General features: G+C 37.1%; 1 protein-coding gene across 1 annotated transcript; it reads right to left on the reverse strand.

The window, feature by feature from the left end:
* Positions 1-47,395: 47,395 nt before the first annotated feature.
* On the reverse strand, positions 47,396-56,711 carry LOC146137464 (uncharacterized). Its single transcript, XM_083393540.1, has 3 exons — positions 51,614-56,711; positions 50,606-50,663; positions 47,396-49,360 (listed from the first exon to the last, which is right to left on the reverse strand). Exons 1-3 carry the CDS (start codon positions 51,789-51,791, stop codon positions 49,024-49,026), a joined length of 573 nt encoding a protein of 190 aa, XP_083249666.1. The 5' UTR covers positions 51,792-56,711; the 3' UTR covers positions 47,396-49,023.
* Between the last annotated feature and the right edge of the window lie 15,378 nt (positions 56,712-72,089).

Below are 72,089 nucleotides of genomic sequence, written 5' to 3' on the forward strand. Positions count from 1 at the left end.
TGGTATGTTTGACTTCGATCACAGAAACAACCCTGGCTTTATTCAATGAAGTAGTGGCCGTCAACCTGAATGCCATCTTCCTTTTCACGAAGGAGTTCCTTCGGCGCCTTGAGCTTGGAGAGAACAACAACGGAGATGGAGCAAGTATCATAAACCTCGCAAGTATAGCGGCAAAGGATTCAAATATAACGCAAGCTACGCCCCTGCTAAAGCCGGGGTGATCGCTTTCACGAAGACGACGCACATGGAGGTGGGAAAGTACGGTGTCAGGTGCAATGCTCTTGCGCCCGGTTTGATTTACACCACGATTCTACGCAATGTAGACGAGGATTTGCTTGAATAATTAAAGAAAATGGTTCTGATAGGGCGTAAGGGAAAACCCGCCGAAGTTGCTAATGCTTGTTTGTTCCTGGCAAGCGATGAAAGCTCTTACTTTAATGGAGCTGTACTTCAAATATCTGGTGGTTTACCCGCGTGAATGTTTCGTTGATCTAAAGCAGTTTTTGTTGATTAAATCAGTCGCTACCACCATAATTGTATCGTTGTAATTATACCTCGCTCAGCAATACTGCTGGTCAATTATGCTGTGTTTAAATACTTCCGTTCACTTAACTAACCATTTATCTACAATAATGTTTATTAATGGAAATTTATCTGTGCTCGGCCCCCTGTTCGTTTGGTAATATAAACAACAGTTACAAATAATAAAGCGTTTTGGTTGAAGTGGTGACCCTTTTTGGTATACAATAGGCACCATATTTTAAGCCAAGACAAGCCATTGAAAAAACAACATTCAAGTTTAATTCTATTGACTTAATTCATTACAATACTACCATATCCATGCTTAAGGAGCAAAACGCACAATGTCAGAAACAGCTTAGTTTGAGATTGTGTGATAATCCTACGTTACATTGGTGTGTAGTTTTAAATGACGAACAGCAAAAAGCTAGAACACGATGACAATTGCGCATAGATTTTTCTGATATATATATATTTAGGCTTTAAAAGTAATACTTTTTGTGATCACAACAGGGCTGCGGAGTCGGTTAAAAATACCCAGAGTCGGACTCCCGAGTCCTACTCCGGCCAAAACAATAAATCCGAGTCCGTATCCCGAGTCCCGAGTCCGACTCCGGTCAAATGTGGGATTTTTTAGAGTCCCAAGTCCGACTCTGAATTTACAGCATGTATTGCGCCAATCTTGGCGAATATTCAGCCATCCACTTATAGGGGTATCGTATATTTCATTCACTCACAATACAAGGTTGGAAAATGTTCCACCATATGCTATTCCACGTTTACAATTTCCAGTTGGCGGTCATATCAGTCTTGGAACTTGGTACTTCGCATGCGCATGTCGGACTCGGGACTCGGGTTGTTTTACGTGGTCTTACTCGAGTCCCAAGTTTGGACTCCGACTCCACAGCTCTGGTTTACACCCGTCATGCCACTTTACAGGACTTACATCTTAGCTGACTGAAAGGTACAAAAACTCTTCGTAACGATATCAAAGCCCATACATAAGTAGGCATCATTTTGAATGTTTCGCATAACTCTGTATTCATTTTTAACATCTCCACGATCTGAAACTAGTTTTAGTGCTATATAAAAACGTACTTGCAAAATCGTCAAAGTGCTTTGTTAGACTTCCTTTAAGAATTAAGTTCAAACAGCGGCGATGGTTGTTTTTCAGCTGCTTATTAATGGCTCGGGCGGATATGTAACTAAAAATTACGACTTTTTTTTTTTTTGGTTTAAACAGATGATTTTAGCTTATTGAAATCCTTAATGTCTTTAACAGAGTATACCTTTTGTCGAAATGAAACTTTATCTATCAAAAGATTTGTGGCAACTTAATAGTCAAAACTACAATGAGATGCAAGGGCAGTGACGTTTTGACATGATAATTACCTCGCAAACCGTTTAAGTTTTGACGTAATACCGTTCACGACTTCGTTTGATGACAGTTATCCAAATACATAATGACGCCGCACGAACTAATAAGTTTAAGTGCAGCTGCAGAAAGCAACGCACCATTCAGCAGATATTGAATTACAGCCTGATATGCGCTAACAAAAGTATAGCAGCAACAGTTACAGCAATAACAGCTGCAGCAGTGGTGCGATCAGGTATGACTAAAGTTCTGTTAAGTTATGAAATCTAGTCAAAAGCCGATTTTACAGCAAACACGATTTCTGTTAAGGGCTTCTTCGGAACTTTGTTGCAAGAAGAGTCAAATATCACAGAAACAGTTAATTCCGAGCATAAATATTTAAGGTTTAGTTTAGAACTGAATACGATAAGGAGACTTGGAGTGAAATTATTAAAAAAAAGCGGCAACGTTATAAACATTACTTTAAGTGCCAAGACAAATTAACCGTTCTTGGAAAAACACAACCCGTAAAATGATGTATTAAAAACACCGAGCTAAATATCAATGAAGTTTGCCTAGCACAGGGGTTCTTAAACTGGGGTCCATGGACCCCTTGGGGGTACGTGAACCAGTTAAAGGGGGTCCACGAAGGCCTAATTGAACTATTAGTGTATATTCAAGCAATCTATTTTTCAAAAAAAAGAGTAGGCTAAAGTTAAAAAAAAAACGTTTTTGCACTGAATATACTTTAAGTCTATTTCATTTCTCATTTTTCGGACCGAAAACAGCAAATTTCTGAAGTATGTTTGTATTATGACGTCATCACTAAAAAATTCTTGCCTTTGCTGGTCCGTGCGAAGCAAAAAAGTTTTTTAGGGGTCCGCAGTAAAAAAAGTTTAAGAACCCCTGGCCTAGCAGGAACATCACCGTTTTGCAATATAGACATCTCTTTAAACGCTTGGTTAAAAGACAATACTTTAAACTTAACTCACTCGTCCATGACATTCAAGGGCGTCAGCAGGTTTTGCTCTATTGGCCGTGGTTTTGAAAGTACACAAGGCAGGCCTAAGCGCAACACAAGCAGTTACACTGTAAAGGTTTTTCGTCAATACGCTTTAGGATTGCAGGATTTTAAAGAAAGGTTTAAAATGTCGCAGGTTATTTCGGATAATTCATTTACTTATAACTAACGAGGGTCTCAGCACTTAATGTTTGATGTGAAGCGGTACTTAAACTGCAGTAACATATTATATATATAGACATAATGAAAAGGCACTTATATCGATTGTCATTATTTTGTATACAACACCTGTTTCTTGATTTAGGTTCAAAATGGCGCAAGTTGGTCGGTTAGACGGTAAAGTGGCGATTGTTACTGGAGCCGCAGGGGGCATCGGGGAAGCTATTTGCGAACGTTTTCTGGCCGAAGGTTGCAAAGTTATGATGGTGGGTCGCAATTATGAAAACCTGAAATCTGTCTACGATAAACTCAATGTTAAATATAAAAACCACGTGGCGATGATTCAATGCGATGTATCAGAAGAGAATTCGGCGTCACAGGTATTTGCAGCTGCTAGCAACCAATTTGGTGAGAATTGCAATGTTCTGGTAAACAATGCCGGTGTTGTACACGTTTCTCCGATCGTCGAAACAACACTGGCTTCATTCAATCAGGTATTGGACGTCAACCTGATTGGCGTCTTCAATTTTACAAAGGAGTTTCTTCAGCGACTTGAGCTGGGAAAGAACAAAGATGACCGCAGGGAAAGTATCGTCAACATTTCCAGTGTATTTGGAAGATATGGTTCACATGGTTTCTCCTCTTACGCTGCTTCTAAAGCTGGAGTTACTGCTTTTACAAAGACGACGTGTCTTGAGGTTGGCAGGTTTGGAGTAAGGTGCAATGCTGTATCGCCATCTACAACCGATACCCCAATGCTGAATATTCTTGACAGCGAAGCACTTGACGCCATCCAAGCAATGATTCCGATGGGTCGCCTTGGAAAGCCGATCGAAGTTGCTAATGCTTGTTTGTTCCTGGCAAGCGATGAAAGCTCTTACATCAATGGAGCGATCTTAGAAATATCTGGTGGTTTTATGGCGTAAAACTCCGAAAGAAGTGCCAAGACTTTCGTGAACCTTATACTTCCTATATCATCACACACTAACAATTACTCAGTTATATACTGATGTAAAACATTATTTTAACATTGATTATGCAAGACAAATTCATAACGATAGAAAATTAACGTAGTCGTGAAAGATACACACATAGCCCCTCTGGCGTAGCTTTTTGACCAACGATAACGCCTATGCTCTATATGTCTTGGTTTGCTTGCGTCATTGATCGACTGATTCGGTTATTCTCGGATGGTTTTCGATGTTTATGTAAAAGGTTTCACTGTATAGCGTAAATGATTTAACTTGCATTTTTCAGGTAAAATGTTAAGTATAATAATAACACAATGAACGCGCAGCAAAGCAATTCGAGTCAACGTATGTAATTATCAAAGTGAAAGTGTTAAACTTTTTACAAATATTTTGCTATGTGGTTATCTAATATATAAAATGGAAAAGTTTGTGGGTCAGCATATTGTTCGCGTTTTAGGGAAACAGACAGAGAAACGTATGGCTCATATTGCTCCTCTTAAGCGAGTCGCCGAGCAAGTGAATAAAATAGTAAGAAAGTCGTGTGCTCCCAGACAGAAAAAAATTGGTTTCTTTCTATGAGAGAAAGTCGCGCATCTCAAGCGAGCGCCGTCGCAAACCGGTCACGGGTGAGCAATTTTTAGGCCATTTCAAAAACATCACACAACATTCGTTGCATGTTAACTCAAAAGGGCGGGCGTGCGACTTGCAAAACCTTGTAACGAAACGGGTTAAACCTTTTCACACATTTACAAAGCAATAACCTGCGTGAAGTACATTGCCTTGGTAAAAATAAAGTTTCATGTGGCAAAGTTTATATCGCATTTATTGTAGCGGTTTAAACTCCAAGCAAATTTACTTTTCAAACAGGATTTTCTTTCGTTAGATGCAGTATGGGTTTTACGTATTTGCTTGAATTTCGCCAATTTGAATAATTGCTGCTACGACTTTCTAGTGATTTTCGATCGATATATGTCACGCCTTGTCACGGGTTTTCGTTAGGTAAAATATGCGAGACGTGCTTAGCCAAGGTTGTGTGTTTAGAAGCTCCATATAAAAAAACACACACGTTGCAATTTGTTTGTTGTTAAATACCCCAATTTTTTTTAATTATCGGCTATAATATACGGCTTCAGCAAGCTTATACAATGCTGGTAACACGTGAATTAATGATTTTTTTGTGACCTATTTCAGATACAAAACTGTTTTTTAGGTTATACGTTAATTTTTTAAATATACACTGTTTAAACCAAATGAACAATTTACTGGAAATTTACGGCAACATAAAATTAGATCTTTAAAGCCACCCACATATGTCACATAGTTAAACACGCCATTCCGCTTTCACATTAATGCCGCTTTTACACAGGCTGTGGGGACTGTGGGGTGTTACTCTGATTGTGGGGAAGCATTAGGTTAACCGATTTTAGACACACGATATGACATGATTTGAAATTTATATTTAGTGACACGCAGTGCAAACGTTTAGACGCACGCAAATTTGTTATGACTTCTAAATAACTATGTCTGCATTATTTATAACCCTTACGAAGATATTACGATATCTGTTAAATTTTTGTGTATATACTGATTGCCACATTTATCTTCCATCCTCCTAACGTAAACGTGCAAAACTTTTTTTCAAGCGCAATTACCTGCGTGGACATAAAAATCAAGTTAAGTGTATTGGCTTATAAAAAGAAATTGTGATGTTTCGAACTTAAGACTTTTATGTTTAAGAACTCCTTGAAGTATCAAAAATCCGCGCAAAATTAGGTATATAGAGTTAAAATATCGCAGTTATTACGGCTGTTTTAATTGTAACCGTTTTTCAGTTTAAACAACATTTTACTTACGTTGGACTCAGCATACCGGGATTACGTATTTGCTTGAATACCACACAATGCGAACAATGGCTGCTACAACTTAAGTTTTCTTTACCTGAAAGATATTTGACGTGCTTAGCAGTTGGGTATTCAGTTGTTCCAAGTAAAAACAATAAAGTTTAGGTTTGTTAATGATTTCCGATCGATATACATATCACGAAATGTCGTTAAATTGAAGCCGATTAGGTTAGCGCTTATTTACTAAAGCATCCCGAAAATGATGTGGCGCCGGCAGTTTTGCTTATTACAAATATTAATCCCGCTATGCGATTCTTTGTAAATTTTTAAAACAGTTCGTTAATCGTGCTTGATTTTTGTAAAATACAGTTTGTCGGATTATACTAAGTTCCAAAGTAAGGTTGATCGCTGTTCGGTAACAACCGTAAAACTAAAGACAGTTATGTTTGTTAAATGCATTCAGTTTGTATAGAAGCGCAGCTGAACTATGGGCTTTATATTGCCGTACAGTTTAAACACTGCGACAGAACCTCTGTTTAAAAAAAAGTACTTTCAAACTATACCGTTTTTTCGTAATTGCTGCTGTTTTGCTAAAGTTGCGAGATTGGTTAGACCTAATACTGTTGCTGCTTTCATAAGGGCCGCATCCTACTTTAATTGTGAGAAAGTATTTACTCGACCCAGCCCTCTTTAACCACACAAAATCCGGGCATTGCCCGAATGCACATGATATATAGCGCTTATTGCAAACGGCTGCATATTATTTTTTTAAGCAAATACCCTATTTAACCTGGGCAACGCCGGGTATTTCGTCTAGTGTTTAATAAATCGTAGTTTTAAAATCATTTTGGAACAGATCGAAAACCCATTCAATACAATTGAAAAATATATAAATTCTTGTCCAAAGTTCCCATTGGTTCGGTATAATTTTTTTTTATATAAATTTTTATTGGTTAAATTTCAAAAGGACACCTTGGCATAAAAGTTTACAAACTATACAACATTGGGCTTTATTTTCTGAATGCAATTTCGTTAAAAACTTTCAATTAACACAAAACGGTGTGCTATAGCCGAGAAAAGTCCTGGAATCTTTAGATAATTTTAAAAGGACCACAAGGCGGAAAAAGATGATGATAAACCTATGTAAAATGTCAGAAACGTAATACGTTTGTTGGTTCCTGGCTGTATTAGATATTCGAACTTTTTTTATTGTCATTTTATGTATTTAATGTATATGTATGTGTGACACTGAACGGTTGTAATTTTTTTAGTGTGCTGAAAGTGAAAAAATAATAGTGTTTATCTTTCACCTGAATAAACTGCATTACATATTTTTGCTAATTTGCACTGCACATTAAACGTGTAGCTTTTCAAATTATTAACTAACTGAACATTTTTTAATATTAATTATAAAATACGAAAACATATAAGCAGAACGAATAAATAAGCCCCAACAAAAGTATATATGGTAGCATTTTTAAACGCTTCGAATAGTTCTTGAGAACATTTTCTTTGTTCAACTGTGACTTAAAATTAGACAATTTTTTGGTTTGAGCAAATGATTTCAGCTAACTATAGTCCATAATGTCCATAACTGAGTACATTTTTGTCGTAATAAAACTTGCATCTTGCAGTATAGAAATGTCAACCTGTTACGCCCTGAAAAGAAATAATAGTTGCAAAAGTTACAGCAGTAGCAGTTGTAGCAGGGGTGCGATCAGGTATGCCTAAGTGTTGTTAATTTATGAAATCTAGGTAAAAGACGATTTTACTCGTGAAGTAGAATTTCTATCAGCTTGGGAAACACGATTAAAGTGTGCCTAGCATGAACATCACCGTTTTGCAATGATAACTACCTCTCTAAACTCTCTGTTAAAGACAATATTTTAAACTTAAATCACTCGTCGATGACATTGAAGGGCATCAGCATGTTTTGCTCTGTGGTTTGGTTGTGGTTTTAAAACTACACAATGCAGGTTTGAGGGCAACAAAACTAGTTACTCTGTCAACGTTTTTTGGCAATAAGCTTTGAGATTTCAGCATTTGAACGGCAGGTTTAAAATGTGGCAAGTTATTTTGGACAATTAATTTATGTACGACCAACAAGGCTCTCAGCACACATGCTTGATAAAACGCGGTATTGCAAGTGCAGCAACATATTATATAGACTCTATTTAGAGGCACTGATTTCTATTGTCGTTTGTTGATGCAACACGTGTTTGTGCCTCAGATTTAGAATGACACAAGTTGGAAGATTAAACGGTAAAGCGTGCGTTGTCACTGCGGAGCTGCAGGGGGCATCGGGGAAGGTATTTGCGAACGCTTTTTGGCCGAAAGTTGCAAAGTTTTGATGGTGGATTTGAATGCTGAAACTCTCAAAGATGCCTACGAGAAGTTGAATGCCAAATATCAAGGCATAGTTGGGATGATTCAATGCGATGTAGCTGAAGAGCATTCTGTGTCAGAGGTTTTTCTATTGCACATCCTCAGTTTGGACAGAAATGCATGCAACGTTTTAATAAATAATGCCGGATGTCTAACTTTGTCTCCTATTGTCGAAAGAACCAAAGTTTCATTTAAACAGGTTTTGGACACCAACCTGATTGGCGTCTTCAATTTTACAAAAGAGTTTCTTTTGCAACTTTATCTCAGTGAAAACAAGGATGCAACAGGGGCAAGTATCGTTAACCTTGCCAGCATAGCTGCACTGCAAGGATATGCAGATGCTTCGGCCTACGCTGCTTCTAAAGGTGGAGTGGTAGCCTTTACGAAGACGACATGCATTGAGGTGGGAAGGTTCGGTGTCAGGTGCAATGCAATAGCGCCGGGTCCAATTGATACTGCATTGCTACACAAGGCATGTGACAGTACAGTTCTTGATGCAATCAGGAAAATGATTCCGTTGCGTCGCATAAGAAAGCCAGTCGAAGTTGCCGATGCTTGTTTGTTTCTGGCAAGCGATGAAAGCTCTTACGTCAGTGGGGCGGTCTTACAAATATCTGGTGGTTATGCAGCGTGAAGACATTAACTGTATTGTTTGTTTATGGTTTTACTAAAATAATGACTACTATATAATCTATTAAATAACCTTATTCGCAACTGTTGCTACTCACATTGTCCTTAGTAGGCTTCTATAACGGTGTATACTAAAATAAAGCAAAACACGTGTGTGTTTATTTTTGGAAATTTATAACCGACAAAAAATGAATTAAGGGCAATTTCAATGTTGTTAAATAATACCAACAAAACAACCATAAAAAAACTGATAGCAAAACTCAAAACAAGATGAACATTCTGAAATCTACCCTTACACTAGACCAGTGGTTCTCAACCGGGATGCAGCGACAGCCTGGGGTGCATTATGTAATGCTCAAGGGTTTCGAGAGATATTTAAGGATCTTTCAAAATTTGATTTTTGCTCAACTTAACTTTTGGTGTAAGATTGGAGTGGAATAAATCCTATTATAACTTCGTACCTTGGGTAGAGTTTATGTGTGTTGCTCCAGTTCCGTTTATGGTTTGTTATTTTAGTGAATTACCCACAGAAAAATCTTGTAGGGGTGCCGCAATTTATTTATTATTTCTGAGTTGTGCCGCTAGCCATAAAAGGCTAAGAAGCACTGTACTAGACTATATTTCCTAATTAGTCTATATGGGATTATCGCGTAGCCTGGCCATCTAGAGGGGCATTAAGAGCACTCCTCGTTAAGTTAAGCGAGCTCGCTAACGACGCACGAGCTCGTTAAGTCGACTTTTGGTATTTACGAACGCACTTCTCGTTAACCTAATGTCGCTAAATTCCTTGCAACTAACGAGCGGCCCAGACCACTCGGTAACGCATAATTTGTGTTCTGAAAACCTTACTTCTGTTAATTAAATTAAAAAAATATTTAATTAACGTTTATAATAATGCCGACACCTAATGGATGTCATATCAAAGATTCATGATTGATTTGTGAATTTCTCAAGCCTAATGGCGTGAATATTAATTTAGGCGATCTCCTACCTACTTACTATGGACGCTGAATGTGAGGTGCTTACGGTGCCAAGAGCATCCCTAGCAAAAACTTGGGGTGCTCAGCATCTCAAAACAATAATAAATCATCCTGTAAAATCCTTTATATTTCTGTTGATGTTTACGACTTGAGGTGCTATTTCCATATATTCCTGCAGTAATTCGCAATTGTTTACCTCATCAAGAAAATACATTTTAACTCTTGTACCACTCTGCATGTAAACTTCTATTTTTAGTGAACAATTTTTGACGCCGTATTTTGCCCAAAATCTTGAACACCCCTGTCAAAAACATAAGTCGGCGTCTATTCTACATATAGTACACACTGATTTAAAACCAACTTTAAACGTAATATTTTTTCAACCACCTAAAGGATTAACAAAAGCAGCAAATGTGTGCCATGACTCATTTTATTGGTGCTTTTGAGTCAGTTTATTAAACACATATAATCAGAACTAATAAACTAATGCAAAAAATAAACATTTTTGATAACAGAAAATAAATTTTCATCAATTGTTATATAGTTTATAAGTAAATATAAAACTCAATAGCTGTTGTATAGTTTGTATAAAAGCAATGAAAGCATTTTTATATAGGCAATACAAATCCATAACTAGGACATCGACGTTGTTGTTCATGAAAGAAACATTCACATACGTGCACAACAAGTGTGATCCAGCTCTTCTGACTATTCTGACGTCCCTTTTGTACCAACTATAACGGCTACGTATAGTTATAGTACGGTCCCGGCTTGGCCGGAGGTCGTGAGTTCAAACCTCACTGCAGGCTAGTTCATTCTCTAGCCTGCCTTGCTTGCGTCTCGACGGATTCGTTGAGTTTGTGATTGCCTCCGGTGTTTACGGACATGGTTTCACGGTATGACGTAAATGGTTTTAATTTCGCTTTTCAAAGGTCCAATATTGTGCAGCAAAGCATGTCTGATCAAGAAAGTTTCCTTTCGTTTCAAAACTGTAACTAAACAGTCCGATTTTATTGAATTAATTAGATTATTTTAGCGTACTGAAGTCAATAATGTCCTTAACAGAGTATACAACTCGTCGCAATGGAACTTTAAAGATCAAAAGATTCACTGCAATTTCCAGTCAAAACTACAATGCGATGCAAGGGCAGTGGTGTGTTGACATGATAACTTTCTCGCAAACACGTTTACGTTTTGATGTAGTGCCGTTCACGACCACGTTTGACAAACATTATCCAAATGCATAATGAAGCCGCACGAACTGATAAGTTTAAGTGCAGATGCAGAAAGCAACGCAGCATTCAGCAGATATTGAATTACAGCCTGAAATGCACTAACAAAAGTATAGAAGTTGCAACAGTTACAACAATAACAGCTGCAGCAGTGGTGCGATCAGGTATAACTAAAGTTCTGTTAATTTATGAAATCTATAGTTAAAAGCCGATTTTACAGGAAACACGATTTCTGTTAAGGGCTTTTTCGGAACTTTGTTGCAAGAAGAGTCAAATATCACAGGAACAGTTAAGCCCGGGCATAAATATTGAAGGTTTAGTCTAGAAGTAAATGCGTTAAGGTGAGTTAAAATGAAATTCTATAAAAAACATTAACGTTGTGAACATTAGGTAAAATTCTGGAACATATTACCTGTTATTGGAATACTTAATCCGTAAAATAATCTATCTTTAAAACACTTATCAATAAAGCGTGCCTATAGCAGGAACATTACCGTTTTGCAATATAGACATCTCTTTAAACTCTCGGTTAAAAGACAATATTTTAAACTTAACTCATTCGTCCATGACATTCAAGGGCATCAGCAGGTTTTGCTCTATTGGCCGTGGTTTTGAAAGTACACAAGGCAGGCCTAAGGGCAACACAAGCAGTTGCACTGTAAAGGTTGTTTGGCAATGCGCTTTGGGATTTTAGGACTTTAAGGGCATGTTTAAAATGATGCAAGTTATTTCGGATAATTGATTAACTCATGATTAACAATGGTCTCAGCAGCTAGTGTTGCATGTGAAGCGCTACTAAAACTGCAGTAACAGATTATATAGACTAAATGGAAAGGAACATACTTCGATTTTTGTCATTCTTTTTATGCAGCACCTGTTTCTTGTTTTAGGCTGAAAATGTCGCAAGTTGGCATCGGGGAAGCTATTTGCGAACGTATATATTGTACTCATGTCACTTATAATCTTTTCTAAACGCCCAATTTTCATTGCATGTTATGATATGCAAACAGTAGGCCTATATGCGAAAAACACTACAGCTGGTCTGACTGGAAAGTTGCTTAAACTCGCACATTTGACGGTTAAATAACTATTTTAAAACGAAAATAAATGTGGCATGTTTAAAAGCACCTCTAGGCAACAAAGACAAAGGTAACATGCAAGGGCAGCGACATTTGAATGACACGATTCTAGAAACGTGCACGCCGTGCGATGTTTTGACCAAAATAATCCTCGTTTTTTTGCTGCATAGCTTTGACTGCCGGCACGCAATGCACAGCTGTTTTAAACGGTCTTCATTCAAGTCTAGTCTCAAAAAGTTTGTTTAGAAAATGTGATCAGTCGAAACGAGTTTTAGCACTTTAAGTTGTCAACAGGAAGTGGAAACTTTATTATACACGATATGTTGTGAAATACATTCACTCGAGACTGCGGTGAGGGACTGCAAGTATAAGCCAAAGTCCGAATAATGGCTAGTCAATAGTTTCGTCTATTCATCTTTTGGGGTAACTTTTGTGCTTCTGGCAAACTTGTCGGCAATATGCTTCTGTTTTTTTAGACTTAGAATAGCTTAAGTTGGTAGGCTAAATGGTAAACTGGCTATTGTCACTGGAGCCGCAGGGGGCATCGCAAATTTTTTTTTTTTGCTGATTTGTTTTTAATTATGTTCGTATCTCACAGTAAACCGTCAAATTAAAATATCGGAATAAAATCGAAAATATCAGTCATTCCTATTCTTAAATAATCGCAGTCGTAAATCGATTTGGCCAACAATTACAATCGTGGAAATTAGGTGGGAATTTCCAGTCCTTATGTGCTATTTTTCTTTCCTATGTAGCGTCAGTTGGTTTTGAATAAAACGGCCAAGTTGATAGTTTCGAGCCAGCCCCACTTAAACCTGTTTGTTTTCAATTTGCTCAAAAAATTGAATGCGACAAGTCATTTGGATAAAAAATGAAAAATATCTAGTTGGCAAACGTTTTTCTAACATGAGCTATATTTTAATTAACAAACAACAAAAACGTTGCATATAGAGAGTATAATGTTTTACAAGCAGAATTTGGTTAAAACTAATCAAGTTTATCAAAAAATGTTTTACATTTAAATTAATAAGTAAATAGAAATACTTAAGTCAAGTCAAGTCATTTAAAAACAACGAATTAAGTTCACTTTTATGATTTAAGTCATCACAACACTGCCATATACCAAGATTGAAAGAGCCAAAACGCACAATTCAGAAAGAGCTTTGGTTAAGGTTAAATGATAACCCTGCGGTACATTGGCGTGTAGTTTTAAGTACAAGTAACAGCCAATAGCGAACGATGACAGTTGTGCATAGATTTCACTGATATATATGGCCTTTAAAAGTGTTTTTTGTATTTACACCCATATGCCAGTTAGCAAGATCTACATATTTGCTAACAGAAATGCAACGAAAGCTTTTCACTATCTGAAAACAGTTGTTGTGCTACATAAAAACGTACTTGCAAACCGTCAAAGCGCATGGTTAGACTTCCTCCACAAATACCAAACAGCGGTGATGGTTGTTTTTCAGCTGCTTATTAATAGCTCGTGGCAGTTTCGTTGCACGGAAGTCATGCTTTGTATGCTAACGTAGTTGTTAGCGCTACGAACTCGCATGACATTTAGTTGCAAACCGTTTAAGCCAATCGATTTTGGTTAGCTGCGGCAACTTAGCCTTTCGGGTGGGAATATCGGCAATACGATTTTGGATATCAGAATTTAAAGAACTGGTTTAGGTTTAAAATGTCGCAAGTTATTTTGTACAATTCATTTACTCATGGCCAACAAGGGTCTCATCACTTAATGCTTGCCAGGTTGGGGTACTAACCAGCAGCAACATGTTGACTCAGTGGAAAGGCACCTCTTTGGATTGTCATTCTTTTTATGCAACATGTGCTTGTATTTCAGGTTGATAATGGCGCAAGTTGGTAGGTTAAACGGTAAAGTGGCCATTGTTACTGGAGCCGCAGGGGGCATCGGGGAAGCTATTTGCGAACGCTTTCTGACCGAAGGTGCCAAAGTCATGATGGTGGATTTGAATGCTAAAAGTCTTGATAATAAGTACGAGAAATTTGGTGCCAAATATAAAGGCAAAGTGACGAAGTATCAATGCGATGTAACTAAAGAAAGTTCTGCCTCTGAGGCTTTTGAGAAATCCGTCTTTGAATTCGGTCAGAATTGCAACGTTCTAGTCAACTGCGCCGGCATTGCACCTATGTCTTCGATCGTCGAAACAACCCTGGCTTCATTCAATCAGGTATTGGACGTGAACCTAAATAGCGTCTTCATCTTTACAAGAGAATTCTTAAGGCGACTTGAGCTTTGTGAGAACAAGGATTCAACAGGAGCAAGTATCGTTAACATCTCCAGCATTTCGGCTAAATTGGGATTTTTAGATCACGCAAGCTACGCTGCCTCTAAAGCTGGAGTGGTGGCCTTTACAAAGACGACGTGCATTGAGGCGGGAAGGTTCGGTGTCAGGTGCAATGCACTCACACCCTCATGGATCGAAACTCCGCTTCTACAAGATGCTGACCCTGCGATGATTGAAGGATCCATTCCTTTCATTCCATTGGGTCGCATTGGAAAACCCGTCGAAGTTGCTAACGCTTGTTTGTTTCTGGCAAGCGATGAAAGCTCTTACATCAATGGGGCTATACTTCAAGTATCCGGTGGCGCGATGCCTTAAAGCAGGGATAGGGAACCTATGGATCGCGAGCCATATATGGCTCTTCTGATGAATCTTGCTGGAAAATAAATCTATAATCTATCATTTATTATCATGATTGGAATATAACTGCATGCAGCCACGGTCGCTTTCCCAACTTATTTTGTTTCTTTTCAACACACATAGTAGTAAATTTTTCTGCGATTCGCGCAACTGCTAACCCGTTTAATCGAATCTCGTTATCTCCAAAAGGCCTTGCTCTGTCGACGGAACTCCATAATAAAAGTTGTGCAAACTTATAGCTAATTGATTTTTTTGTGCTTAGTATATGCTGCCTTTGAAATGTGAACAAAATAAAAGGCCCTTTGCAAATTACTATTCTTTCCAACATATAAATAGATGTTAAAAAAGTAGTATATTGCTCTCATGGAATAACAACCAAGAATATTTGGCTTTTATGGCTCCCTCAGCTAAAAGGTTCCCGACTCCTGCCTTAAAAGATAAACAAGAAAACCAGTCTTCGTTTATAAACTGCAATGTTTCTCCTAAATTTTTTTAGTTGATATTAAAACATGCTTATCTAACTGTTTTGATCTTTGTTTTGTACGTATACACTTATTCCAAGCAACATTATTTTGTATATACTCGAAAACTAAATTCATATACTGCAACGAACTCTTTCGGTATTTGTTTATTTTGTGCTTTACTGAAATTCATATGTGCATGTCAGTCATAGCTTGCGATACCTTGGTAGGATAATGGTGAATTATACCAATCCAAGGTAGCATAACCCATTAAACCAGTCTATATATAAACCCGTAACCCAAACTATAGCCCAAACCCGAACCAACCCCTAACCGAACCCCTAACACAAACCCAACCCCTAATCCAAACCAAGATAAAACCCCTAACCCAAACCCTAACCGAACCCCTAACACAAACCCAACCCCTAATCCAAATCCAACCTCTAATCAAGCCCAAAACATAACCCCAAACCCAACCCCTAATCCTACCCCTAACCCAACCCATGATTCAACAAAACTAACGTTTCGTGTAACAAAATTTTAAGTAACTTTTTGTTCCGAGAATTGTTCCCGGATGCTAATGTAGAAATGTAAGTCATTTCGTTATTTTGTTTATTGTTTAATGACATGTTGTTGTGTAAAGCAGCCAACAGTGGCTGGGTTTCTTGCTGAAACACACGCTACCAATACTTTATATATACTTAACACCATTCCCAATTAAAGATATATTTTCCAGTTAAAAATGACTAAGAATGAAACGTTTTGCAAAAAGCATATTGACACAAAAGTTTGAACAAAAATCGGGGAGGTTAACAAAGACAAAAACGATTTGACCACAACAAAGCGCGAAAACACATAATTATAAACAAAAGATAACCATTGTAATGATACAAGCTCGCGACTGTTCATTTGACTCAACGCAACGCCTACAGAGGTGGAAACCATCTCATTACAAACATGTTGAGATATAATAAATGTGGATTATTCGATATAATTGGTGATAACCATCTGTAAAAAAATATTTCACCGGGGAATATTTCATGCAAATAAACCACCAGATATTTGGAGTGTCGCTCCATTAACGTAAGAGCTTTCATCGCTTGCCAGGAACAAACAAGCATTAGCAACTTCAATCGGCTTTCCAAGGCGCCTCATTGGAATCATCGCCTTTAACGTCTCAAACTTAGCAACTTCTACTTGCTTTCCAAAGCGCCCCATCGGTATCAATGGCCTGACGGCTTCAAGCTTCACCGGGTCAAAATTGTTTTGGATCAGAGTATCAATTACACCTGGCGTGACAGCATTGCACCTGACACCGAACTTTCCTACTTCAATGCAAGTTGTCTTTGTGAAAGCATTCAAGCCGGCTTTAGAAGCAGCGTAGCTGGCATGATCTTCCACTCCGACCTGCCCAGCTAAACTGGACACATTCACGATACTTGCGCCTGTTGCATCCTTGTTCTTACCAAGCTCTAGTCGCCGAAGAAACTCCTTCGTGAAAGTGAAGACGCCGAATAGATTGGTGCTTAAGACCTCGTTGAAAGAAGCCAGGCTTGTTTGAACGATTGGAGACAAAGGCGCAACACCAGCGCAGTTTACCAAAACGTTGCAATTTTGTCCGAACTGAGAAAGTGTCATTGAAAAAGACTCAGACGCGGATTTTTCCTCAGTTACATCACATTGAACCATGGCGACATTTTCCTTATATGTGACACTAAGCTTGTCGTAGACAGATTGCAGGTTTTCTAAATTCCGACCCACCATCATGACATTGGCACCTTCGGCCAGAAAGCGTTCGCAAATAGCTTCCCCGATGCCCCCTGCGGCTCCAGTGACAATCGCCACTTTACCGTTTAACCTACCAACTTCCGACATTTTAGACCTGCTGGAACACAACGCGTAATGCTGAAAATTCTCAAAAGTTGATCCCTCTGACTTATTCAATGCATTGACGAATTCACAGCTAAACTTACTGACCTACTTTCAAGTTAAAGTGCAACTACGTTAAAACAGTTCGCCTCGCTGTGGTAATAATTAACCACCTCCATCTCCTCTTTTCACTCACCAATTTAATTCTCTTTTTTTTCGCTTTTACGTCCACTCTTTTCCACAGCTCTCTCTACGAGAAAAATGGATAGTGCATATTTGGCCGAAGTCAGCAGCATTTGATGCCAGGGAGAGGTCATTTATCCCAAGAGCAAACTGGTTCACCATACAACCTTTCTGGGGCTATTTAAACACCCACAAAGTGATTTGGTGGGATTAGGGAACAAAAAACAAAAACAATGCACATCACGTAAAATTAAATTTATTAGTACCAACACAAACAAGGATAAACCAAACCCTAACACAAATCAATGTTTCCACACTGGTTGATTTGTGCAGACCCGGTGGGCGGTGATACAGGTGTAGTGACATGTATAACTAGTTATAATATTTGCCGTGACATGAACAGAGTCGTGTGCCTTTTTCGATTACTCGTTTCACAGCATCAGATCTCTTTCTCTCCTTCCTCTCTCTCCTCTTACTCTCACTATCTCGCAATGTAATTTAGTGTTAGGCCTTTGACAGTCTGATCCCAGGGAGCGAAGAGTCGCCCGTTCTAATGCTAATAAATTGGACTAATAAACTGATAGGAATCATATATACGGAGTCATAGGAATCCAACAATAGTCCAAATAAACATTAAAGACATCCTCAAACCGCTACACAGGCGAATAGTCAGATCATGGCCTGCTAGTTGAGTAGCCCTGGTGTATACACTCTTTAATTACCCTGGTGTATACACTTTTTAATTTACATTTGACTTGCTTTGTCAGAAAAAGTTTCTTAGGTCCTAGATTTTGAGTTAATATTCAAGTCACATGTCCATCGCTGCCACATTCTGTGAAAAAATACAAAAAATTAAGATTAATAAGACGTTTAGTAGAAATATCAGAGGCCATACAGAAGTATGTATCATTTTGATTGACTGTAATATAAATAAAGAGTTGTTCCAAACGTTCAAAATGATATACTTCTGTATAAAAAAATATATTGACGTGAATCAAGGCGGAATTTAGGGTACTGGATCCATTGCGTCAAACAGGTTTATATTATTATTGCTGAAAATATTGATAAGGTGAAACATAAATCTCCAAACAAATTAATTTATTAGGGAGAACTGTGAAACCAGCAGACAAGATGTGCGTTTCTAAAAAATGTGAATATATATACAAATAGTACAAAAGGGTTTAACTTACAACACTTGAAATACGTTGTGAATTATTTGCACGAAGTTCATTGTGGAATAAAATATTTTCAAAGTGCCTTGCTGTATTTTTTGATTCATTTAGAACAGGGGTCGGCAACCTTTTTGTAGTCGCTAGCAAACCAACCTCAGAAAGGTCTCTTCGGGCCGCACAAAATGTTAACTAAGAATTAGGTTATTAAAATGTTAAAACTACCGTGAATCAGGCGAACCTCGGATCTTTTGCGCCTAAAAACGTGTTTAACTACATTTAAGGAGGCAGTAATAAAGCATTGGCGCAAAGCGCGAAAAAAATGCGTTTGTTGGGTTTAAAATCCGAGTCCACACATCGTCATCCATACTACTAATGAAAAGTGTAATAAAACTACTTTGGGGAAACGAAATAACATTAGTTAATCTAGTTGAGTGTTTGGCAACCTTTTAAAGTCCGGGCACACCGGTCTAGAGTAGAGAGCACGATTTTATTTTGATATAACGCTATTTCTTGCAAGTTTTCATTAGCCTACATTGCCGACAATAAAAAATAAAAAAAATGCTAAAAAATAAATGTCCAATATTTGTGAATACGTTTTCCGTTTGTCCGCGACGCACTTGGCAGCCTTCCACGGCACAACGGTAAAGAAGCGCTGATCTATATTTCAAAAGACAACGTCAAAACGTAAACAAACCGAATGGAGAAGGATCATTCGAAGCGCGAACATTTTTAGTATTTGAAATGGAATCGTGCCTAGTTTGTCAAAGAGGTGGCGGGCCGGACGAATTTCATCGGCGGGCCGGATCCGGCCCGCGGGCCGTAGGTTGCCGACGCCTGATTTAGAATCTAGATAAAAAACATTAGAGATTTCGCTAATTCTTTGTCCCGTTTGAAAAGGTAGGATGGATACATCCGTGCCAAACACAACGGTAACACAGGGTATATCGGGTAACACAGCAACTTGTGTAATGCCTGAATGGTTTGGTCTTTGTCACTATATGACTTTCTCGCTTGCCTGCCGTTCTGGAATTGTACGGCAAGTCGAGGTGTAAAGCAATTCAGTCATTTCGTCAGTTAGAATTTTGTGAAAAGGCTTCTCGTTTTAAACTGAAAATGTCGCAAGTTGGCAGGTTACTCGGTAAAGTGGCGATTGTTACTGGAGCCGCAGGGGGCATCGGGGAAGCTATTTGCGAACGCTTTCTGGCCGAAGGTGCTAAAGTTATGATGGTGGGTCGGAATTTAGAAAACCTGCAATCTGTCTACGAAAAACTTAATGTCATATATAAGGAAAACGTCGCAATGGTTCAAGGCGATGTAACTCAGGAGAAATCCGCGTCTGAGTCTTTTTCAATCACACTTTCTAAGTTCGGTCAAAATTGTAACGTTTTGGTAAACTGCGCTGGTGTTGCGCCTTTGTCTCCAGGCGCAAGTATCGTGAATGTGTCCAGTTTAGCTGGGCAGGTCGGAGTGGAAGATCATGCCAGCTACGCTGCTTCTAAAGCCGGCTTGAATGCTTTCACAAAGACAACTTGCATTGAAGTAGGAAAGTTCGGTGTCAGGTGCAATGCTGTCACGCCAGGTGTAATTGATACTCTGATCCAAAACAATTTTGACCCGGTGAAGCTTGAAGCCTTCAAGCAAATGATTCCAATGGGTCGCTTTGGAAAGCAAGTAGAAGTTGCTAATGCTTGTTTGTTCCTTGCAAGCGATGAAAGCTCTTACATTAATGGAGCGACGCTCCAAATATCTGGTGGTTTATTTGCATAAAATATTCCCAGGTGAAATAATTTTTCACGGTTGGTTTTCTTCAATGATGTCGATAATCCACATTTATAATATCTCAACATGTTTGTAATGAGTTGGTTTACACCAGTAAAGGCGTTGCGTCAGCAAGATAAACAGTCGCGAGCTTGTATCATTAAAATGGTTAAATGTTGTGTATAATTATGTGTTTTCGAGCTTTGTTATTGTCAAATATGTTTTTAACTTCTCCGATTTTTGTTCAAAGTTTTGTGTCATTGTGCATTCTTAGTCATATTTTACTGGAAAACATATCTTTTGTATCGTAATCCAACAAGCATTACTTGTAGATAAAAAAAATTACCATGTATAACTTTATTTGAGTATTAACCATGCAACTAAATTCATTAATAAATGCCCTTTATTGTGTAAACCATAACATAAAGCGTATGTTTCTATGTAACAGGACACGCTACCCGTGCTTTATTAGTATTTTCCTTATTAATGACATTCCTTGTAGTAAAAGCCGTAGACCAGATTTGGAAAACTGGATTTCTTTTAGCGTTTTCAATAAGATTAGAATTAAAATTAGAGCATTTCAATTTTCCAAATTAGATTAGAATTAGAATTAGATCATTTTGAGTTTATAATTATAGAACTACTAAATTGTTAAAAAAACGAATTTTAACTAAAATATGAACTGGAATTACATTTGATTGTTCACAACCAATTTAATTTGAGATTCTTCATTTTTCGGCCCGTCAGCCGACTTCGACCCACCATCATGACTTTGGCACCTTCGGCCAGAAAGCGTTCGCAAATAGCTTCCCCGATGCCCCCTGCGGCTCCAGTGACAATGGCCACTTTACCCTGTAACCGACCAAATTGTTCCATTTTGCACTAATAAACAAAAGGTGCAGCCTAAAAAATAAAATATAATTAAGGCGACAACCGTTATCTTGTCAATCTCCTTGTGCTGATTTCCTTACACGAGTTCTTATCGCTGACTTACAACTGATCCTAACAAAGTTTTGTCACTTCAATTGTTCTGTCATTTTAAGATCTTATTTTCTTGAGTTGCATAAATGTTTGTGGCCGCCTTTCTTTTGAAATCTGGGCGTATGGCAAAATCAATTGCACACTGCGTCATTGTGTAATTAAATATTTGACGTTGAACGAAAACGTTTTGATGTTTAATGAGATCGTGCATGACTTAAATAGAAAAAATGCAAAGAGTGGAAATTTAGTCACGAATTTATCGGGTTCAAACGCCATTCGCTGCCTTGCCTTAACATATATCGCAAAATTTGACGAACGCTTGTATTACCCCTCTTTCACAATAATTAGGTACATGCCAGTGTTTTTTTAAGGTGCTTTGCGGGACCGAAACGGTCCCCCAAATTTTTCCAGCGGTTTCCCAAAATGCCTATAAATAATTCGTTTGAGCAAATGTGCATATTTTTTGGTATTTGAATGAAACACTTGCGGTCTCTTAAGACTATTTAGCGGTCACCCAAACCAAACCTTAAAAAAAACCCTGGGTACATCGGTACTTGACAAAACCTTTAATATGGACTTTTTTTTAAATCTTTAGGTTTTGTGGTTTATTGTGGTTTAGGTTTTTCTCTTAACAAATGTTTTTCTCATAACGAATATGTCGCACTGCAGGTGCTGTGATTGGGTTGTGGTTATTGGTAGCGTCGACTATAAAAGCTTATATACGGACGTTCAATCTTTTTTTTTAATTCCACAAAAAACTATCGCAAGCACCAGATAATATATGACGGACATCCGTGGCAAAATATTTTTTTATTACTGCCAATCTGCATTTACGTTACAAAAGAAGCAGGTTGGTCAAAGTTTAGCTATCTTCAAGAAAGCTTTATCTCGCAGTACGAGTTAATTCTTATTAACCAAAATAGACGATAATAGCAAAGTCATATCAAGCGAATAAGTGTACACAAACACTTCGTGGCTTTGTGATTTTTTTTTGCATGTTTTATGGTTGACAAGTTGATGTTGCGGGCAACATTAAAGTGGCAAGCTGACCGCATTTTCCCAAGTTTGGCCAAACAAGCTTAATGTTAACACCATTTTATGATAAGGTACACTTGAGGCAAGACATATGTAAACAGAGGGATAAAGAGTAGATATGTTGAATATGTATCAGTGAGTAGGTGAAAGAAAAACAGGGAGAAAGAGGGCTCAAGAGAAAGGTGCTGGTTGGTTATTAACAGATCATCGCGGCTTTTAAAGAACTTTGGACGTTGCTTTACTTTGCGGTATCAACCTCAATTTATCAGTTGATACGGTTTTGGAAATGCAGACATGTGCTCAAGATCAATTCAAATTTTGAATTGCTAAGGTTTATATTGTTTTGCTTTTCAGATTAGAATGTCGCAAGTTGGTAGGTTAAACGGTAAAGTGGCCATTGTCACTGGAGCCGCAGGGGGCATCGGGGAAGCTATTTGCGAACGCTTTCTGGCCGAAGGTGCCAAAGTAATGATGGTGGACTGGAATCTTGAAAAACTTAATAACACTTACAAAAAACTGTTTGCCAAATATCAGAGCAAAATAGCAATGTTTCAATGCGATGTGTCGGATGAGAATGCAGCGAATGAAGCGCTTTCAAAAACGCACTCTCAGTTTGGAGAACACTGCAATGTTCTAGTAAATCAGGGTTGTCCAAACTTTATGGGACGCGGGACGCATTCGGCAAGGAAATTAGATCGCGGGCCGCAGTTGACATTTTTCCTCTTATACACTGTCTCACCGTACCAGATGTAAAGTAAAACACGTACATGTGTAAATGAATCTTCATATTTATCATAAAAACATATTGGGGAATAGATTAAAGAAGCTAAGATGTGAATACTACGAATAAGAGAGTTTTGGAAATTTTGAACAACGTCAGTAGACCAGGAAACCTTAAAAATAACTGACAAGTATGAATAAGAATAAACCATAAATTTATTCGTAAAAAATATTCAAGGAAGTACGTAAAACGGTACAGTTTACTTAAAATTCAGTGAGATGGGTGTGCCTGTATTTTGGAAGCCAGCTCCTTTGTGTCAATGTCAACTGAGGTTACGGCTAAACGAAGGCAGGCTTCGAGAGATGTTTGTTTAAGTAGATTCCTCTCTTTGGATTTAATCGACTTCATTGCAGAAAATGCTGCTTCACAAAGGTAGGCACTGCCAAACATTGACAGCAAGTGCAATCCAAAACGGCGTAAATTAGGATAATGCTCTTCAGAAAGAAGAGGCCAAAATTTAGTGATTGGCAGTGTAGCTTTGCTTAATAAAAACTGGTCACTTTGCAAGTCACACAATTCAAGCTGCAAATCGTCATCGGCTTCTGATATAGTTATAGTCAGCGGAGCATTGAATACATTGAAGTTTTTCTCAAGGTGCCGGAAATCTTGAAATCGCTTGTTGAAGTCTTCAATCAGGGTATCAAGAGTTTCAACAAAGCAGCAGAAGTTATTGTCCTCTATTTCTTTAGAAATAACGTCACAACTTGGAAAGTGAATCAGAATGTTACTTTGCAGATTACTTTTGAAGAGACATAATTTTTTGCGGAAGCCATCTATGAAACCATACAGAGAAGCAATTGTTTGATTCCTACCCTGTAAACTTAAATTGAGCTTATTCAGATGCTGAGTAATATCCGTGAAAAATGCTAGACCTTTCAGAAAGTTGACGTCTTGCAATAAACCTTTAAACCCATCAGTGTCTGCATTCAGTTCTTCTAAAAAGTTTAGAATCTCATTACGCAGACTGAAGAACTGCTGCAAACATTTCCCAGCACTAAGCCAACGAACAGTAGAATGGAGTGAAACGTCAGAAAATTCTGTATCCAAATCTTTCAAGAAATCAACAAATAGACGATGTCTCAGCGCTTTATTACCGCCTCTAATGAAATTAATAATTTCATTACATGCTGCATCACATCAGATAAACGTATACAGCGACTAGATAACGATTCTTGATGAATAATGCAATGAAGCATTGGGCAGTCGACTCCAGCATCTCTCAAGTACCCTATAACCCCTCTTTTAGCTCCAGTCATTGATTTGGCCCCATCTGTAACGATGCAAGAGCATTTCTGAAATCCACCATACTTGCTCACTGAAGAATTCAGCGCTTCATAAATATCAGATCCTTTCGTAGTGGTAAAAAGTGGGAGTAAGCCGAGTAACTCCTCACTGACATTAAACTGTGAGTCAATACTTTTAATAAAGACAAGCAACTGGCTGACATCCCTTATATCTGTGCTTTCATAAAGAGCGAGAGAAAAATAAACACACTGCTGAATTTGATTCATGACCTTCTCCTGAACGAAATTGCTAAGCTCTTCAACACGTCTAGCAACAGTTTGATGCGAGAGTGGAATTTTTTCAAACCCACGAGCTGCATCGTTAAAGCCCATGGCCTTTCCCATAGCTATTGCACATCGCTTAATGAGATCACCGTCAGAGAATGCCTTTTTGGATTTAGCCATCAAAAGTGATACATCATAAGAAGCAATGGTTGTAGAAGACGAAGGCTTCACTAATTGAAACATGTTTTCTTGACGCTTACGCAGGTTTGATTTGAGATCATTGAGTAGGGCTCGCCGCGCCTCACCAGTGTATTTATCATAGCCAGTGACATGAAGAGTGCTGTAGTGTCGTTGTACATATTGTACTCTTTCATAACAGATATCATTTCATTACAAATTAAACATAAAACTCGACCACTTTGTTCTTTCACCAGGAATCTCAATTCCCAACTATCCTTGAATTTACGTTTTTCATCACAGATTTTTCTTTTCTGAGCCATCGTAAAAAATGTGGCACTAAGTCTGAAAAGAAAGAATAAAACAGAATGTAATGGAGGATTAAGTAAAACTGAAATTATAAAGAATATTCTCAGCATAAAGCACACAGCCAATATTGCAGAAAACATTTTATTTACAAATGCCTGACGTTTCGAGATAAACTTTTCTCATTTTCAAAGGCTACATTGTACCGGTTAGGGTTAGGCTAAACTTGTGACGTCATATCAGAAAAATTTGTACCACTGTACTCTAAATAATTTCGTTGAACTGTGTATTTAGTGTTTCAAAGACTTGTTTTTAGTTTTGCGTTTTCCTAAAGCCTTTACACCAGTGGTCGCCAAACTGCGGGCCGCGGCCTAAATATCGGCCGCAGAGCCATTTTCAGTGGACCGCGATCTACTTTTGAATAGTTTAGTGTTATCATGTAGTTGTGGGCCGCGTGATAGCGTTACTTTCTTTGCACTTTATTTAAAAAAAAAATTTGGCTTAGAATTTTTATATTTTCTCAGCATGGTTCAGACCCACGTGCCAATTGTGGTACTGAGAGTGCCTGTCAAACTATATATATCTTTTTTGTATATTCTTTGTTTCATAATATGTTTTACTTTGTGGCATGGCTGTGTTTTAGGCATCGAGGCGCCGTGTAATACTTCGCCTTAAAACTCAAAAATATCCTAAATTCGCCACTTTTTTCGTAGTGGTTTTACGTAGTGGGCCTTCAATAGCTCTGAAAAGAGTACTTTAGCCGCAACAAAAAAAGTTCACCGAAGACCTCTTTACACAAACGGTTGGACGAATTGTAATAGAAAGATGACAATTCGTAAAAATGTTAACATAATATAGGGTTCCCTTTAAGGCGCGGCCCGCCAATGTAAATCACCAGGCCGCAACCTCTTCTATAGCATGAGGCCATTCTTCATATGTTTTGGCTATTTTAACTACGTAAACGTAAATATTTGCCAAATCCCACTTGTGCATATGCGGCACAGACCTTTTGCGCAGTACAATAGCTGAATCAGCGTTACAACATACCTATACTCACTAAAACAAATATTTGCTCTGTACAACTCAGACGGAACACCGTTAAGCAAGGCGTAAATAAATATCAAAGTCAATACAGAAGTATAGCTAACATTTGCTAAAAGTTTCGATTACAATTTCATTCAACATTTTCATCAATGCATCCAACTTCAGTATGGGATTTGATATTCTTATTACGTTAGACTACAACCTCTAACCATAACATTGGTACAACGTTCTACTTTTGTTTAAAGATATTGTAGGGGTGCCGTAATCTATTTATTATTTCTGAGGGGTGCCGCAAGCCATAAAAGGTTGGGAACCACTGTTGTAAACAAAGACAAGTAGAGCGATTTCTATCTATTGACATGTTACCTTGTGGACCTAACTCTATTCCAAAATGAAGTTGAGATAGGTGGGCAATGTATCTGATTGATTAATTATTAACAGAGCAACGCCACCTTGTAAAATATTCCGACAACGTCACACTTCCAGTTTTTCAGCATGGTCTTAAGGGACACCAGCAAATATTGCGCTCCTGACTGCAAAAAACTACCTCGGCAAGCACTTTTCGCTTGGTTAAGGATAGGTACGAAAACAGTTTATGGAAGATCATTAGCAACTTAAGTCATTTCGTCTGTAAAGCTTTTAAAGCAAAGCGCGTTTAAGTTCAGGTTTAGAATGATCATTTGTTCAACTTTTGCAGTGATACGCTTTTGTTTTGCAGTTTTATAATGGCGCAAGTTGGTAGGTTAAACGGTAAAGTGACCGTTGTCACTGGAGCCGCAGGGGGCATCGGGGAAGCTATTTGCGAACGCTTTCTGGCCGAAGGTGCCAACGTAATGATGGTGGATTGCCATTTGGAAAATCTCAAAGTTGTTCATGGAAAATTGAATGCCAGTTATGAAGGTAAAGTGGCGATGATTCGATGCGACGTAACGGAAGAGAATTCGGCTTGTGAGGCGTTCACGGCTGCAAACGAGCAGTTCAAGCAGAATTGTAACGTTTTGGTTAACTGCGCTGGTATTCCGGGCATGTCTCCAATTGTCGAAGCAAGCCTGGCTTTCTTCAATAAGGTATTAAGCGTCAACCTTAAGGGCGCCTTCACTTTCACGAGAGAGTTCTTACGGCGACTTGAGCTTGGAGAGAAGAAGGATACGACAGGTGCCAGTATAGTTAACATCGCCAGCATTGCAGCCAATACAGGATTTGAAAATTTATCTGCCTACGGTGCTTCTAAAGCTGGACTGGTCGCTTTCACAAAGACGACGTGCATTGAGGTGGGAAAATACGGTGTCAGGTGCAATGCGCTAACGCCAGGTGCAATTGACACAGCTTTCATAAGCGATACCCAAAAGGAACAGTTTGAGACGTTAAAGGCGATGATTCCAATGAGGCGCCTTGGAAAGCCGATTGAAGTTGCTAATGCTTGTTTGTTCCTGGCAAGCGATGAAAGCTCTTACATTAATGGGGCAACACTTCAAGTATCTGGTGGTTCTATGGCGTGAATCATTTAACGAATAAAGCTCCACAGACTGGATTGCTATATTTTAGGTTGCGTTATTATTGTTACAAAGCTAATAATTTGACTTGTCGTTAAAATGAATAAACAGCGTCAGAATAGCGACATATTTCAATGGAATAAATGCCGTGTTGTAAACAAGTTATTTTGAAATGGCTTAAGTCAAAGTCGGGATATTTGTAAAATAACTAAAGTCCAAGTCAAGTCTGTTTGAATAAATACCAAGTCAAGTCCCAGTTAAGTCATAATTAGAGCAAATCCATCTCAAGTCAAGTCCTTTTCATAAAAATTAAACGTTAAACAATTACATTTGGTAAACTTTACCATTCATGGACAATAATTCAACAGAAACATAACAAAAACGCAAAATATATGACAATCCTTTTACGTGCACATATTCAATTTAGTTATTTTTGCGTTATGCTTTTGAGACAACTGCATTTCTGTTCCAAATTTAAAATGGCGCAGGTTGATGATTACTAATATTTTCATAAAAAAACTAAATTAAATTTGTTTTTTGACTAAGTAACTTTTCGGAGAGTTTGAACTGTGAAGTAGCCCACAGTTGAAACCCAGTAGACTCTACATGTAGTATAAGCCTTACAGGCTCTATGAGTCTACAGAAATCGACATGAAGTATAAATGTAAGATTCTCAAAATCTATATGTATAATACATTTTTTCAAATAATAAATATTAGTCGAAAAATAATGCTTTGGTGCCTTCTTTTCAAAGATGTTTCGGATTCGTTGGTTGACCAATAGGCAACATTTGGTAAACATTTCGAATAAAAATTCATTTTCAACATCTTTCTTCATTTTCAACATTTTGATCCATTTTCAACATTTTTATCAATGCAACCTACTTCAGCATGGGCTTAGATATTCTTACTACGTTAGACTACAACCTTTAGTTTTTAAGCATGTCCATTACACACACCAGTAAATATTGCGCTCTTGGGTACGAAAACGACCCCGACAAGCACTTTTCGCTTGGTTAAAGATCTGGAACGAAAAAGTTTAAGCAAGCCATTACCAACGTAAGTCAAGTCTGTAGAGCTTTGAAAGCACAGCGCATTTAACTTCAGGTTTAGAATGATCATTTTTCCAACTTTTGCAGTCTTATAGATTGTAAAATATCATTAGATATTATAAAAATAATAAGCAAAAAACGGTCGCAAAATGCCCTGTCCGCAGCAAAATGTTTTTTATCTTAAATTCCTATATGGTGTTACTCGTAAACAAGGCTAGTAGACGGCTCGGGATTCGGGAATTAATTACAGCTACCTAAGTCCACAGTCTAGAGTGGCTTACACAGTGGCAAGTATGTTCTACCAACCTATCGTGGTTGCATATGATAACCCTATACGTGTACATTCGTGTCTACCCGCTCTATTTTAATACCATTGTTAGAAAGAATATTGCGCTATGGAGAGTCAGGCTCGAGATTCGAATTTTTTTTAGCCGTATAGTTAAAGTTCTTCTGAAATTGTGCTTTTACATATAAATAACGAACCGGGTGAAAAAATGACAGAAAAGGGGAAAAAGGCTCAAAATATGAAACTGAACCTATTTAAGGCGAGCCCAAAAGCAATTTAGTTATTTTTGAAATATGCTTTTGTTACAACTGCATTTCTGTTCCAAATTTAAAATGGCACAGGTTGATAATTACTAATATTTTCATAAAAAAAACTAAATTAAATTTGTTTTGGGACTAAGTAGTGACAGCCCAGCAGACTCTTCATCAGGGTTAAGGAAAGTTGGCCACCAATACCTACGGCTTGCACACTTTTTCTGTCCTGTCAGCCGATGTGGATATTTTGATTGATAGCTCATTTACCCCCTAAAACGAGAAAATTTACCCCTGGGGTAAATTTACCCCAGGTTAAGAAAGGCTGCTCTACATGCAGACTCTACGAGTTTACAAAATCTACATGAAGTATAAATGTAAGATTCTCAAAATCTATATGTATAAGACATTTTTTCAAATAATCAATATTAATCTAAAAATAACGCGTTGGTGCCTTCTTTTTAAAGATGTTCTGATTCGCTGAATGTTACATATTTGCGCAACAAGTTCGACCGAAATCGCAAAGTTTCTTAAATCTTATTAGTTTGTTGCGCAAAATGGTTACGTCATCTTTGAATATTTTAATTTCGCAGATATTTTAGGGTATTGCGACACATTAAAGGTTTTGTCAAGCATCGATGTACGTAATCATGGCAAAAGTAGGGTAATACAAGCGCTCGTTAAAATTTGCGACATATGTAATTGCAAGGCAGTGTAGCGGCGTTTGTTCCCCATAAATTCGTGGCTAAACTTTCACTCTTTGCGGTTGTTTTTTCTATTTATGTCACGTTCTCGTTCAACGCTCATATCATGCGCGATCTCGTTCAATAACTAATTACACGATGACGCAGAGTGCAACTGACTGGTCACACGTTCAGATTTACAACGAAGGGCAGCCACAAACAGTTATGCAACTCAGAAAAAAAAGACTCTAAAATAACAGCACAATTGAAGTGACAAAACTTTGTTAGGATCAGTTGTCAGCGATAAGAATACATGTAAGGAAGTCAGCGCAAGGAGATTGATACAAAAAAATAAATAATACGGTTGTCGCCATAATTGCATATTATTTTTTAGGCTGCATCTGTGTTCAGTATTTTTAGTATGGCACCATTAGGTAGATTACAAGGTAAAGTGGCGATTGTCACTGGAGCCGCAGGGGGCATCGGGGAAGCTATTTGCGAACGTTTTTTGGCCGAAGATGCCAAAGTCATGATGCTGGGTCGGAATGAAGAAAATCTCAAAAATGTTTACGAAAAGTTAGTTGCGAAGTACAAAGAAAATGTGGCCATGATTCAATGTGACGTAGCTGAAGAGAATTCGGCTTGTGAGGCTTTTACTGCTGTAAGCAAGCAATTCGGAGGGAATTGTAACGTTTTGGTTAACTGCGCTGGTATTCCCGGCATGTCTCCAATCGTCGAAACAAGCCTGGATTCATTCAATAAGGTATTAAGCGTCAACCTTAAAGGCGCCTTCACTTTCACGAGAGAGTTCTTACGGCGACTTGAGCTTGCTGAGAACAAGGATTCAACAGGAGCAAGCATAGTTAACATCTCCAGCATTGCAGCCAATACAGGATTTGAAAATTTATCTGCCTACGGTGCTTCTAAAGCTGGACTGGTCGCTTTCACAAAGACGACGTGCATTGAGGTGGGAAAATACGGTGTCAGGTGCAATGCGCTAACGCCAGGTGTAATTGACACAGCTTTCATAAGCGATACCCAAAAGGAACAGTTTGAGACGTTAAAGGCGATGATTCCAATGAGGCGCATTGGAAAGCCGATTGAAGTTGCTAATGCTTGTTTGTTCCTGGCAAGCGATGAAAGCTCCTACATTAATGGGGCAACACTTCAAGTATCTGGTGGTTCTATGGCGTGAATCATTTAACGAATAAAGCTCCACAGACTGGATTTCTATATTTTAGGTTGCCATATTGTTGTTACTAAGCTAATAATTTGACTTGTCGTTAAAATGAATAAATAGCTTCAGAATAGCGACATATTTTAATGGAATAAATGCCGTGTTGTAAACAAGTCATTTTGAAATGGCTTAAGTCAAAGTCGGGATATTTGTAAAATAACTTAAGTCCAAGTCAAGTCTGTTTGAATAAATACCAAGTCAAGTCCCAGTTAAGTCATAATTAGAGCAAATCTATTTCAAGTCAAGTCCTTGTCATAAAAATTAAAATTTAATTCTCTACCATTCATGGACAATAATTCAACTGAAACATAAGAAAAACGCAAAATATATGACAAGCTAATATTTTTACGTACACATATTCAATTTAGTTATTTTTGCGTTATGCTTTTGAGACAACTGCATTTCTGTTCCAAATTTAAAATGGCGCAGGTTGATGATTACTAATATTTTCATAAAAAAACTAAATTAAATTTGTTTTTTGACTAAGTAACTTTTCGGAGAGTTTGAACTGTGAAGTAGCCCACAGTTGCAACCCAGCAGACTCTACATGTAGTATAAGCCTTACAGGCTCTATGAGTCTACAGAAATCGACATGAAGTATAAATGTAAGATTCTCAAAATCTATATGTATAATACATTTTTTCAAATAATAAATATTAGTCGAAAAATAATGCTTTGGTGCCTTCTTTTCAAAGATGTTTCGGATTCGTTGGTTGACCAATAGGCAACATTTGGTAAACATTTCAAATAAAAATTCATTTTCAACATCTTTATTCATTTTCAACATTTTCATCCATTTTCAACATTTTTATCAATGCAACCTACTTCAGTATGGGCTTTGATATTCTTACTACGTTAGACTACAAACTTTAGTTTTTAAGCATAGCCATTAGAGACACCAGTAAATATTGCGCTCTTGGGTACGAAAACGACCCCGACAAGCACTTTCGCTTGGTTAAAGATCTGGAACGAAAAAGTTTAAGCAAGCCATTACCAACTTAAGTCAAGTCTGTAGAGATTTGAAAGCACAGCGCATTTAACTTCAGGTTTAGAATGATCATTTTTCCAACTTTTGCAGTCTTATAGATTGTAAAATATCATTAGATATTATAAAAATAATAAGCAAAAAACGGTCGCAAAATGCCCTGTCCGCAGCAAAATGTTTTTTATCTTAAATTGCTATATGGTGTTACTCGTAAACAAGGCTAGTAGACGGCTCGGGATTCGGGAATTAATTACAACTACCTAAGTCCACAGTCTAGAGTGGCTTACACAGTGGCAAGTATGTTCTACCAACCTATCCTGGTTGCATATGATAACCCTATACGTGTACATTCGTGTCTACCCACTCTATTTTAATACCATTGTTAGAAAGAATATTGCGCTATGGAGAGTCAGGCTCGAGATTCGAATTTTTTTTAGCCGTATAGTTAAAGCTCTTCTGAAATTGTGCTTTTACATATAAATAACAAACCGGGTGAAAAAATGACAGAAAAGGGGAAAAAGGCTCAAAATATGAAACTAAAACTTTTTAAGGCGAGCCCAAAACCAATTTAGTTATTTTTGCATTATGCTTTTGAGACAACTGCATTTCTGTTCCAAATTTAAAATGGCACAGGTTGATAATTACTAATATTTTCATAAAAAAAACTAAATTAAATTTGTTTTTTGACTAAGTAACTTTTCGGAGAGTTTGAACTGTGAAGTAGCCCACAGTTGCAACCCAGCAGACTCTGCATGTATAGTATAAGCCTTACAGGCTCTATGAGTCTACAGAAATCGACATGAAGTATAAATGTAAGATTCTCAAAATCTATATGTATAAAACATTTTTTCAAGTAATAAATATTAGTCGAAAAATAATGCTTTGGTGCCTTCTTTTCAAAGATGTTTCGGATTCGTTGGTTGACCAATAGGCAACATTTGGTAAACATTTCAAATAAAAATTCATTTTCAACATCTTTATTCATTTTCAACATTTTCATCCATTTTCAACATTTTTATCAATGCAACCTACTTCAGTATGGGCTTTGATATTCTTACTACGTTAGACTACAAACTTTAGTTTTTAAGCATAGCCATTAGAGACACCAGTAAATATTGCGCTCTTGGGTACGAAAACGACCCCGACAAGCACTTTTCGCTTGGTTAAAGATCTGGAACGAAAAGGTTTAAGCAAGCCATTACCAACGTTAGTCAAGTCTGTAGAGATTTGAAAGCACAGCGCATTTAACTTCAGGTTTAGAATGATCATTTTTCCAACTTTTGCAGTCTTATAGATTGTAAAATATCATTAGATATTATAAAAATAATAAGCAAAAAACGGTCGCAAAATGCCCTGTCCGCAGCAAAATGTTTTTTATCTTAAATTGCTATATGGTGTTACTTGCAAACAAGGCTAGTAGACGGCTCGGGATTCGGGAATTAATTACAGCTACCTGAGTCCAGAGTCTAGAGTGGCTTACACAGTGGCAAGTATGTTCTACCAACCTATCGTGGTTGCATATGATAACCCTATACGTGTACATTCGTGTCTACCCACTCTATTTTAATACCATTGTTAGAAAGAATATTGTGCTATGGAGAGTCAGGCTCGAGATTCGAATTTTTTTTTAGCCGTATAGTTAAAGCTCTTCTGAAATTGTGCTTTTACATATAAATAACAAACCGGGGAAAAAATGACAGAAAAGGGGAAAACGGCTCAAAATATGAAACTAAACCTTTTTAAGGCGAGCCCAAAAGCAATTTAGTTATTTTTGCATTATGCTTTTGAGACAACTGCATTTCTGTTCCAAATTATAATGGCACAGGTTGATAATTACTAATATTTTCATAAAAAAAACTAAATTAAATTTGTTTTTTGACTAAGTAACTTTTCGGAGAGTTTGAACTGTGAAGTAGCCCACAGTTGCAACCCAGTAGACTCTACATGTAGTATAAGCCTTACAGGCTCTATGAGTCTACAGAAATCGACATGAAGTATAAATGTAAGATTCTCAAAATCTATATGTATAATACATTTTTTCAAATAATAAATATTAGTCGAAAAATAATGCTTTGGTGCCTTCTTTTCAAAGATGTTTCTGATTCGTTGGTTGACCAATAGGCAACATTTGGTAAACATTTCGAATAAAAATTCATTTTCAACATCTTTCTTCATTTTCAACATTTTGATCCATTTTCAACATTTTTATCAATGCAACCTACTTCAGTATGGGCTTTGATATTCTTTCTACGTTAGACTACAGCCTTTAGTTTTTAAGCATAGCCATTAGAGACACCAGTAAATATTGCGCTCTTGGGTACGAAAACGACCCCGACAAGCACTTTTCGCTTGGTTAAAGATCTGGAACGAAAAAGTTTAAGCAAGCCATTACCAACTTAAGTCAAGTCTGTAGAGATTTGAAAGCACAGCGCATTTAACTTCAGGTTTAGAATGATCATTTTTCCAACTTTTGCAGTCTTATAGATTGTAAACTATCATTAGATATTATAAAAATAATAAGCAAAAAACGGTCGCAAAATGCCCTGTCCGCAGCAAAATGTTTTTTATCTTAAATTGCTATATGGTGTTACTCGTAAACAAGGCTAGTAGACGGCTCGGGATTCGGGAATTAATTACAGCTACCTAAGTCCACAGTCTAGAGTGGCTTACACAGTGGCAAGTATGTTCTACCAACCTATCGTGGTTTCATATGATAACCCTATACGTGTACATTCGTGTCTACCCGCTCTATTTTAATACCATTGTTAGAAAGAATATTGCGCTATGGAGAGTCAGGCTCGAGATTCGAATTTTTTTTTAGCCGCATAGTTAAAGCTCTTCTGAAATTGTGCTTTTACATATAAATAACGAACCGGGTGAAAAAATGACAGAAAAGGGGAAAAAGGCTCAAAATATGAAACTGAACCTTTTTAAGGCGAGCCCAAAAGCAATTTAGTTATTTTTGCATTATGCTTTTGTGACAACTGCATTTCTGTTCCAAATTTAAAATGGCACAGGTTGATAATTACTAATATTTTCATAAAAAAAACTAAATTAAATTTGTTTTGGGACTAAGTAGTGACAGCCCAGCAGACTCTACATCAGGGTTAAGGAAAGTTGGCCACCAATGCCTACGGCTTGCACACTTTTTCTGTCCTGTCAGCCGATGTGGATATTTTGATTGATAGCTCATTTACCCCCTAAAACGAGAAAATTTATCCCCTGGGGTAAATTTACCCCAGGTTAAGAAAGGCTGCTCTACCTGTAGTATAATCCTTACAGGCTCTACGAGTTTACAAAATCTACATGAAGTATAAATGTAAGATTCTCAAAATCTATATGTATAAGACATTTTTTCAAATAATCAATATTAATCTAAAAATAACGCGTTGGTGCCTTCTTTTTAAAGATGTTCTGATTCGCTGAATGTTACATATTTGCGCAACAAGTTCGACCGAAATCGCAAAGTTTCTTAAATCTTATTAGTTTGTTGCGCAAAATGGTTACGTCATCTTTGAATATTTTAATTTCGCAGATGTTTTAGGGTATTGCAACACATTAAAGGTTTTGTCAAGCATCGATGTACGTAATCATGGCAAAAGTAGGGTAATACAAGCGCTCGTTAAAATTTGCGACATATGTAATTGCAAGGCAGTGTAGCGGCGTTTGTACCCCATAAATTCGTGGCTAAACTTTCACTCTTTGCCGTTGTTTTTCTATTTATGTCACGTTCTCGTTCAACGCTCATATCATGCGCGATCTCGTTCAATAACTAATTACACGATGACGCAGAGTGCAACTGACTGGTCACACGTTCAGATTTACAACGAAGGGCAGCCACAAACAGTTATGCAACTCAGAAAAAAAAAGACTCTAAAATAACAGCACAATTGAAGTGACAAAACTTTGTTAGGATCAGTTGTCAGCGATAAGAATACATGTAAGGAAGTCAGCGCAAGGAGATTGATACAAAAAAATAAATAATACGGTTGTCGCCATAATTGCATATTATTTTTTAGGCTGCATCTGTGTTCAGTATTTTTAGTATGGCACCATTAGGTAGATTACAAGGTAAAGTGGCCATTGTCACTGGAGCCGCAGGGGGCATCGGGGAAGCTATTTGCGAACGTTTTTTGGCCGAAGATGCCAAAGTCATGATGCTGGGTCGGAATGAAGAAAATCTCAAAAATGTTTACGAAAAGTTAGTTGCGAAGTACAAAGAAAACGTGGCCATGATTCAATGTGACGTAGCTGAAGAGAATTCGGCTTGTGAGGCTTTTACTGCTGTAAGCAAGCAATTCGGAGGGAATTGTAACGTTTTGGTTAACTGCGCTGGTATTCCCGGCATGTCTCCAATCGTCGAAACAAGCCTGGATTCATTCAATAAGGTATTAAGCGTCAACCTTAAAGGCGCCTTCACTTTCACGAGAGAGTTCTTACGGCGACTTGAGCTTGCTGAGAACAAGGATTCAACAGGAGCAAGTATAGTTAACATCTCCAGCATTGCAGCCAATACAGGATTTGAAAATTTATCTGCCTACGGTGCTTCTAAAGCTGGACTGGTCGCTTTCACAAAGACGACGTGCATTGAGGTGGGAAAATACGGTGTCAGGTGCAATGCGCTAACGCCAGGTGTAATTGACACAGCTTTCATAAGCGATACCCAAAAGGAACAGTTTGAGACGTTAAAGGCGATGATTCCAATGAGGCGCATTGGAAAGCCGATTGAAGTTGCTAATGCTTGTTTGTTCCTGGCAAGCGATGAAAGCTCCTACATTAATGGGGCAACACTTCAAGTATCTGGTGGTTCTATGGCGTGAATCATTTAACGAATAAAGCTCCACAGACTGGATTGCTATATTTTAGGTTGCGTTATTGTTGTTACAAAGCTAATAATTTGACTTGTCGTTAAAATGAATAAATAGCTTCAGAATAGCGACATATTTTAATGGAATAAATGCCGTGTTGTAAACAAGTCATTTTGAAATGGCATAAGTCAAAGTCGGGATATTTGTAAAATAACTTAAGTCCAAGTCAAGTCTGTTTGAATAAATACCAAGTCAAGTCCCAGTTAAGTCATAATTAGAGCAAATCTATTTCAAGTCAAGTCCTTGTCATAAAAATTAAAATTTAATTCTCTACCATTCATGGACAATAATTCAACTGAAACATAAGAAAAACGCAAAATATATGACAAGCTAATATTTTTACGTACATATATTCAATTTAGTTATTTTTGCGTTATGCTTTTAAGACAACTGCATTTCTGTTCCAAATTTAAAATGGCGCAGGTTGATGATTACTAATATTTTCATAAAAAAACTAAATTAAATTTGTTTTTTGACTAAGTAACTTTTCGGAGAGTTTGAACTGTGAAGTAGCCCACAGTTGCAACCCAGCACACTCTACATGTAGTATAAGCCTTACAGGCTCTATGAGTCTACAGAAATCGACATGAAGTATAAATGTAAGATTCTCAAAATCTATATGTATAATACATTTTTTCAAATAATAAACATTAGTCGAAAAATAATGCTTTGGTGCCTTCTTTTCAAAGATGTTTCGGATTCGTTGGTTGAACAATTGGCAACATTTGGTAAACATTTCAAATAAAAATTCATTTTCAACATCTTTATTCATTTTCAACATTTTCATCCATTTTCAACATTTTTATCAATGCAACCTACTTCAGTATGGGCTTTGATATTCTTACTACGTTAGACTACAGCCTTTAGTTTTTAAGCATAGCCATTAGAGATACCAGTAAATATTGCGCTCTTGGGTACGAAAACGACCCCGACAAGCACTTTCGCTTGGTTAAAGATCTGGAACGAAAAAGTTTAAGCAAGCCATTACCAAAGTAAGTCAAGTCTGTAGAGATTTGAAAGCACAGCGCATTTAACTTCAGGTTTAGAATGATCATTTTTCCAACTTTTGCAGTCTTATAGAATCTAGAATATCATTAGATATTATAGAAATAATAAGCAAAAAACGGTCGCAAAATGCCCTGTCCGCAGCAAAATGTTTTTTATCTTAAATTGCTATATGGTGTTACTTGCAAACAAGGCTAGTAGACGGCTCGGGATTCGGGAATTAATTACAGCTACCTAAGTCCACAGTCTAGAGTGGCTTACACAGTGGCAAGTATGTTCTACCAACCTATCGTGGTTGCATATGATAACCCTATACGTGTACATTCGTGTCTACCCACTCTATTTTAATACCATTGTTAGAAAGAATATTGCGCTATGGAGAGTCAGGCTCGAGATTCGAATTTTTTTTAGCCGTATAGTTAAAGCTCTTCTGAAATTGTGCTTTTACATATAAATAACAAACCGGGTGAAAAAATGACAGAAAAGGGGAAAAAGGCTCAAAATATGAAACTAAACCTTTTTAAGGCGAGCCCAAAACCAATTTAGTTATTTTTGCATTATGCTTTTGAGACAACTGCATTTCTGTTCCAAATTTAAAATGGCACAGGTTGATAATTACTAATATTTTCATAAAAAAAACTAAATTAAATTTGTTTTTTGACTAAGTAACTTTTCGGAGAGTTTGAACTGTGAAGTAGCCCACAGTTGCAACCCAGTAGACTCTACATGTAGTATAAGCCTTACAGGCTCTACGAGTCTACAGAAATCGACATGAAGTATAAATGTAAGATTCTCAAAATCTATATGTATAATACATTTTTTTAAATAATAAATATTAGTCGAAAAATAATGCTTTGGTGCCTTCTTTTCAAAGATGTTTCTGATTCGTTGGTTGACCAATAGGCAACATTTGGTAAACATTTCGAATAAAAATTCATTTTCAACATCTTTCTTCATTTTCAACATTTTGATCCATTTTCAACATTTTTATCAATGCAACCTACTTCAGTATGGGCTTTGATATTCTTACTACGTTAGACTACAACCTTTAGTTTTTAAGCATAGTTATTAGAGACACCAGTAAATATTGCGCTCTTGGGTACGAAAACGACCCCGACAAGCACTTTTCGCTTGGTTAAAGATCTGGAACGAAAAAGTTTAAGCAAGCCATTACCAACGTTAGTCAAGTCTGTAGAGCTTTGAAAGCACAGCGCATTTAACTTCAGGTTTAGAATGATCATTTTTCCAACTTTTGCAGTCTTATAGATTGTAAAATATCATTAGATATTATAAAAATAATAAGCAAAAAACGGTCGCAAAATGCCCTGTCCGCAGCAAAATGTTTTTTATCTTAAATTGCTATATGGTATTACTTGCAAACAAGGCTAGTAGACGGCTCGGGATTCGGGAATTAATTACAGCTACCTAAGTCCACAGTCTAGAGTGGCTTACACAGTGGCAAGTATGTTCTACCAACCTATCGTGGTTGCATATGATAACCCTATACGTGTACATTCGTGTCTACCCACTCTATTTTAATACCATTGTTAGAAAGAATATTGCGCTATGGAGAGTCAGGCTCGAGATTCGAATTTTTTTTTGAGCCGTATAGTTAAAGCTCTTCTCAAATTGTGCTTTTACATATAAATAACGAACAGGGTGAAAAAATGACAGAAAAGGGGAAAAAGGCTCAAAATATGAAACTGAACCTATTTAAGGCGAGCCCAAAAGCAATTTACTTATTTTTGAAATATGCTTTTGTGACAACTGCATTTCTGTTCCAAATTTAAAATGGCACAGGTTGATAATTACTAATATTTTCATAAAAAAAAACTAAATTAAATTTGTTTTGGGACTAAGTAGTGACAGCCCAGCAGACTCTTCATCAGGGGTAAGGAAAGTTGGCCACCAATACCTACGGCTTGCACACTTTTTCTGTCCTGTCAGCCGATGTGGATATTTTGATTGATAGCTCATTTACCGCCTAAAACGAGAAAATTTATCCCCTGTGGTAAATTTTCCCCAGGTTAAGAAAGGCTGCTCTACATGCAGACTCTACGAGTTTACAAAATTTACATGAAGTATAAATGTAAGATTCACAAAATCTATATGTATAAGACATTTTTTCAGATAATCAATATTAATCTAAAAATAACGCGTTGGTGCCTTCTTTTTAAAGATGTTCTGATTCGCTGAATGTTACATATTTGCGCAACAAGTTGGACCGAAATCAAAGTTTCTTAAATCTTATTAGTTTGTTGCGCAAAATGGTTACGTCATCTTTGAATATTTTAATTTCGCAGATGTTTTAGGGTATTGCGACACATTAAAGGTTTTGTCAAGCATCGATGTACGTAATCATGGCAAAAGTAGGGTAATACAAGCGCTCGTTAAATTTTGCGACATATGTAATTGCAAGGCAGTGTAGCGGCGTTTGTACCCCATAAATTCGTGGCTAAACTTTCACTCTTTGCCGTTGTTTTTTCTATTTATGTCACGTTCTCGTTCAACGCTCATATCATGCGCGATCTCGTTCAATAACTAGTTACACGATGACGCAGAGTGCAACTGACTGGTCACACGTTCAGATTTACAACGAAGGGCAGCCACAAACAGTTATGCAACTGAGAAAAAAAAAGACTCTAAAATAACAGCACAATTGAAGTGACAAAACTTTGTTAGGATCAGTTGTCAGCGATAAGAATACATGTAAGGAAGTCAGCGCAAGGAGATTGATACAAAAAAATAAGTAATACGGTTGTCGCCATAATTGCATATTATTTTTTAGGCTGCATCTGTGTTCAGTATTTTTAGTATGGCACCATTAGGTAGATTACAAGGTAAAGTGGCCATTGTCACTGGAGCCGCAGGGGGCATCGGGGAAGCTATTTGCGAACGTTTTTTGGCCGAAGATGCCAAAGTCATGATGCTGGGTCGGAATGAAGAAAATCTCAAAAATGTTTACGAAAAGTTAGTTGCGAAGTACAAAGAAAATGTGGCCATGATTCGATGCGATGTAGCTGAAGAGAATTCGGCTTGTGAGGTCTTTACTGCTGTTAAAAAGCAATTCGGACAGAATTGCAATGTTCTGGTTAATAATGCTGCTGTCTTGTCAGTGTCGTCGATCGTTGACACAACCATGGATTCATTCAACCAAGCATTGGACGTCAACCTGAACGGCGTCTTTATCTATACAAAGGAATTTCTCAAGCGGCTCAAACTTACCGAGGGTCAAAATGCAGCAGGCGCAAACATCGTTAACGTCACCAGCATGGCGGGTAGGCTGGGATTCAAAGATTGCTCTGCCTACTCTGCTTCTAAAGGTGGAGTGGATGCTTTCACAAAGACGACATGCATTGAGGTGGCAAGGTTCGGTGTCAGGTGCAATGGGGTTTCGCCCTGTGTTATTGATACTCCATTGCTACACCGCTCGTTTAACAAAGCCTATATCGATGCTGTCAAGCCAATGATTCCGATGGGGCGCTTTGGAAAGCCGGTAGAAGTTGCTAATGCTTGTTTGTTCCTGGCAAGCGATGAAAGCTCTTACATCGATGGAGCGATCTTAGAAATATCTGGTGGTTTTATGGCCTAAAGAGTTCACCCGGTAACGAAAGGCTGGCGATCCTTGTGTATAAATATTATTAAATGCTTATAACTAATGTGGAAAATGTATATTATTCGATGCTTATAACTAATGCGGAAAAATGTAAGTCATTTCGCTTTTCACGATGCTAATAAACTTATTACCTAATGACATTTTATTGTGTACAAAAGGGACTGGATTTCTTTCTGAAACACATTCTACCGGTTACGTTTGTACTTATGTAGCACTGTTTTTAATTAATTACTTACTTCTATTATAATAGAAAAAAACTAAATAAAATTTGTTTTGGGGCTAAGAAACTACGCGGAGAACAGTAAAGTAGAGCCAACGGTGGCAGCTAAGCAACCTCATCCATGTAGTAATGTGGTATAAACCCCAGCAGGCTTTTCTCACGTTTGTTACCAACAGGGGTTGCCAACTACTTTTTGTTTTACAACCACCAACAGTGACTCTTCTTCTTCCTCTTCTGCACGAATTTAATAATTTATCCCCCTAAAATTCCTTTTAACTAACTTAATTAACTAACGTTTCAAAATTTGATAAAGATGACTATAGTATCAAAGCACTCCGAGCAATAAAATCAATAAAATTATAATCAATGTTACAAAATTGAGTATTAAACTCAATAAAATTACTTCTAGCTAAACGTTGCAGCAATTCCTGTTAGTCATTTTACTGGAATATGGTTAATAATTTTATCAGAATGTATGATGTTTTTGTGGTATTTCTGGGATACCGTAAGTCACTTGCATTTGTGCAATGCACCGTAGATACAAAAGACATCCAAAAATGGTAGCAGGCCACTGACATTACTCAAAAATCCCACGGTGGCTGCGTTACCAGATAACAGAAACAATTAATTATACGCACTTCCATCATTATACTGTAAATAAGTCACCAATATAGTGACCGCTTTTGGAGACATTAAGAAAACATACGGCTCGCCGACAAAAGAGTCGACCACAATTTAAGCCTTTTAAGGCATCAAAAATAAAGGGGCCTATAGGTCGCTAACATAGTTGCCATAATTTGAATTAATGTTCACTCTGCAGTCCTGATCACTAAGTCAGGTTCAGAAGGGCGGGCACAAGGCATTCCTTCCGAAAATATATTTCGTCCATTTTTTAGTTCGCAAATAAAATTTTGGCAAATAAAATTTTCGTTTGTAAACAGTTTGCAGTTGGAATTAATTTCATAAGTTTGTTTTTTAAGCATATTTTTAGCCCAAGATTGGTTAACACTAGGTGCGTTTTGAACCTGCGTTATATTTAGATGTTAAGCGCTATAGCGCCACCCAGTTCACACATAACGAGTCGCTAACAAGGGTTACAAAAAGCGAACTCGATTTTTTGTCAATTTCGTCAAGAAATTCAAACAGACAAGGTTTCGACCATGGAGTGAAAAGCCCTTCTCGCTTGGCTGCGATTATGCGTCTGAAGAAACCAGTCCTAATGTAACTCATCCATATTTTAATCTTTTGCAGCGATACGCTTTTGTGTTTCAGGTTTAAAATGGCGAAACTTGGTAGATTACACGGAATTGGGAAAGCTATTTGCGAACGTATTCTAGACGAAGGTTTCAAAGTCATGATGATGAATTTGAATAAAAAAATTTTGGAGGTGTTTTCGAAAAACATAACAAATCACTTTTGCAAGAGAGTTTCACAGAATTTTTAACACATATGTGTGTGCATCTATGATTGTATAAGAATGCTTTGAACCACACACATCACGTAGGCTTCATGGCTACCAACTGTCATACAGTCGTCATGTAGAGGATTTGTACTATGACGTCTCGATATTACGCCACACCAACTTTGGCGTATCTGGCAAAATTCGGAGAAATCACCGCGTGGTTTTAAATGGGAATTCCCGAGGGTATTTCCCAGGTGCGCAGAGCGGCGATGCGTGTTTATAAATACCGAAGCGGACAAAACAAACAAACAGGGATTTGTAATATGAGTACTCAAAAGGAATTCTGGTTTTGTGAAATGTACGTCAGACAAAGGCTGTTATTTCCGAATTTTAACAAATCAATAAAACCAGTAGGTACGATTGCTCAAGGGATTTAAACTGTGTGTACTGTATATATACCGGAAAATATATCAATATTTCGGTATATAAACTGGTTGTTGCTAAATGGTTCGCCCCTATTCGTAAGTGTAAAACATAAATCGTGCTAATTGCTTTGAATCAAATGGCGAATAAGGGTAAGCGTACAAAACGTATTCACGCAGTTAAAACAGCAATAAAACGAGTAAGATGGTGGAAGTCATGGTCCAGTGCCCCCACCATGGTTCCTCCCCTAAACGTATGATTGTATTGTTGGAAATGTTGGCGCAACACCATGTTGTAAAGCGGTATCTCCCAATAGTTCCACCATTTTGTGTTCTATTTAGGTTTCGCTTGGTATTTGTGCCCATTAAAAGGATTCTTGGCACCGCCTACTTGTAAATACCATGCGCGTCAAAACACCCAAATAAATCTTAAAAAAACCTGAGCCACTGAAATACCAAATTATCTTTTCGATCGCTTTATTTAACTTTGTCTTGTTATGGCTAATTCACTTCACCTCACTTGGTTTGTTTTATTTCCTTTAAGTATTGCGTTTTTCACTTATTACCACTAATTGTTTCCCGCCTTTGTTTTATTGCTAAGGGCAATTCCTTAGTTTCATCAGTGGCTAAAACTAAAGAACCACGACAGTCTGGTTTGAGCGTGGTGTGGTACAGTGTATTGGTTTTCATGAGCAAGCGAGCTAGCGTACGTGCTAGTCGCTTTGCTACAGTTAGAGCCTAGTGTTGGCGTTCGCGCCTCACGGCCACACAGAATAATAAATACCAATGTTTAACTGGAGTGCGGCATCCGGTCAGTGACAGGCCGTCAAGCAGTGAATAAGATATGGCGCAACAATAACACTGATCATGTTTCAAAGCGAATTTATTTCGGTCATGGATTTATGGTACAACTTTAGTCCTTTAAAGCTTAATAAATACAATTTTTGCTTATATTTTAGTGTGTCAGACTCACTTGTTTACAACTAGCCAAATTTCTAAAAGAAAAAATAAGCGTTTTTATTATTTAAAATGTCAAACGAAACTCCAGAAATAAAAAACTCTTCTCGAACGAATAAACCCACAGGTCTGTAACATATAATATTGTAATGTTTATGAAAATCTAGCATCAGCTTTAAACATTTCTTCCTTGAGATATTTTAAAATATGTGCCAACTGTTTTTAACTATAGTCCCGAGAAGGCTAGAACACTTTTGTATAAATGTAACAATCAAAACAAATAGGAAAATATCACTTATACCTATACTTTAGCCTGCCTAAAAGTTAAAAGGTATCGTTTTTTTCGTGAGATTATCAGGGTCGTAATGACTTAAGTCGATGACTTGAATTAAGTGCACTTAGGTTACTGTTTTCGAATGGCTTTACGTTTAGTCGTTTACCCAATTTTAATATCTTGAATTTAAAGACTAGAATTGCTCGTATTATGACTTTACTGGGACTTGACTTGTTATTTATTCAAAATGACTTGACTTGGACTTAAGTCATTTCAAAATGAATAGTTAAAAGTAATCGTTTTCGACTCGTTTTTCTCGTCGCCAACGAGTAATTCGACAGGTTCAACAGCCATACTTCGTAACCATAGTTATATTAAGTCTAAATATGACGTAATTTTTTAGCAATTTCTCGATTTTTGTTTAGATCGGTAATCGATTTTCCAGGGTAAATTTGTCAAAAGTTTTAAGGGTAGCCGCAATATATTACTAACCGACACTATAGCTTTGTATTTTGGAAAAACTTAACTGATACGTTAGATTAAAAAAAGGAAAGAAACCATTTGATGTTGGGTTTAAGTGAAAGATTAACTTTATTTTACGTGGTAGTAAAAGTCACGTTCGGAACAACCCCTAGCGTATTGTAATAAACTATTCCGGCGTATAAAAGCATACAGCGCTGTCTGTCAACATTCCTTTGTGAAAACGTCACCTCATTAAACCGCCAGATATGTCAAGGATGGCACCGTTTATGTAAGAGCTTTCATCGCTCGCCAGGAACAAACAAGCATTAGCAACTTCGGCCGGCTTACCGAAGCGCCTCATTGGAATATGTGGCTTTGCTTTATCAGGAAATGCACGGCCGTAGGGACTCAGCATTGTAGTGTCGATTAAACCTGGGGTGGCTGCATTGCACCTGACACCGAACTTTCCCACCTCAATGCACGTCGTTTTCGTTAAGGCATTTACACCAGCTTTGGAAGCAGCGTAGGACGAACCTTTTAGCAATCCAACATTTCCCGCTAAGCTTGAAACATTAACGATACTTGCTCCAGCTGCATCCTTGTTTTTACCAAGCTCAAGTCTCTGAAGAAACTCCCTTGTATAAGTGAAGGCGCCAAACAGATTGATGCCTATGACATGATTAAAAGAAGCCAGGGTTGTGTCGACGATCGGCGATAAAGGTAGGACACCTGCATTGTTTACTAGAACATTGCATTTCTGACCGAATCGGTTGCTAATAGCACTAAAAGCCTCACGCGCGGAACTCTCTTTAGATACGTCGGATTGAATCATCGCCACGTTGCCTTTAAATGTTTCACTGAGTTTTTTGAAGGCAGAATTTAGATTTTCTTGATTCCGACCCACCATCATTACTTTGGAACCTTCGGCCAGAAAGCGTTCGCAAATAGCTTCCCCGATGCCCCCTGCGGCTCCAGTGACAATAGCCACTTTACCTTTTAACCTACCAACTTGCGCCATTATAAAACCACCAAACAAAACCGCAATAACTGCAACAGTTGAAAGCTTGATGTGCTTCTAAGCCTGTTATCTTATGCACTTTCCCAGCCAAGCCAACAATACCTATATGATGCATTGAGTGTCGTGTTTGAAAACATGAAGTTAATGATTGGCAGAACCTGAAAAACAGCAGCCAAAGCGAGCAGTGTTTGCTAAGATCCGTAGCTGTAGTGAGTGAATGCGTTTATAAGGCATAAACCTATGTATTTTTGTGTTATTGTTATTCTAACTCAGGGGTCACCAAACTACAACCTACGGGCCAGATCCTGTCGGACATATCAATTAATCTGACCCGCTGCGCACCTCTGGAACTTTAAACTGTATGACAATTTAGCAAAGCTCACTACGATGATTGTTGCATATAGTTACTTGTATTTCTTTCGTTCAACCCTAGTTAGGTTGAAGTGTGACAAAACTTTTATTTCTGTCCCGCGTTGGTAAATCCCAATAGATATCCGCCCCGCCATGATCAGGTCGTGTAGGTATCCGACCCTTTAAGGCAGGGGTTCTTAACCAGGGGTACGTGTACCCCTTGGTGGTACGAAGCACCAAAGCAGGGGGTACGACATGCAGTGTGAAATTATGCGCTATTTAGGCATATTTGTATTTAGGCAGGTACGAAAAGCAACATAAAAAAACAATATTAAATTGACTGATTTTTTGTGTGTGGTAAATATTGTTGCTTACAAGACTGTATTTAATGCATGCATTCAACACGGAAGTTAGAAATACATTGAGTTTAATACCTATCATTACAATTTAATTTACTTCCGTCGGTCATTGTAGACAGGGGTACGAGAAAATTTCATGAAAGCTAAAGGGGTAGACCGCCAAAAAGGTTAAGAAACACTGCTTTAAGGTTTTACACAGTAGGCCTATGCCTTGCGAAGGATGTGGATAAACATAACTAGGTTCAATCTGACATAGACAACGCGATATGCACTACCGGGACCTTTGCAAACTTTCAGAGATGATATCACAATTAGGGTCAAACATGTATTTGTAGGAAATCGCTGATTCCAAAGAGCACTTGCAAAAACAAAGCGTGAAAAAATCGTTATATGTTTAAAAATAGTACAAAGATATTCTAAATTGGAGGTCATAGGGCACATAAATAAGATTCGACCCATTGCTCGAAATGATGGCATTATTCCTATAATTTTGGAAAATACACCAAAGAGCCACTGCTCCATAGCCGTATGAACATTAAACTTGCACAAAAGTCTTGTACAGAAAAGTGAGCGAGGTATTAATTACGTTATTGAATCAATGCAATGGTCATGTTGCAATTACGTTATTGAATCAATGCAATGGTCATGTTGCAATTACGTTATTGAATCAATGCAATGGTCATGTTGCAATTACATTATTGAATCAATGCAATGGTCATGTTGCAATTACGTTATTGAATCAATGCAATGGTCATGTTGCAATTACGTTATTGAATCAATGCAATGGTCATGTTGCAATTACGTTATTGAATCAATGCAATGGTCATGTTGCAATTACGTTATTGAATCAATGCAATGGTCATGTTGCAATTACGTTATTGAATCAATGCAATGGTCATGTTGCAATTACGTTATTGAATCAATGCAATGGTCATGTTGCAATTACGTTATTGAATCAATGCAATGGTCATGTTGCAATTACGTTATTGAATCAATGCAATGGTCATGTTGCAATTACGTTATTGAATCAATGCAATGGTCATGTTGCAATTACGTTATTGAATCAAGCGATTAGGCAACAATTCATATAATGTAGGTTAAATAGAGTAGTTTTGTTAGGCGATGCCCTGTGGCAGTTAGAGCCACATGGCAAATTACATGCAGCACTGAAGTCATGGTAAAGTAAGGAGTTACATGAAGGCTGTATGTCATTAGAGGTTATAGTTTAACAGGCTGTTTTCTTCGGCAACCTACTATAACCCCTGGGACAGGGTATACCCCACAAGATAAGACCTGGGTGAAACTACGCATAAGAAAAGGGGAATAGTTTCTCGCCTTTGCAAGTGTTCGAAAATTCAACTGTTCGAAATTGGTAACATGTTGTTGGTTTACCTATGGAACGTCTAATATAGTTGTATTTTATGGCGATACGGGCACCCTTTATTTACACAAAAAGGACAGCTACCGGTGCGGTACAAAAAGAAGTCACGCAAAAATATATATGACTAAAACAAAGAAATCTGTAAAGGTATAATGTTTACAGTATCCTCAGCCAAATATGTCACTTTTAAGGCTTAGTTAGATTATACACCATATACACCACTAATCGAATCAGTCGATCAATGCAGGCTATAGAAAAACAACTAACCCGTGGTGAGGTTCGCTCATACGACCTCGGCCATAGCAGAAACGTATATCTACCACAACGTATATCCACATTGACGAAATAAACTTGGTATCGGACGAGTACGAACACTACCACTTGGGATCGAGTACCTAACCGTATTCGAAAACATCAGTTAAACCTATACTAGGCATAATAAGTAATGTATTTTTTTCTCGTTGACAAAAGAGCGAAACGCTTAATTAAGCTAAGCTTTCTTTCCATAGCCCAGGCTTATTATTCTGCTTTTAGCAGTTGCCTGGCCGTGACACTTTGAGTTGACCGGATAAATAGGCGCTTCGTTAGGTTCTGTAAAGCGCGAGACACATAAACAAGCCAATCAGCAGCAAAGCGTACCGGGCTGAAACCTGATAACCATCACTGCCTGCTGGCAATGGCGAAACAGGCTGGTCAGTTGTCGGATATGTTGCTACTGGTTGTGATGTCGGGATGGTAGTTTCTTGTGCTGTTGTTGAAGGTGATCGTGTTTGTGTCGGTGTTTGTTCGACTGTAGATGTGGACTGTGTAGTTGATGTCTGTCCCGAGCAATTTTGAATGCTGTCCTTTGGAAATTTCGTCAGGCTACAGTTTGTCACAACGGGCGTGTTGCAGCCGTTTGCGTTGCAGCAACAAGTCCAACTGAAAAAACAAAAAGGGAATTTTAAAACGCAAGTAGGACAAAAATAAGACAGAGCTGTAATAAGCCCGAACGGCAGGTCATATTATGGCTGTAACTATCGATGTAATCTAAAAACATGATTTAAAACAGAATCTTTCCAATGTTTAATATAATTAATCAGCTACAATTGGCAGCACAAGCTATCATGCAGCACGCAGCCATTACCCCTCCCACAAAAATATAGTTTTTGCCAATCTACCTATATATACATATGCCAAACAATTCGAATGTTAACTGTTAGGGAAATATAAATACAACATTGGAAACGACCGTTTTCAAATTACAATTTTTGCCAAAGTAAACTGGTTTAACGATTATATTTTACGCGCCTATAGAAAGCCATTTTTTGCACATTTAGTGTCTGGTGTATACTTTCCTTTTTTCGGGTTTGTGCTAAAGATGCCATGCATGTCTCCCTCTAAATTAAACATTGGCTAATTGGAACTAAATAAACATACTTTTTCGCCCCCAACGTGATCCTTTTACCAACATATCCTTGCATAAATTAGGACCAAATTTCAGTTGCCTATTTGCGCAAGAGTTCGAGCATGAACTCAACCTTTTATGCTTGTCAATCCTCGTGCCCCCCGTCTCAATCCTCGTGCCCCCCTGCTTTTAAAATTCCCAGTATTGTGTTTAACGTATTTTCACTTGTTTTACTTCTGGGCAAAAGGAAATTGCAAAATCGTTTCACCTGGCATTACACATTAGTTGCTTGCCCAACAGCATTTGCCGGATACTTAATAATTAGGCTAAGGGTATCAGCAAGTAATTGGCCGACCGAAAATGGCTAGCATAAAGCAGCACAGTAATTGTTTCGCCACAGCAATAGGTCTTTAACCAAACTTGCCACTCGCGTGACAAAAATTAGGCGTAACTTTCCGCAATAAAACGAACAAAATAGTTGCAATATTCTACTTTAAACATCCCTACTGACGAGTAAAGGCAGGTGTCCGAAAAATGTGTTACAAAACGTTTACAGTCATAATAAAACAATCTTGTAAATAGTGACACTTTGTACCTATAGATAGAAAGGTAGACCCGTAGCCCCCAATGACCGCTCCGTGGCCCCCCAGGGGGGCCGAGGGCTACGGTTGAGAAACCCTGGGCTACACAAACAAAAATCCTAGATCCGCCCCTGTAGATTATTAAGTTTTTTAAATCGCATGACATAAAACACGCTCTAAACCACATTTGCTACTGACCTGTCACAGGAAGGCGAACATCTGTAACTAAAACTCCGCAATCCATCGGTGGTAGTTTCTATTAAAACACCTTGATTCACACAGGGATTTAAAGGTTCTCAAATCTGTTGACTGGTTTAGTTTTAACTACATTGTGATAGGTTAAACCAGGGGTTCTTAAACTGGGGTCCATGGACCCCTTGGGGGTCCGTGAACTAGTTTTAGGGGGTCCATGAAGGTCTAATTGAAATATTAGCATTTATTTAAGAAGTAATCAATTTATTAAAAAAATCAATTTAATTAAAAATAAAAAGGTTTTGCACTGAATGTATTTAGACTCCATTTCACTTTTACATTTTTGGACCAAAATCAGCAAATTTATGAAGTCTATTTGTACTGTGACGTCAATTTATGACGTCATTTTTTAATTTTTGTTTTGCCTACAGTGGTCCACGCGAGATAAAAAAAATTTTAGGGGTTCGCGGTAAAAAAAGTTTAAGAAACCCTGGGTTAAACCTTCTTTATAATGTGCAAGGGGCAGTCGACTATTGGAATTTGCTTTGTACATTGACAACGAGTATAGTTCGGTGCAGCTTTGAGAATTTATTTTAATAAAGTTATATAGTTTTACAATTCTTCTGTAACTGAAAAATAGTGGGTATATGTGTGTGCTTGAAGTTGTCTTGTAGGTTGTATTATGTTCCGTTACTGAATAAAAGAATTATAAGTATTCTTATTTCATTACAAGTGTTTTTTTGTATAAGAAGGTTGAACCATTACTCAACTCCAAAAACAATGATTAAAGCAAGCCACCCAAACGTACTTTAAAATTATTAAAGCTTATGTGCACAACTCAGTTCAATAAAACATTACTATTTTAATAATACAGTAGAGCCAAATGTTTTTACAGATCTCAATTTTGTTATTATGCCGCACCATTTCATAATTGAATATTATGCAATGTAGCTACAAATGTCTCGTTTAAAACGTGTTCAGAATCAGTTTTTGGTTAATTATGTTTACACCCACCTTGCGTTACGCAATTTCCATCACAAGGTTTCAACTCTAATGTGCAGGTTGTTTTGATGAAGTTAGAGTTTCCGCTGGGATCGTTGTACATCGCAACTTCTCCTTCATAGCAGTCTTTCAACGAGACCGCTTCAACCACGAATGCAAGAACGCAGAAAAGTTTCATGGAATTAGACATATTGGCAATCGCAATAAGATAGTAAACGTTTCGGCTATAGGTTGGCTATAATTTTGTTTCAATAATCATTTTTTAGTGTTGTAATAACCAATCAGGTACATGAGTAAAACTTTCGACTGAATTAAACGTGTTCATTTAGTTTAGCACAGGGGTTCTTAAACTTTTTTTACCGCGGACCCCTAAAATTTTCTTTCATTTCCCGTGGACCACTGTAGGCAAAAAAAATTAAAAAATGACCTCATAAATTGACGTCACAGTACAAATAGACTTCATAAATTTGCTGATTTTGGTCCAAAATTGTGAAAGTGAAATGGAGTCTAAATACATTCAGTGGAAAACCATTTTATTTTTAATTAAATTGATTTCATTAATAAATTGATTACTCCTTAAATAAACACGTATATTTTAATTAGACCTTCATGGACCCCCTAAAGAATGTTCTCGGACCCCCAAGGGGTCAATGGACACCAGTTTAAGAACCCCTGGTTTAGCATATTGAGTATTATGCAGTGATGAAAGTAAGTCGGAACGGTAAGGAACGGCATTCGGTTAGAACATTTTTTGAAAATGAATTATTTTTCTACCAGGACATATCACTTATACACCAGGCCACGCCACCAAAACGTTTTAATGCATTCAAACTTAGGTCTTTTAAAATTACAGTTATGACGTCGTCTAAGAAAATTTTATTAATCTATCATCACCCTGAAACTATATAACATTTAAGAATAGTTTTCCAAGTTTTTTAAACCATTTTAGAGTAAAAAGAACATGTATTGGTCATCAGACAAACATAATGAGTTAATTAAGTAAAAAATAATTCAAAAACACACAGGCTCTGACTATACCGACTTCTCATTTTGTCAACAAGGGGTTCTTCAATTGTTCAAACTACCAGGGTCTTAATATAGTAAAAAGTATTATTGCAATGCTTAACATGAAAATTGGGTTTATTTCAGTTGTGCGGGTTACTTTGTTTGAGTCATTTGGCTCTAAACACTTTTAAACAATTTTAAACTAAGGTATATCTGCCAGAACGGAAACACTAACAATGCAACAGTCAGGGACCACGTCTAATACTCATTTTACTACATTTAGGTAAGAGCAATCATTCGTACTCAACATTTGTTTCGCCATCAACAACGTGATGTTGCCAACATAAAGTAAAACAATTAGTTGTGGTATGTCAAAACACCTACCATCTTTCCTCGGTGAAGTATCGAGGGGACATTAAAGGGGTTTACCCAGCCAGCCAGACAATACCTGCTAAAAAATGTCACCAAAGGCAGTCACAAAGCATATTGTCATGGCGTAAACAATATGTAATTTGAGCACAAATTGTTCTGGCATACAAAGCGCAATCATAATTCTAAGAGTAAAATAATAGGTTGGGCTAACACCGTTTCATTTTTTATGACGGAGTAACTTTTTATCCAATTATAGGGAAGTAACATAAAATAAATCGATTTCGTAGCAATTTGCCCCAAAATTCTTTGGTATGGTGGGATTCTTGGTTATAATAAAAAAACTGTTATGTTTGTTCAATATTTGCACATTTGCCTTTTTGGGACTGAATTTTTTCAATTTTGGAACTCATTTTGTAAGACCAAACGATTTTTCTGAAATTAACGCGAAACGCGAAATCTTGAAACACACCAAAACCATATGTGAACCCAAAAAAAGTGGTCAAACGCGTAACTAAGTACCCCTACTTTAAATTGTAAACTACTATTGGTGGAAAACTAAACAAAAATATCCCACGCCATCACTTGAGTGAATTGTTTCATAGTGAAAACGTTTAGTGGTCAAACCAGGAATTTTGGGCAAATGAATACTTTTTATTTTTGTTTTAACGCCTAAACCTTTCTTCTGAATGCTTACACAAGTATTGCCTTGAAAAACATACCGTCGTTTCTTTTATATTGATGATAAAATGTGATATTCCGATTATATTAGCGAACATGATGTGCACGAAAATGCGACACGCCTTCTACACCAACATAGCGCCAATCTATTTTAAGCGGTAGTAAGTCAAAGATAAATTGTCCGCAAGGTGGTGCTAGTGATTAACAAAGACCATTGTAATAAACAGAATCTTATATATACATATATATGTATAATAAAAATTTGTGGGTCAGTATCCAACGAGTTCGCGTTTTAGGGAGACAGACAGGACAACGTATAGCTCATATTGCTCCGTCTTAAGTTTGTCGCCGGGCAAGTGGGAATAAGCTATAAGCAAGTATTTTGTGGTATTGTGTGTTGACCATCTTTTTTAATACATCAAAATAGCATTTTTGATGATGAAGTCGCCTACAACAGTTACCGTACCATCGACACATCTCGTCTTTCTAAAGTTTTTTTAACGCCTATTACTTGCAATTGTTAACAAAACTGATAAAATATTGATGAGATGTTTGATAATTGTTTTGACACAATTTCAATAAAATAAGTCGCAACTTGACAGAGCAAAATAAGATAAAAGTGGTTGCTTAACGGAATGAACATATTAACAATGGCAACTTATTTGGTTTAATAAAGTAAAATAGATTGTTTGTGTACGCATGAACGGTGGCAATGTTAGCACATAGGAAAAACTGACAGTGAATGTTTCCGACAAGAAAATCACTTTACCAAGGTACCAAAAGCAGTTCTGTTTACCGACAACTTTAAAAAACAAAAAACAGAAGTTAAAAAAACTAAGGTTATGACGAACAACACAACGCTTAACGTAGGCAGATTCCCGAAAACAAAAAAAAAACAAAAAACTTCTGCATGTGTTAACAACTTAAAGGCGAAGGGTAAGATGCCAAAGGCTTCACAAGACAACAAGACATCGCGCCTTTTTTTGCGAGAATGTGTAAACAACTTAAAATAATCAAACAGAAGTTTATAAATGAAACGGTACGATGAAACAACAACCCAACGCTTAACATAACTGTAAAAAATGAAAAACAAAAACATCTATAGGTAAGGTGGAAGGCAAAGGCTGACAAAACAACAAACATCGCGGCCCTTGCTTTTTTGAGATTGTGTATGGTCACGTGACGTTAACTTGATATTTGGATCACGTGTTGTCCTTGTTGACTCGCGTCGCCGGGTTTTCCCTGTTTTCGCGCAAAGCAGAATCGACGTAATTCAAAGCGAAGCCCGCTACACAATATTTATCCGGTTGCCATAGGCGTAAGCTAACACGGCCACCTCTACTGTGTCCTCGTGCCCCAACCTTAAAAACACTTGCCACAGTTCTGCCCCAACTGCGGCTGTAAGTTTAAACTAAGGTTGTCCAGTATTTGATATTTTAATCTGATAGCGATAGCAGATAGTTAAGACCAAAAGAATCGCGATCCAATGCGATACCAGCGACGTCGTTACAATGCCCAAACAAATACAAATAAAATATCGGCTCCGATCCGGTATTATTGGATATACCTACTTTAGACCTGGGAATTTATTTTATTTTTTTCCTGAGCAAGATGCCCATTCAAACAACTTAAAAATAATATTCTTATACAGGTTTATAGGTCTATACGTTTAAAATGCGAAAAGTAAACCTGTTTAACTTGGCTTAAATTAAAGCAAAATGAGATCTTTAGACGCAGTGGGATAGTTAACAAACACATAGTAAGCTACCTAAAAGGGTGTATAGAGAATCCAAAACCGTGTTGGGGTTTGTCATACTGACTAACTTTGATTTGACCGTACGAGGAAACATCAAATCTATTTTGTTCGTTTCTAAGCGACTGATATTCAAAATAGCCAGGTAGGCCTTTTTTCATTTCAGTCATTAGCGCGGAAATGTATTTCACAGTGTGACCAAATACATGGTATTGGTAGACCCTGTTTTTTTTACATTTGAGTAACCCCAAATGTACCTTGGCCCATCCCTTGGTTCGCCAAAGTTACATTGTAACCATTGTTGTACATACCAAGTGCTGGATTCGGCATTTTACACGATAGATAAGATGACCCGTTTATGAGTTTTAGTTTCATTGAAACTGTATATGAAGTGAGAGTACATCTTTTTTTAAAGGGTGCCTTCCTTTATACTTTAAAGTCTTACCTATAAGTTGCCGTCTCTCGGCCTACGACAGGGCAAACCATCCCTTGCCTTTGAAAATTTGCAAGGGTATAACACAGGAACGCATGGCGGGAATCTATTTAGGAAATCCCGCAGGCGAACATTACAGCAAGCAGCACAAGGGATAAGCAGGCCTTCAAACTAAGACCGCCTGAAGTGGTTGTCGCATTTGAGCTTACAGAAGACACGTTCGTTACAGACGGTTTGGGCGTTACGGTTGCTGATGTTGACGATGTTATTGTTGTGGATGGTTCTGTTGCTGTAGTGGTGGTGCTAGTTGTTGTTGTTGTTATTGTTGTTGTTGTTGTTGTTGTAGTTGTTGCTGATGTTGTTGTCGGATCGCTGCAACTTCTGATTGATTCAAACCAGTCCTGACCACAGTCGCCTACATCCACTGCTGGAAGGTTGCAAAGCGCAGTGTTGCACGAACATATTACTTGCCTGCAAGCAAAACAATTGCATAATCGAGACAGTACGGCCGCAAAGGCACCTGATTACTATCATTAGTAAATATATCATAGCCCATACAGAATATATCATAGCCCATACACAAATGCAGAATTTTAAAAATGAATGAAGATATATTTGAAACGGTCAAAATGCTATACATACACTTCTGTATATGATTTGATATTCCTACAACGCCTATCAACCTCCAAGCACCATATACCACCATATATATATTAAATACCAGTGGCTTTTTACAAAAAAACTACGTCAGTGTTTTGATAAGGTTAAAGTTATAAACAAATGGTACTTGATTTAACTGTGACATTCAATCTCCGTTAAAAACTGCGTTGTTGTTTATCTCTACTTTGTTTTAATTTACTAAACTTACGAAACGTAATTTTTTACTAAACTTACGAAACGTGAGTTGTAGGAGCAGAAACACAGTAGTAGTAGAATCTAATTTGAGTTGGGTCGGTTATTTCTAAAAAAAGTAGTAGTTGCATTTAATTCGTTTATATAAAGTTAAAAAAAATATTATAATTTTTGCCTATATGTTGCAAAGCGTTTAACTTCTTTGCTTAAGTGTTAAAAAATCACTAAAAGAAATCACCTCTGTGTATTGTGTCAAACCCATTCAGAAAACCCGGTAATTTACCCAGACAATAATAAACTTGCCAAGGGGGCAGGGCTGCGGAGTCGGTTAAAATAAACCCGAGTCCGACTCCGGCCAAAAAAATAAACCCGAGTCCGAGTCCCGACTCCCGAGTCCGACTCCGGCCAAATGTCGAACTATATTTTTTTTTTTTTTTTTTTTTTTTATGTTTTATTTAATTGGATAACAGGCTAGCAACAGGACACTCAAACTTTTTCGCGCGAATCGATAATGTTTTTGCAATATTGCTGCTGTTGTTGTGTGTTATCACATCTTTTGAAACACGATAACGCAAAATTTTATTTTTGCGCTTTTTTTATTTTTTTTTATTTTTTTTTTATTTATTAATTTATTTTTTTTTTATTTGCGCTGACATCGCAGCATTACATCTCGTGCACGAGCAGTTTATTATGTGTCCAATGCTAAAATCCTTCTGAATTTACAGTTTAGCGCCAATTAAACCCATTTTTTTTTCGCGTTTTCGCGACCGATGACAAACTTCACTATTTTTAGTTGTCTCAGTGATATTTAATTAAAAATGCCGAAGTGCTTTACGTAGAGAGGGGGGACGCAAGGCATGGGAAAATTACCAAGGGGGACACGGCTGAAAAAAATAAAAAATAAAATAAAAAGCAAAATATAAGCTATACATTATAAAGCTAAATAGGAAAACTCTGTTTACTGATGAGCTACGCCAGAAGTATCCGCGTTTCAGAAAAGGACGTGTTAATTTCGAAGCTGAATGCAATACTTAGATATAGTACGTTTTTCTCAAACGTAACAATTCTACTTTCGTTTTACCTGCAGGCAAGAAAATGTCCTCTTTTAAGGTGCTGAAAATATGGTAGCCCTACTCTACAGCCTGTATTTCTTACTCAACTAAATTAAGGTGGATTTTTTTGCAATCCACTCATATTGGTGTCATAATTAATCCACCCGCATTACATGGTTGAAAAATATTTCACATTTGCTATTACACTTTTACAACTTACATTTTGCCGCCTTAACTGTTTTAAAATTTGATACTGCGCATGCGCACCTCGGACTCGGGACTCGGGTAGGTTTACGCGGTCTTACTCGAGTCCCGAGTCCGACTCCGGCAAAACAAACCGACTCCGTCGAGTCCAGAGTCCGACTCCGACTCCGCAGCCCTGTAAGGGGGTCATTAAACTTTTGGATTTCGCGAACCAGATAAACAATTTTGCATTCACCTTATTTACAAAATTATTATAAAACTATAACAAAATATAAAAGTAATATTTACCTAATTTTATACAGAGCTAGGTGCTTTATGAAATGGTCGTTTACTTTAAAATGTAGCTTAAATTTGCGTGTATTTGGGTGATCCTTGCAATAAAAGACTGCAGATTTCAGAAAATGCTTACCCCAGCTTTCACAACTATTGTCCGGTGAACATGTGGTCGTTGAAAGCTCGCACGTATTCCTGTAGTACCTCGTCACACCAGTTGTTTGATTTGTAACAGGTTGAACGGCTATCGTACCATTGTAACACTCCAGCGTCAGAGTACATTGGATGTAGAACCCCATTACAACAAAAGGAACAACGAAATATTTCATAATTAAGTCGCTACGAGCCTAATCTTGTTAAATAAATATATCTCCTGAAAAAAAAAACATTTGCAATGAAAATCCGAGTAGTCCAGATTCAAGTAAATCTAACGTCCAATTACCTTTTGTAACTCAGGCTCCTATACAAATAGATTGATCAACGAAGTCACATAGATTTCTTAGCCATAATTAGTCGTATAGTAGCTTTAAATGAAAGTTATGACCATTGTCAAAATAGTATTTTCTGCCTGTTAATAGACTTAAAAGCTTCCTGGTCAACAAAACTGGCAAAACAATTGCTGGTAACTACATCGCATTAAAGTGTTGTCTAAATTTGAGTCATAACTCAACTTAAAGTGCACCTAAAAATCACTGTTTGCAAGTAATTATAACTCAATTATGTTATATTGTTTAAGCAAATTAGATAAAACTTGTCTACGAAAATACTAATGTTGGAAACGGGCCATTTTTTTAATGGCTGATCACAATTAGGCAATAAACGGGCGAAATTGTTACACTTACAGTATTTTCGATACAAAACAGCATCATAGTAATTTCAACTTAAAATAAAACAACACTAACTAAAAAACTTGCCAAGTCATTCTCGCTATCATGTAAAACTGCCTGATAAAAGCATCTGACAAACGCTAACTTTATAGTTTGAACCTGTCTCACAGCTTAGCGTAAACGCACCTATAACACGAAAGGTTGAATGAGACAATTCCAGGACTCGGCCATGTTTAAAAGGCTAGATGTATAAAGGATTTCGAGACTGAATGGAAAGCTAGCAAGTTTTCACATCTTGTTTTTGTCTACACCAAGCGCACAACGTACATCGTTACCCGTGTCCTGTTACAAAAAAATATTGATATATGATGCTGGGTATGTAGTGGAGTTTTCATTCATACAATACTTGGAAACTTCCTTCAGGTTTGTTCACACCTTAAAAATTCCAATCAAATTTATTGTGTTTCGTCAATTAACAGCCGACTCAGTTTATTCAAGTCTAAAACAATGGCTGCCAGATTTTTTGATGTTTGTCAATGAAGGATTAGTCCTTCTGGTATTATTTGAAGAAAATTCGTCTCAAGGTTTGCTTAAACACAAAAAATCTAATTCAGTTAATTGTCGGGTTTTGAAATCGAAGGATTGACTCCATAAAACGATTGTTACAGACAATGGAGAGATTGAAACATAAACAAAAACTTAAATTAAAAACAAAACAAGGTTACAATGTCAGTTATAAATCACTTTCGAGTACATCTATCTATTCCACCATCGGAAAGGCCCCCGAAAAAATAAGCACACTTTTCTGTGATGACGTAGTAGTTTACCAGCCTTAATTATATAATGCAAGGTTTTATGTAACTTTTTACTGAAATTATTAGGTAGAAATTTTCAACCTTCTGAGTTGAGCGTAATTATACTTAGCATCAAGATAAGTGGTTGAAAAACACTCTTAAAAAGACAATTATACAAACTAAGCGCACAACTCAAATACAAACACGTTTCTTAGAAATAAGTAGATTAGTAGGCTAAGTATTTTCTAAGACAGGGTTTCCCAAACTTTTTTGGACCAAGGACCACTATTTGTAAATCTGGTTTTTCGCTGACCGCAATACAAAGCAAAAAATAAATTAAACCAAATTTTATACATTTACAAAACTGACAACATCAATGGGACGGGTGGGAATGCTTCTCTTTGCTTAAACTAAAACCAAACTCAGAACGGTCTTTGCGGGCCGCATAAAACTAAGAATTATGTTATTAAAATGTTAGAACAACTGTAAATCAGGTGGGCTTCGAATATGTTTTTGCACTTAAAAACGTGTTTAGTTACTTTTACGGAGGCAGTAAAGCGTTTGTTTGGTTTAAAATTCGAGTCCACACGTCGTTATTCATATTCAAAAGCGTAATAAAAGCACTTTAAGAAAACGTGATAACCTTAATAGTTTATCTAGTTGAGTGTTTGTTAATTTAATTCCGGGCGCACCTGGCAAACGAAGCGAGCGCAATTGCCTTTTTGGGTATACCGGCATTTCTTTCAAATTTCTCGGAAGTTTTTATACATTTCAAAACTCAAAATTAAAAATGTAGCCTATGTCCAATATTTTTTAGTACGTTTTCCGTTTGTACGCGACGCACTTTGGCACTTGGCAGTCAGTCTTCCACAGCGCAAGAAGCCCTAATCTAGTTCAAATGACATCATCATAACGTAAACAAACCTGACGTATAAAAAAAAGTATGAGAAATGGACTCGCGTCTAGTTTGTCAAAGAGCCTGCGGGTCGGATAAATTCCATTCGCGGGCCGTAGGTTGTCGACCCATGTACAACGTATATGTGTAACTTTTTAATTTCTTGTCATATCGCCACGGACCACCTGTGTAGTCGTCGCGGACCACCGATGGTTCGCGGACCACAGTTTAGGAAACCCTGGTCTAAGACACTGTACCCAAAAATCAGCACAAATCTTAGAAATAAGGACGAGGTGGAAACCATCCCTATCTATCTCCCATGTCCTGTTTTCTGTCCTGCCTAGAAAAACTCTTTGCAGAGTAAAAAAGGCAAAGGCCTTTCTTTTCCTATTGAATACGCGTGACAACAAAGTAACACTCCATGCTTGCCTATTTGATTTAATACACAATACGGTTTTGCCGTGAAAGGATTGTCAATGCCCTCGCCTAAGGATTCCAAACAATTTAACTTGTTATTACAGCAAATGTATAGTAAAGGGCTCTCTGAAGTAGACACTGGTTTAGGAAAATTAGCCGTCAAAAAACATATTGTTATTCAACCAAAAAAAAAATGCTGCCGTGATATATTAACCCTTTTTGTACGATATAACGACCCTCGTATCTTACGGTTCTAACGAAATAAAGCGCTTTTTATTGCGACGCTTGACTTTTGCGTACAAAATGAAATTATTAGTTTGTTTTCTTAGGGACGCGCAAAGCAACATTATTTTCTACAATTTTCTTCTATGATACCCAAAGCCTTCTTTCCGAATCCACCACAAGCATTTACCAAGACAAAGGTCAAGCACAGTTCTGTAGCCACAATTATTGGTTTGGAAAAGAAAGTAACGGATCACCTGTCCACATCGTACTACTTTCGGCCGCAATAAATAGCCAAAGAGGCCGATATTAGTACATTTGCAACGACTTGTCCCTGCTGTCACGTTATTCACAAAATAATGACAAGGACCAGTCAATTTTAGCATAAAGCAAGTCAGGTCCAGGTCTCGGGCAATCAAGTAAGTGCCAACCAATGTAAGTCCATTGCCATAGTTAGTCAAGTCATTACCATAAAACATAAATGTTTCATACAGTTAAGATCAATAAAAACATTAAACATTACCATTAATTTATTGATTCAAATTAATATATACTGGCGATGCCTCTGCTGACAAAATACATATACTTCTTTTGATATTTATAACGTATCTGTCCTTAACACTATAGCATTGATAAACTATTCTGCTGTTACTTTTTCGGAGTTAAGGTTCACGTTTTGTTTGTAAGGGTCAAAGTGATCTTCAATATCACACATTCAGTCTTTCCAGGGCAACAGAAATACTCACCGAATTCGAAGAATGTATACAAATTAAAAAAAACGTTATCTCAAAAGTGACTGGAATCCAAGTCACGTCATATTACATGAAATACTCAACACAAGGCATTTGAAAATAGTGAATTAAAGTCAAGTCGCTGCCTCAATGCGGTACAGCACTGGTAGACGCGAACAACAGCATAAATCTTGTTTTGAAAGTCTCAGGGTTGTAAAAAGCCAGGAGTTAACACCTAATTCAATTATTTCTTTTACCTTCACCCGCCAAGGGAAACTAATACAACTGATTTCGGCAGCCATGATTGCGCCATATAGCCTATGTTGTAATGTACAGTCTGTACTGGAGATTCATTGAAATCGGATATAATGGGAACTTCCGTATATTTGCTTTGTGCACAACAACTTTCTTTATGTTCGCCCTTTCCCTTATGCGCGCGCGATGTGGAGTCCGCTATAACAATACACCTCTGTGACGTATGAAATGTTTATGCTCCTATGGAGCTCCAGTGTAACTTTCCACTGGCGCTACGGTACTGGTCTGACGTAGTAATGTCCGATACCCGATATTTTAGTCAAAAAGTATCGCGATCCGATCAGATACCAAAAGACGTCTTTACTCAAAAAAGCAAAATAGATGAAAGCGAAACGTTTAACGGTATTTTCCTCAGGTTGTTACAACTCCCCAGGTTGTAAGGCAAACATTTTTTTTGATTTTTTTTTTAATTCAGTTATCCATCCAGTTTTTGACCTACTATTTTTTCATATATGTAGCTTTCAAGTTAAAATAGGCTCCCGGTGATCGCAAAACATTGCTGATATTCCTACAACGATATATTATCGCATCCCTACTGATACCAACGTACTTATTATCGGACGACTATTGATATCTGGCATCGGCTCCGATCCGATATTATCGGGCATCCCTAGGCTGTTTGTTGTAGAGTGAAAAGTGGTAGGCATTTTACTCTCTCGTATAGTGGCTTGTAAACTGGGGCCTATAGGGTAGATATAGAAGGGCTTTGAATTTAAGACTTAAAGACTAACTGCAATCAACCTCTGTCTGCGAGTATTTCTTGTGGTTTTGTTGAAACCGTATTGCGCAAAAAAGCAGAAAAAATAAAGGTTTTTGTCTCGCATTCTTTCAGGTTCACCTTGCCTTTAATTTTTAATGTTTTCCTGTAATACAAACTGTAATACCAATTTTGACAGCAAACGAAAAATAGGTGAAAAAATTTGCAATTTTATTTTCACATCACTTAGACCAGCAAAAAACAAAGTAGGTGAACAAATTTGCAATTTAATTATAAGGATCTTGCGCCACGGCAATTTGTTAATCATGTTTTAAACTTGAGTATAGGGCAGGGGCGGCAACCTACGGCCCGCCGATGTAATTTATCCGACGCGCCGCCTCTTTGACAAATTAGACACGGGTCTATTTCACATACGCGAATGTTAATTATAATTCCGGTTTGTATATGTTTTGATGCAGCCTTTTCAACTAGATCAGCGATTCTTTACCGTTGCGCCGTGGAAGGCTGCCAAGTGCGTAGCGCAAAATGGGAAAAAGTATTAAAAAATACTGGATATATATTTATTTTTTACTTTCGCAATGTAATAAAAACTTAAATTTAGAAGAAATACCGGTTTACCAAAAAAAAATCGCACTCGCTTCGCTCGCCAGGTGCGTCTTGACTTCAAACAGTTAACAAACACCGAGCTAGATTAACTTTAAATCTTATTGCTTTCCCTCAAAGTAATTTTATTACACTTTTTATTCGCTTTGCGTCAACACTCTACTGCCTCTGTAAATGTAATTAAACACGTTTTTAAGTGCAAAAAATATCCCCGGCCTGCCTGATTCACAGTTGTTCTAACATTTCAATAACACAAATCTTAGTTAGCATTTTGTGCGGCCCGCAGAGACCTTTTTAAGTTTGGTTTGGCCCGCGACTGGAGAAAGTTTGCCGACCCCTGGTATAGGGGGTGGTGAACTGGATACATTCCACCCCCTTACATTACATTTTGTCCACCAAAATAAAATCGGGACCAACTAGTTTCGCAGGGTTTGTGCTAGCTGGACAAGGGACGGGGTTTTACAGAGTATTGCGAATATTAGCTCGAACGGTACGTTAGTTTAAAGGTATTGTTGTCATAGATTCAACTACTAAACGTGTCTGCAATTCTTTTGAATTGTTGAAAGTCGGATATTAAACATGCGTGGATTTGAGTCAGATATTAGGTTTGATTGTATTATTTATTCGGATGTTTAAAGAAATAATAAGTTCCCCATACTACAAAAGTAACTGGCTCATTACCAACTGGACAACTATCATTTGTGAGGTTTTTGCGAGTTTTCGAAAAAAGACTGCACACCTGGTGTTGTGTGAGTGTGATGGTATTCTACGACTGACTGTAATTTCTAAACAGCTCTAAACATGCCAGATTTGTAACGTTAATAAAGTAATTGGAACTCTTGGTGTACGTACAATGGTCAATTTTGTCTTTAATAACCATTCACGTAAAGGACCAAACAACCAGGCGAACGTTGATTAACGCGGCATTTCAATTCAATGACGCACAGAGTTGTATGTTGTCACGCTTAACCCTTGTTTAGGTTCATACGGAAGTCTTTTATTCCACTGAACGTGTGTTTCTGTCTGGCTTATGGAGAACAGCGCACATTTTTTCTGACCACGCTCATTTGCATAAAGTTGGCATACTTTGGATAAATCAATAAAACTTTGTAGCGTTTGTATTGCTAGGTTACTGTTTGGGCTTAAAACTTACGCGGTATGCTCTTACAACAGGGGTATATTTACATTTTGGCAGTACACTACCTTACAATGAACAATTCACTTCACACCAGATAATAACATTTTTTTTTAACTTTTAACTTTATTTCATTTTACCTTTTGCTCTTTTTAAATAATGTTAAAATTATAATGTATTGATGCAACAAAGGTATTTAAAAGCGATCAACCAGACCTTTTTTTATTTGCAAAAAAATATATTAGATCGCTGGTCTGTCGATTTTTTCTATTTTCGATCTGATACCACTTTAACCCAAGTTACCCAACAAAAAGTACAATTCGTAAGTAACTAACTCTCTGCTGCAATGCTGGACTGTAAATAGGGCCAATACTTTGGAAAAATAGTTTTATAATTTCCATCGAGAAATTCAAACAAATTGGTCAAATATCGACCGGGAAATATTTTCTCTTTGTTAAAATATGTATCACCTTGCCCTCAGCTTTAAATCTCCCATTGTCAACAACTTTATATTAAATAAAGCCTACTGTTACTTTTATTTACATAGACAACGTCACAATGCAAGCCTATTCAGTTTGGCATATTATATAAAAGGGATACTTGTTATGTATGAATGTAGTTGGTTTTGTTATTGTTTTTTTTTGCTATACAGGTCGGTGCCCTTAAACCAGGGGTTCTTAAACCAGGGTCCATGGACCCCTTGGGGGTCCGTGAACTAGTTTTAGGGGGTCCATGAAAACCTAATTGAAATATTAGTGTATACTAATGAAGTAATCAATTTATAACAAAAAAACAATTTTTAAAAACAAAACGGGTTTGCACTGAATGTATTTAGACTTAATTTCACTTTCCCATTTTTGGACCAAAATCAGCAAAGTTATAAAGTTTATTTGTACTGTGACGTCAATTTATGACGTAATTTTTGAATTTTTTTGTCTACAGTGGTCCGTGTGAGCTAAAAGAAAATTTTAGAGGTCCGCGGTAAAAAAAGTTTAAGAACCCCTGCCTTAAACTAAAACGACGCATGCTTTGCTTTCACTATACTGTGTAGGCTGCAGGTTAACTTATATAACTTAAATGTAACATTAAATTTATGACTTAAGCTCTCAAAATTTCTTGGCGACCCTAGTCCATGCGAAGCAAACATTTTTTGGGGGTTCACTTTAAACAAAGTGCTTTAAAACTTTTAACATCAAACAACCAGACAAACGTTGACTTAACTGGCGTTTCAATTCAATGACGCACAGAGTTGTATGTAGTTACGCCTATTACTTGTTTAAGTTTAGACGAAAGTCTTTCATTCCACTGAACGTGTGTTTCTGCCTGGCTTATGGAGAACGGCGCACATTTTTTTGACCACGCTTATTTGCATAAAGTTGGCATACTTTGGATAAATCAATACAACTTTGTAGCGTTTGTATTGCTAGGTTACTGTTTGGGCTTAAAACTTACGCGGTATGCTCTTACAATAGGGGTATATTTTCATTTTGGCAGTACACTACCTTACAATGACCTACTGTATAACAATTCACTTCACACCAGATAATAACATTTTTTTTAACTTTTAACTTTATTTCATTTTAACTTTTTCTCTTTTTAAATAATGTTAAAATTATAATGTATTGATGCAACAAAGGGATTTAAAAGCAATCAACCAGACCTTTTTTTATTTGCAAAAAATATATTAGATGGCTGGTCTGTCGATTTTAAAACAAAGAGTTTAAAATCAACTTTTCTATTTTCGATCTGATACCACTTTAACCCAAGTTACCCAACAAAAAGTACAATTCGTAAGTAACTAACTCTTTGCTGCAATGCTGGACTGTAAATAGGGCCAATACTTTGGAAAAATAGTTTTATAATTTCCATCGAGAAATTCAAACAAATTGGTCAAATATAACAATTCACTTCACACCAGTTGATAACTATTTCATTTTAACTCAACTGTTCTCTTCTTAAATAATGTTAAAATTGCAGTGTAATGCATTGGTGAAACACCCAAAACGGATTTAAACGGAAGCAACCAGATCTTAACTATAATTGGCAAAAAATTAAAAGATGGCTGATCCATCGCTTTCAAAACACTGTTTTAAAAGGAACTCTTCTATTTTTGATCTGATTCCACATTAACATAACAAAAAAGTACTATATAAAGGTAATTAACTCTTGTGCTGCAATTCTGGACTATTTGTAGGCCTCATATTTAGCAAAATAGTTTTATATTTACCGATCAAGAAATTCAAACAAATTGGTCAAATATCGACCGGGGATATTTTATCTTTGTTAAAATATGTATCATCTTAGCCTGACCTTTAAATCTCTCAATGTCAACAATTTTATATTGAATAAACTGCTACTTTTATTTACATATAGACAACTTCACAATGCAAGCCTAATTCAACGTATTTATCAAAAGGGACACGTTTTATGTATGAATAAAGTTGGTTTTGTTCTTGTTTTTCTTTGCTATACAGGTCAGTGTCTGTTAACTATACTTTAAAACAGGGGATCTAAACCTTTTTTATCTTATTACCCATTTTTGCCTAGATCAAAGTCCCATTACCCAAAATCTAATTTTATCTATTCATTCGGGATTTCAATTTCATATCAATATTATGACGAAACAATTCTAAAAATGATAAATACACCTGTGCTAGTTTGGTCGTTTCAAACGGTCTCAAAACATCAAAAAAAAGTAATAAAGCAACTTTACCACTTACAGCTGTGACATTGTTTGTGACATCTGTAATCCTAAATATTTTGGTTCAGCTGATTACCCACCTGCTATACTGCTGTGTAGGCTACACTTTCATAACTATAATGTAACAATAGTTTATGATGTCAACTCTCAAAGTCTGGTCCACGCAAACCAAACATTTTTTAGGGGTTAACGTAAAACAAAGTTGAAGAATCCCTGACTAAAGTGCTTTAAAACTTTTAAAACCAAACAACAAGGCAAACGTTGACTTAACTGGCATTTCAATGACTCACAAAGTTGTACGTTGTTATGCCCAACTCTTGTTTAAGTTTATACAGAAGTCTTTTATTCCACTGTAGGTTTGTATCTGGCTGGGAATAACTTAACTGTGCTCTTTTTAAATAATGTTAAAATTGCAGTGTCATGTATTGGTGACACCTAAAACGGATTTTAAAGCAAGCAACCATATCGTGTATTTATTTGCAAAATATATATACAAGATGACTGATTTATCGCTTTTAAAACACTGTTAGAACAAACTTTTCTATTTTCGAACTGATACCACATTAACCCAACAAAAAAGTACTATAGGTAGGTAACTAACTCTTGTGCTGCAATGCTTGACTGTATACAATATATAGGACTAATATTTTGCAAAAAAATAGTGCATACGAAATATATCAGAAATATTTATCTGATGTATCAGAATATTTACCTGGGTAAATATTTACCTGACTTTAAATCTCTCATTGTCAACAACTTTACATTGTATAAAGCGTACTGCTACTTTTATTTACATAGCCAACGACACAATACAAGCCAAAGTCAGCTTTGTGCATTCTTTAAAAGAGGAACTTTTATGTATGAATAAAGTGGTTATTTCTGGCTTTGTTGTTGTTCTTTGTTACGCCTCAGTGCCCTTAAACTATAACAGAGCATGATTTACTTTCATTACTGTGTAGGCTACAGTTTAACTTTCATAACTATAATGTAACATTGGATTTAAGCATTTCGTTAAAAATTTTAAAAGTATAAAACAAATACAAATAGTTAGTTTTGTTTAACGTTTGACTTAAGTAACCGTTTATAATTTTAGTCGACCGCAACTATTTTCTTTAGTGCTTTTAAATATTTCCTGTATAGTTTCAAAAGTGACTATATTTTTGAGTTGGATAAAATGGAAAACGTTTTCGTTTCGTAAAGCAACTTAAACTACATTGCTAGTGGTAACGATCATGTTATTTTAAGTTATTAATTTTTCCAAATCTTTTTGTTAGGCTCATGCTAACGTTAAGTGTTAAGATATATCGTGGCCTACAGTGCCGCTGTATAAAAATACATTTATTGCAATTAAACACCATATAAAAGTTAAATAAAAGAAAAAAGGTGCTGTTAAAACGTGCCCATTAATTCTACATCCTTTTTCCTTGAAACTGTACGGTTTCATTATTCGATAAATTTTAAGCTCCTTGATTTGTTTAGTGATCATACTTTTAAAAATAAACCAACCGCCAAGTGGGGCTGGTGAGCTGTTTTATATTGATAATAATAAACCAGCCATTCAGTACGATATAGACTGAACTGAACAAGTTTTACTCTTTGAAACGTTATAATCCATTACAAGTCAAATATCCTATTAACAGCAAAACACCCTAAGCAGATTGTGCTGTGCCTGCGCAATGATAATTATACAAGTCCGAAATGCGCCGGAGAAACACGCCTTAAACCTATAAGCTGCAACCAGTCGTTTATAACAACCAGGAGCCTGACTTTGTTATAAGCTATTTTACCAAGATATTTTTTATCAGTAAGTGTTAAAAACACCGAAGAAGATAGAAACGCACCAAAGAAGTAAACCAAATTTCTAACAAACCGTACGTATTATGTTTAATACATTCTGTTACATTTGTGTTATTCTGCGTATAACTGGTAATGAAAAATGCCGTCATATATATATGTACATATTGAGGCACCACACATACACACACACATATATGTGTGAAATTGTGTGTATATGTATATATATATATATATATGTGTGTGTGTGTAATTGTATGTGTATGTGTGGTGCTGCAAGCAGAATAATAGAGTTACTTGTTGTTTTTGGTGTTACAGCAAAAGATATTCTTCAGTGTTAATACTGCCAATTGATTGTCGTTAAATCAATACAAAAAAAACAATGTAGCAAATAGCTAAAGTAGCTGTTTGAAGAGTTACACTGGCCGCCTAATTCCCCTCATGCTAAGTGGTCGTATCACCACACACGCCACACGGCAAGACAAGTGCCCTACGCCAGATAACACCGAGTAACCTCGCATCTTCTCTGTGACGTGATAAGGACGCTGTGTCGTCACAATTGACAAACGCCCGGCGATAGGGGTGCGCTAGCTCGCGTGTGGGACCTTTGAAGACGAGATAGCGGCGCTCAGAAAAGGCGAGAAAAATCGTTTTGCGATACAACTAGCAGCTTTTGAGTTGCTCGGCGATCGCAATTCCTTGTTTTTTTGGTCTTGGAGCTGTTTTCTGTGTCCTATCTCCAGATTGATGTCTATTGCGTGCACAGCCTGATGTTTAACAAAAGTCACTCGCACCCAGTGGGTTTACTAGTCTTGCTCAAATCTTTTGCAGATGTCGACTGGCGTTTTTTTTCAAAAAGCTAAAGAAGGCAAAACGTAATCAGAATACCAAAGCCCATATAGAAGTAGGTATTATTTAGAACGTTTCGAAAAACTCTTCATTCATTTCATGTTTAAGCTATTCGAAACGTTAAAATCTTACTACAACCTCCATTATGCTCTAAAAAAGGAAAGTTAAGGGTTTAACCTGTTTTTGGTGCACGTTTCACCTTGCCACGCAAAATTTGTAGTTGTAGTTTTATTCGTAGCTAAATGAATCAATCTGAATTAACACATCGTTGTGGTTTTAAGACTTTTCGGCGCTTTTTTGGTTTCGTTTCGTTTTTCATTGATGACTAGCGAACTTGAAACTAAGCAGAAGTTGGCGCGAGCCTAATTTGTCTTTATGTGTTGGAGCTAACAGACTGTTTGCGTCACTCAGAAAAGGCAAAAACTGTTATCGTAAGAGGGAAATCCCCTTGAAACCACGAAACCTTTTTTTGATACAGAATAAACTGAATATTTTTTTATTTTATTGTGTAAATTGCAACTTTTGCGAATACCTAGATGTGGACAACTATAGAGTTTGCACCCATGATAACCGACCCAGTGGTTTAATATATTACGTTATATAGCTACTTTATCCAAAAATTGCTTGAAATTGTGTGCGTTTTTGCCTATATTGAGTTTGGGGATGTCCGATAAATTATTCCAATACCGATACCCGATATTTTGGACAAAAGTTTCGCGACTTGATCTGTTAATAAATGAGTTATTACTCCACTCAAACATATTAAATAGATTGAATATCAAATAGATTGAAAACGTTTAAATTCAATTTGTCAAGGTTATTAAGCTAAAGTTTACATTAAAAAGTTAAAGTGTTACTTACCTCTATCGTTAACATATAATTTTTTTCACTGAATGGTAAAAAAAATTACCATTCAATATAAAACCGCAGCGTTCGCTCGCAAGTAACCGCTGAAATTCCGATATTTATTTGGTATCGAATCGGCATAGATACCAGCCTAGTATCGGACGAGTTCCGATACTACCACTTGATATCGGATATCGCCTCTAAGCCAATAGTATCGGAACACCTTAATCGAAGTTACAGTAACAATTTAAATATAATATAATGTACAGCAAAGCTAAGCAAGATAAAATTATCCGATATCAACCTAATTATTCAAATCGTTTATTCAATTTTTGGAGCCAATAGCTTTTTCCAACTGGAGTTAGTATAACCAGAAAAGAAAACCAAGTATTCCAATGATACTGAGCCGCTAGTCAGTGTGACTTCCGCAATACTACCAGTTGCAAATATGCACCTGTCTACATAAGGTTCAAACATATAGTACGATGGCAGTTCATCACTTTGCGGTCTGATCTGAATTCAAATTTTACGAGCTTGTCCGCCAAAGCGTCTCAAGGCATCAAAGCCACGCTTCGTATATTTGTTTGCGTAAACGCAGCGTGCAGCGCTTAACCTGCGGCGTTGGCGCACTTCAAATGTCTCGTCGCCTTTGAGGTATCGGCTAAGCCGCTAATACCGTTTAAGACCGGGTTCCGACTGTTAAACGCCCAGTCTCAGTCGGTCATTTTTCATCGTCAAATCTTCACAGGAAAGCTGCAATGGCCTTGTCGTAACCGCTTCATTTGTGCTAAATACTGGACAGGGATTCGTTTGATGTATCTACACTGTTTTGGCGTCGGCCTATCGCTTTGATTTAACTGGATTTCGCGATGTTGGGTTTAATTAGGAATGCTTTTGAATCTAACGTTTTGTAACAAAAATTAACGGCGCCTATTTTGCCGGTCGTATATAGAAACCTTATGTTTCGTCGATATCGTACGGAAAACGTGATGAATTGAACGATATCAATGACGTCAATC

This window comes from Ascidiella aspersa, chromosome 7 (assembly GCF_963924565.1).
Source record: "Ascidiella aspersa chromosome 7, kaAscAspe10.2, whole genome shotgun sequence".
NCBI lineage: Eukaryota > Metazoa > Chordata > Ascidiacea > Phlebobranchia > Ascidiidae > Ascidiella > Ascidiella aspersa.

Bases quoted from the DNA above. Each gene is read 5' to 3' on its own strand.
- LOC146137464 (XM_083393540.1), bottom strand. From the start codon at position 51,791: ATGTCTAATTCCATGAAACTTTTCTGCGTTCTTGCATTCGTGGTTGAA. The intron at 50,664-51,613 runs GTGGGTGTAAAC...GTGTTTTAATAG, and splicing joins TGGAAATTGCGTAACGCAAG to AAACTACCACCGATGGATTG. The intron at 49,361-50,605 runs GTCAGTAGCAAA...TTGTTTTTTCAG, and splicing joins TGTTCGCCTTCCTGTGACAG to TTGGACTTGTTGCTGCAACG.